Consider the following 72089-nt stretch of genomic DNA (forward strand, 5'->3'; position numbering starts at 1 on the left):
GAGTCAAAGAAATATGAAAAATGCGGCACTGTGCCTTTAAGAGGCGAACAGGCTAAGGGACTAAGGCTAAGGGACAGGGCCAGGGCTAAATGTCAAGGACCAGGACCAGGGGCACTGGAGAGGGGGACAGGGACAGAGGCCCGGAGAGGCGGGCTGGAGACAGGGACAGAGAACAGGGTAAGGCCTTGGACAGGGCGAGGGCCAGAGCTGCTTACAGGGATGAGGACAGGGTTCCGACGGCGGAGGCCTGGCACGGGAACAGGGGCCCGACGGCGGAGGCCTGGCACGGGAACAGGGGCCCGACAGCGGGGCCTGGCACGGAGATCCTCCTCCTCCTCTTCGGATGCTGCAGACGGGCAGCGCAGAACAAAGGGGGTCCCAGGGGACCGGGATGGGAACACGCCGTCCTCCCGTGGAATACTAGGGAGCGACGACGAGCCTGGGTCCAAGGGGAACGGGATGGGCACACGCCGTCCTCCCGTGGAATACTAGGGAGCGACGACGAGCCTCACCCCCAGGAACGAGGATCACGAAGAGACGCCTTCCTCCCGTGGAATCGGGAGCGATGACGAGCCGGCTTGACGTCTGGAGTGGGAACACTGGAAAACCTCCCGTAGAGAATTAGAGAGCGAAGACGGTGTCCCACTCCAGGCAAACGGCGACAGGTGGTGATGGCTGGCACGTCGTCTCACGCCGGAGACGCGGCAGGTGATGGTAACGTACAGGATGGTAACGTACAGAACTCCATGAACACAGAGTGTACACAGATACAGAACGAACACAGAGTCCAGAACACAGAACGACCCGACAAGGACTGGAGGGGAGTCTGCAACCTATGTACTCTCCCGAGGTGATTGCAAACTCCCAACAGGTGCGTGAAGGTAGAGGATCAAGGATGTCCAAGGGTGGGGGCTGGTGAAGAGTAGAGGAGAGTAAATCATCGCAAGGGTGGGGGCTGTTGAGGAGAGTAGACAGGGAAAACACAGGAAAAAGGGTCCAGGGAACAGGCGAATCCTCACATCTTCTATGGAAAAAATGTCACCAACATTCAATATGTTCATAGAACAAATATCTCAGTTTCTTCCCTTAGAAAAGATAATGCTTGAAAAGCACAACCAGGGTCACTTATCTCAAGAACTTTGGAATCAACTCTATACTCAACTGGAAACTCATAATGTAGTCCTATAAATGTGTCATATCTAATATAACAGACATGGAGTTTTAGCAGATTAGATTAGCTGATCTGTTGAGGCTCTTTGTCTGCGTGTAAGTGCCTGGTTGCCTGCGCATGGCTGTCAAACCCCGCCCCCACGGGGGGTCGGGTCTGGGAACGGGAGCTGAACACGCAGCGGCCCGGACCCTTCCCTGTCGGAGTGGCCATCGATAAGCGGGTGTGAGCAACTGGGTGCTATAAACTGTCACTGTTTACAATACCGACATTTGCACTTTTATTCCTTATTACTTATTTACTTATGATTTATTTACTGTCCCTTTATTTTTATTTTATTATTATTATTATTATTTTTTGTTTGTTTATTTGTTTATTTGTGTGTGTGTGTGCCTGTACATGGGCAAGTGTGCGTGTGTGTGTGTGTGTGTGTGTGTGTGTGCGCGTGCGCGTCACCATGTGTGTATGTCCCAGTGTGTGTAAGTGTGAGTGAGAGATGGGAGAATAGATTGAGTGGGGATCACAAGGAAAATTGTTCATGAGAGTGACACTGAACATTCTGTAGATCTGTCGATTGAATGTGAAACCTCATGAAAAATAACAAAGCAATGCAAACATTGTACTGTGCACTCATATTGCCTTATATTAATTACTGTGTGGAAGTATGGGGTAACACCCATAAGAGTAATATAAAACCACTGTATCTCCTACAGAAGAGAGCTATTAGGATTATTTGTAAAGCAGACTATCGAGAACACACCAACATATTATTTATTAATTCTGGATTATTGAAATTGCAAGAGCTAGTTAAGTTACAGACATTAGTAGTTATGCACAAGACCAAAAGTAAAGCATTACCAGCCAATCTACAAAACAGGTTTGTCCTCATATCACAGAATGGAGAGCATAGAAGGGAGGGAAGGTCATGGACAAGCCTAAAACAAATGTGTATATCAGTGGTGGGAGTCAAACTCTGGAATTCTCTTTATAATGAGTTGAAGTACTGTAAACATATTTTCCAACAAAAAAATACTTTTAAAGACAGAACAATGGGGGGCGCCCTCGTGGCGCATACCATAGTGCCTCACGCACCTACGCGGCCGACCCGGGTTCGATCCCAGCTCCCGTCGTTATTTGTCGCATGTCTTCCCCACCTCTCCTCCCGTTCGCCCTCTCCTCTGTCGGTCCTGCGTGACCAATAAAGCTGTAAAAATGCTAAAAAAAATATTTAAAAAAAAGAAAAATAAAAAAAAGACAGAACAATGAGAACATATACAGGTGTACAGGTGAGAGCAGGTATACATTTCTCTGTATCTGATTTTATTTATTTTTTGTTTTATTTATTTTTTGTTTTAGGTTGTTTTTTTGTTTTTGTTTATTTGGGTATCTAGCAATATTATTATTATTATTATTATTATTATTATTATTATTATTATTATTATTATTATTATTATTATTGTTGTTGTTGTTGTTGTTGTTGTTGTTGTTGTTGTTGTTGTTGTTGTTATTATTATTATTATTATTATTATTATTATTATTATTATTATTATTATTATTATTATTATTACCGTTATTATTGTTATTATTATTAACACATTGGCGGCCACTGGGATGCGTCTAATATAACTCTAGACGACCAGCATATGTAAACAGACTTGCACAGTCCGTGGGGCTGTTTGTAGAGCTAAATCTATATTTATAGTATTGCTATCTGTCCATTCTCATTGTCAATTGAGACCATAAACCGTCCCTTCAAAATGGATTAAAGAAATAATTTTTTCATCAATACGTTCTCATTTTATAGCGCAGTGAATATAAGCGTTATACGGCATTTGGTCTAGTATATTTCCTGGAAGGCTAGATAAAGGGCTAATAGCTACTAATGTTATATCCAATGGCATTTCCGTTATACAAAAGCTACAGTTAAAACTCAAACTGCATATGATCGGTATGATCCTCAAGCATGTATGCATGAAAGGGGGGGAGGGGGGGGGGGCGGGGACATCGTTTCTGATTATTGATTACCAATAACCGTGTTCGTCTAAGTAGCCACATACGCTGGTCGCCTGGTTGAGTATCATAGCAAGCTCTGATCAGCATGTCATTTACGTGAAAAAGATCTTACCATGAGCCGGTTGGATCCCCCCGAGCATTATTGCATAGTGAAATCCGCAATCCAAAACGTATTCCGTGCAACAGACAATAGCGCTCGCTTCAGGTGAGTAGAAAACTACATTAGAGATCCTAAAAAAAAAAGACAGCTTCTGCCACAGGGAACACTGCATTGTCGATACAGCGCCCCTAAGAGGATCTGGCCGGTAATACACTTTCTCGAATTCAAAGAGTAGGGTAAATCTGCAGTGCCACTCGGCGACCTTAAATAGGTTATTAAAATGGAATAAAAGCCAAAACAACCTTGCCACGGATATATCCGTCCTCGGTCCATTAAGCATGGATTCGAAACACGTATATATCCGTGGTCGGGCACCATTGTGTTAATGGTCATATTATCATTCTTATTATTATTGTTATTATAATTATGGTAATTATTATTATTATTATTATTATTATTATTATTATTATTATTATTATTATTATTATTATTATTATTATTATTATTATTATTATTATTATTATTATTATTATTATTATTATTATTATTATTATATGGTATGAAGCTGTAATAAGGTGCACTTCAGCTGACCATTATGTTAAAATAAATATGAAGTTTGGAAGAGGAGAGGAAACATAAGTTTTCTTCATCCTACTCCTTTTCGGCCATGAGTGTATCATGTAAAAAATAAAAATAAAAGATGTTGGTGATATTGTGCAAAGATGAACTGTACCCCCATGTACGAAACAAAATAAAATGAATGAAAAAAAAAAATGAAAATGTACATATCATAGTTATAATCATGTGAAATCAAAGAATGAATGAATGCAGCATGAACACCCATCCAGCAGCGTTATGCCTGCATCATGCAGAGACCCCTGACAGAGGCGTTACTCCTGCATCATGCAGAGACCCCTGACAGAGGCGTTACTCCTGCATCATGCAGAGACCCCTGACAGAGGTGTTACTCCTGCATCATGCAGAGACCCCTGACAGAGGTGTTACTCCTGCATCATGCAGAGACCCCTGACAGAGGTGTTAGTCCTGCATCATGCAGAGACCCCTGACAGAGGTGCACAGCGCCAGCAGGAACCCTCCCATCTCCGCACACAGCTCAGTGAGCTCTCCCAGTGTCTCATTGGTCGAGCAGAGGAGCTTGGTTGCCCAATGGAACTCCCCGCCTTCCTGCAGGGGGCGGGGCAGCGACGTGAGGGGAGGAGACTGACCGCTCACCTGTTAAAGAGCATAAAGAGGAATTTACATGGAAAATCCAACCTAAGATATAATTCACGTATATTATTTCTATAATACTGTGCAGCTCAGTTTATATTTGTGAATGTGAACAAGTCTCTCCTTAACCCTTTCACTAGGTTAACCCTTTCACTGCGACAATACAGGTTAGGAAGGTTAACCCTTTCACTGCCACACGACAGCAGGTTAACCCTTTCACTGCGACGATACATGAAGGTTAAGCTGAACACCAGAGAGGCAAGACTCTAGTCTAGGAGCTGCTCCCCTGTCAGTGAATCACGGAACAACTCCCTCTGACCAGTGTTGTAGTATCTCGAGTCCCAGTCCTGGACTGATATTCAGGACTCGTGACTCGACTTGGACTTGAGCACCGATGACTCGGACTTGGACTTGAGCACCGATGACTCGGACTTGGACTCGGGCATTGACTGCATGCGGACTCGGAAGGTGCAGACGAGGACTCTGACTTGTTCATTGATAAATACAGTTATTTATTAAAAAGAAAAATTGTAATAGGCCCTAATCATTTGGCATAAGGTATTGGTGGCTAGTGCATTTGTTTGGCTATTGTGTCACAAAGTAAACAAACTCCCATTGAAATGGTGACCGCTGTGTCATTTATGTTTAATGTAGACCTTTTTTTATGTGTATGTCAGCTCAGACTCAACCTTGATGACTTGGACTTGGACTTGGACTAGGGTAATGGGGACTCGACTCTGGCTCTTCTTTGGTGACTCGGACTCGAACACTGGGGACTCGAGACTCGACTCAGACTAGAGATTTACTGACTCTACTACAACACTGCTTATGATGACACATTTGATTGAAATGCAGACTGTATAGTATAGTACATGCTTAATGCTTCTATAATTATGAAAGTTCCTAATATTTTATTTTTATTATTACTATTATTAGTTCTCCATTGGTTCTGGTTTGTTTCACATTGCCAAGTGACAAATGAACAATCATTTACATAAATTAATTAAGGTAAGTAGGTAATCGTTTTGAATCCTGACAAACAGTGAACAAACAGAATGTTGTCGTCTCTCCTTGTACAGTTGTACAGTGTCCCCGACCCACCTACCCTCCTTTATTGTTTATTTGTCTGTAATAAATGATGGCCTACTGTCACCTTAATTGTGTATTATTATTATTATTATTATTATTATTATTATTATTATTATTATTATTATTATTATTATTATTATTATTATTATTATTATTATTAATATTATTATTATTATTATTATTATTATTATTATTATTATTATTATTATTATTATTATTATTATTATTATTATTATTATTATTATTATTATTATTATTATTATTATTATTATTATTATTATTATTATTATTATTATTATTATTATTATTAAAAAAGGTAAAATAATAACCTTATGATGATTATTTTTCTTTTATAGCACATTTCAGGAATAATGGGAAAAGGTCAACATAGCTCCTTCAATCAGCTTCATTAAATGTACAATTTAGGGGTTATTTTCCTGCCTATTCCTGTGTTCTCATCTGAAACAAAGGTATCGAGGGTTCACCTCAAACAAGTGGTCCAGGATGCAGTTTAATCGGGGCGATGACCCTCCCCAAACAAACCCAAACAAGTGGCTGGATTCAAGCACATTAAACTACAGGCAGGTCTGACAGTAAGGAGAAAGTATACACACAGTCTGTTGACGATAAGCGAATAGACAAACCAGTGTGTTGAGGCCCCTCAGGACGTCTGGGCTGCAGCCGGCCAGCATCGACTGGAGAGTATCTGGCAACACTATACAAAGCACAACACAATAATTATGGGAATGGGATACGATAAGATAAGATGTCCTTTATTGATCCCCTTGGGGAAATTTGGGTGTCAATACAGGGTGGGGGATGCATAGCTTCACAATACAAATACAATATAGTAATATATACAATATAGTAATATTAAAAGTACAAACACAAGTGGTGAGAGTCCAGTGATATGAGTCTCTAGTGCAAAGAAACAAGATAGAAGATAGTCGCAGTGGCGGCCGGTGGGTACTTCGCCACTAGGGGCGCTATACCAAATATTTGCAAACATGTACAGTACAGTACTGTACCACGCAAGACTCATGGCAAGACGTGAGCGATTCGACTCACGCTCACGGCAATGAATCGGCTCTTATGAACGAGTCGCTCAGCTGTTACTACAACAACACACAACCAGTCAAATAAAGTATAGTCTAGACTCTAATTCACAACTTGAAACACAATATAAATAGAAAAGTTAGAAACAAAACTCGCCCGTCTCCAAACACAGGCAGATCTCTCCCTCTCTCCTTCTCTCTCTCACACACAGCGCGACGTGGAATCGATTCGTTACACAATCAGACCTATTATATACCAAGAATAACTTCAGTATGAGTACAGGGCTGTACACATATTTTGCATATTGTTAAATGAGCCAAGGCTAGCTATTAAACTATCGATATGAATCGAAAATCTGGGACCCTGATGTAAACAAGACAAACGTCTTTCTCTGGTCTGCATCCCCTTAACAATTGTGTGTATTGAGCCGTACTGTATTGTACCCATTCTGCAATCTGTTAATAAAGTTCTCATTCATTCATTCATTCAAACATAGACGATATTGAACAAGCCATAATCCACGTATTTTCAATCCGAGAGAGCTGCAGTAGTTAAATCAATGAGCCATCGACATAGTCAGTGTGGTAAGTAACGTTATTATTGTATCCAAGATTGATACACGGCTGGCTAGGCAGTTGGTAGTCATAGTCTTGTGTTATAAAATAAATAAACAATCAGCAATGTCTCGCTTCATGAATGGCCAGCAGTAGTACTGCTCCTAAAAAAAACTATTTACAAACGTTAACGTTAAGCACAGAGAGAGAGAGAGAGAGAGAGAGAGAGAGAGAGAGAGAGGGAGAGAGAGAGAGAGAGAGACTCACTGTTTAGTTGAAACGTCCAGGGCAGGAGAGCTTGATAAACGTGTATAATCCGCCATATAGCTTGTTAGCCAAGTGTTAGCTGAGCTCGTTAGCACAACACTCAACAAGTACATTCCTTTGTCCATTTCCGCTCGAACAGACTGCAAACTACCTGGCGTTCTATCGCCATGCTCTAAGACAAACTCTAACCTTAACCAACTTTGAAAGAGTGCCTAAGCTTAACAGTCTAAAGAACTTGCAGTCACGGCACGCTAAGACAAACAACCTAGCCCAACCTAGGAACCAAGCTAGAAGCTAGAATTGGAACATTAGAAATTGGATTCGGCCAATCAGAGATCGTCTCTGTGAAATTCTGCCATGGAAAAAAATACTGGCGTCGGCCAATCAGAGAGCGTCTCCGCGAAATGCGGCTATGGAAATTCTTCACGGAAGTTCACGCTGCTGCCTAGACCGCTTCAAATCGCGCTCGGATTCCAACATAATAGTCATATTTCAACGCACAACGCCGTATGCACTGATTGGCTGTGACGGAGACAGCGATCAAACTGTGACGCGCACTCAGAGCGCTATCGCTTCTAGCCCGGGCGAGAAATACGAAAAAATAAAAAAAAACGTCACTTCCTGCTCATGAAAACGATGTTTTTTTAATTTAGATAATAACGTTATATTGTGCATTGGAAATACAAACATACTTAAAATGAGTAAATATTATTCATTTTAAACATGTTTATATTATTTATAGGGCTATAAAACACAAAAACTAAAAAGTTTTATTGTCTTCTTCTCTGATTTAACAGCAGCTGGCCAGCAGGTGGGTCGGCGCCCTAGCGCCCCTAGTGGTAGAGCCGCCACTGGATAGTCGGTACGGTGATGTGAGTTTCTAGTTCTCAATGGATGAGTTAAGGTAAGTTATACTTCATTAATCCCCTTTGGGGAAATTCATCCTCTGCATCCTAGCTATTTAGGAGCCAGTAGTACCTTTGTCAAGGGCAATGGCAGGAGTATATACCTAGCATGCAGCAAACATGGGGGGAGAGAACACGCAAACTCCACACAGAAAGGCCCCCTGCTGGTCAAACGTCTGGGGTCTGAACCCAGGACCTTCTTGTTGTGAGGCAACAGTGCTAACCACTGCACCACTGTGCTGCCCATAGTACTATCACACGGTGCTAAGTAGTATACAAAACATTACTGTTATAAACAGTAACACCCACCACACACACACACACCAGTGTTGTAGTACTCGAGTCCAGGACTGATTTTCAGGACTCGTGACTCGACTTGGACTTGAGCATTGACTGCATTTGGACTCAGAAGCAGCAGACGACTCACTCGAGGACTTGTTAATTGATAAATACTTATTTATATATATATATAATTTTGTAATAGGCCCTAATCATTAATTTTGGCATAAGATATTGATGGCTAGTGCATTTGTTTGGCTATTGTGTCACAAAGTAAATAAACTCCCTTAGAAACGGTGACCGCTGTGTCATTTATGTTTAATGTAGACCTTTTTTTTATTTGTACGTCAGCTCTTTGACTGCCAGAGTGGAGTGGACTCAACCTTGATGACTCGGACTCGGACCTCGAACACTGGGGACTCGAGACTCGACTCATACTCTAGATTTAGTGACTCGACTACAACACTGACACACACACACACACACACACACACGCACACGCACACACACACACACACACACACACACACACACACACACACACACACACACACACACACACACACACACACACACTTTACTCACTGTCCATTGTGTCGATCAGCATTGTGTCGATCAGTAGGTGAGCAGCTTTCAGGAGAGGGGAGGAGTCAGCTCTCCCACTGGTGGGCCTCAGCAGATCCATTATGGCACGAGCAGACGGGTCCTTTGGCAAGGCACAGGTCTCAGCGTCGCACCATCGGTCAAGCTTAGAGAAGAGCAGGGGTGTAAAGTACTTGAGTAATTGTACTTCGTTACAATACTTAAGTGCTGTTTTGGGGGATTTGTACTTTGCTTGACTATTATTAGGTTTGTATACTTGTACTTTTACTCAATTCTTGTCCGAACTACTAACGTTAACGTTATTAATCCTGCGGCCTCACTTTATTTAAAAACAGCCAATCAAATCCCCATCAATGGAAAATTAACCCGCCCATACCCATGCCGGTTGGTCCTTGTGCAAGACTAGAAAGCGGGGATCTTTGATTAAACACCTGCTATCAGAAGAATAGACATAGAATTTTTTTTTTAACTTTAACTTTTTAGTACTTAAGTACATTTAAAAGTAGAAACCTTTTGACTTTTACTCAAGTATGTTTTTAGCCAGATACTCTGACTTTTACTTGAGTACGATTTTGAGACGGTATCCATACTTTCACTTAAGTATCATTTCTGGGTACTTTTCACACCCCTGGAAAAGAGAGGAGAGGTACCGGGATCCTCATTTCCATTCATGCAACACAGCACTAGATGTTAGCTAATGTAGCAAAATGAGCTCAAACCACAACAAGCGCTAAAAAGTAAAAGGTTGATGCTGAAAGGAGTGTTTAACCCTTTCACTACCACACTACCAACAGGTTAACCCTTTCACCTTGCGACAATACAGAAGGTTAACCCTTTCACTGCCACATGAGACGAAGGGTTAACCGTCTGTAGTGTGGTAGTGAAAGGGTTAACCTGTTAAGCCTTAGGGTCACCCTGCTGTTTTTATCATAGATCGATCAATACAGATCGTATTAATTAATGTTGTGTTTCTTTTTCAAATGTAGCCAAGAGTAAAGACCTTAACCCTATCAAAACAGCAGTCAACGTGTATATTTTCAGCACTACGTTTGTTTACCGATGTTTTTAAGATTGACCGAAAATAAGAATTTATCGGAAAAATGCTAATTCTATCTCTCTTTTATCGTAAAACCGTGAGGAAATGACTAAATCCAGATGTAACACTGCCATTGGAAAGAGGAGCCTTTCCCCTATCCATAAATGTATGATTTGGCCATAATAAGGTCAAGGTCAAATCTAAGGTCAATTTGTTATGTATAATTCAAATGGATTATAATTTATTACTGTATCTACAAATCCTTCTGTTTAATCATCTTCCCTTTATTCATTTGCTTAGATATTTTGCACAATTGATCTCAAGAAGGTGGTGAATTAGCTCAGTGAGCGAGCTCGGTGGTTGCACAATTGTAACATGGTGTTATTCACCGGCAAAGATGCAAAGAAAAAAAATTCATAATCTATATTCTCCTTTGTTTCATCACAATTTACTCAAGCCTAGTAACAGACACAATATTTCTGACACTGGGAATACATACCCCCAGGTACCTAGATGTAGATACCAAGAACATGCAAATTGACCTTGTAGAAGTGGAGCAATCTTCCATTTACTTGGGCATGTACCTTTAGGCGAAATTTCTGAAAATAGGGCTAGGGCTTACCAGGTTAACCTTCTGTAGTGTGGTAGTGAAAGGGTTAAAGGTGCTATAGACAACATTATTATGTAGAGTAATAATTTAATAAATAAAATAATACTAATCTCTAATAATACTCACTAATAATCTACAGAGCTTTTAGGTGAGGCATAAAAGTATTGCTTTTCCTCCAAAACATTTTTTATTTATTTTTTTTGTATCCACTTTTTCTACTTATTTCTCTATTTTTCTCCCATCCCAATTTCGTATTTACAATTCTCCCCTCCCCTGTCTTAAACGTTGTACACGAGGAGGCAGCCTGTCGCATCTTTTCACCAGACAGCACGGACTCTCAGTGGCGAGGTGTAACGCATGGGAGGCTCACACTACCCCCGCTACTTCCTGTCTCTGCTGTGCAGGCATCCCCCAACCGACCTGTAGGAGTCGCTGTCCACAACGTCCAATCCCCACCCATCGACTTCCACCCACTACCTCTGCCAATTGAGATAGTATGACGACTGGCCCAAGCCGGAGGCAATGCTGACACCCGGATTCGAGACCGGAGTCTCTTGCATTGGTGACGAGCGCAATCTCCGCTGCGCCACCCAGCCGCTCTCCAATTTTTTTTTATTGATTAATGAATTTATCATAAAAAAATAAATGTTGCAGGTCCAAAATGAATGTTGTTGCTTACCCAAGTCCCCACTTGGAATGCATCTGATTGGATAAATGACATGCTGGTGCTCTAGTGCGACATCTAGTGGCTGAATGTTATATAGCACCTTTAAACCATACACTGGTGGGGGGGGGGGGAGGGGGGTTCACATGCTTCGAGCAACACTGTACTTATTGTACTTATTTTATGCCTATTCTTATGTCTGTACATTCTACATTGCACTATTTTATTGTCTTTTATGCCTATTCTTATGTCTGCACTTCTTTTATTTTGTCAACTGTATGACAACTTTATGCCTATGTTCATTTTATGCTATTTGCTGTGAAGCACTTTGAGCTGCAATCCATGTACTGTATGAAAGGTGCTATATAAATACAGTTATTATTATTATTATTATTATTATTATTATTATTATTATTATTATTATTATTATTATTATTATTATTATTATTATTATTATTATTACTGCCTACTAGCTTCCCTCTACTGTCCTCATCACTTCTAACAGAAGTAACACTTCTAATAGAAGTCAATGTCTTGTTAACACTAAATATGTTGGATAGGTAAACATAGACCCTCCAGTATTAACACCATTTCACCCAGATGGCATCACTCTAAAACAGTGGTTCCCAAACTGTGGTGCGTGATATGAAAAGGCTAATGGTGGTAAATTAAAAGAAAAAAAAGAAAGAAAAAATACAATAAAATTTCATACAAATCTTAGTCAAACCTTTAGTATTATGGATATTAAACATGCTGGCAGAGTACATGCATCCATGTTGTCGTGAACATTTTAATTAAATAAAGAAATTCCCTATCCATAGTCGCTGTGGGAAGAGATAAAATAAAAAATGTAATCTGTGCACGGAGACCAGCAACAATTTTTTCTAACAGAAACCCATTGGGGGGTGCGTCAGCTAGGTCGGGAGGTGACAGGGGGTGCACGGCCAAAAAAGTTTGGGAACCGCTGCTCTAAAACATTGTTTAACCTCCTTTGACCTTGAAATAAGTATGATCAACTAAATCCATGAAGTAAGACGTTTAATATATGATGCAGGAGGGTATTAGGAACAATAAAAACATTGGAGAGAACTATTCCATTCTGTCAGCACCCTTCACATTAGAGGAAACTATTCCATTCTGTCAGCACCCTTCACATTGGAGAGAACTATGCTATGTACTACGACTATGCTTGCACCTCATGGTACCAAAGCACCTCAAAGGCGCTAAAAATAAAATTACAAACATCTCAAAACAAACTGGTCAGACTACTGCTTGACCTTACTCCTAGAACCCACCTCAACCCTGCCCACTTTGACTACCTAGGATGGCTTAGAGTAGACGACAGAGTACAGCAACTTGCAATGGGCCTGGTCTACAAGATACACTACACGACCAAGGTACCCATGTACATGTCAAAATACTTCCCAAAGGTCAGTGAATACCATGATCACAACACCAGAGGGAGCTCCACAAATCATGTTAAACCCAGATTCGGCTCAAACAAGGGACTAAACACGTTTCGCAATTATGCCACATCAATGTGGAACGCCCTACCCAAAGCTGTAAAGGAATATGAATCACTACCCACTTTCAAAACCACTCTCAAAGAACACCTAAGGGAGACTGCAATTCGAAACTGGCCCCTGTAAATGTCCTAACCCAACCCCCTCCAATGTACAGTAAATTACCAAGTATGGTTTTGTCAATATTCCAATGTACAGTTTTTCCACACTGATGAAGGCCGGATGGCTGAAAGCGTTTTGTGCGTTATATAACTTGTGCATAAAAATAAAAACAACGATATTCCCCGAGTGCGGTCCCTACCTCCTTTTTTGCAGTTTTTCCAATGTACAATGTCATAAATGTATAGATGTAGCAGTACTGTCTATCTGTATGTCATGTATGTCATATATGTCCTGATGAATTGAAAATGGGGGACCCTGATGTAAACAAGACGAAAGTCTTTCTCTGGTCTGCATCCCCTTAACAATTGTGTGTATTGAGCCGTACTGTAATTTGTACCCATTCTGCAATCTGTTAATAAAGTTTTCAATCAATCAATCAATCAAACTATTCCATTCTGTCAGCACCCTTCACATCAGAGAGAACCATTCCATTCTGTCAGCACCCTTCACATTAGAGAGAACTATTCCATTCAGTCAGCACCCTTCACATTAGAGGGAACTATTCCATTCTGTCAGCACCCTTCACATTAGAGAGAACTATTCCATTCTGTCAGCACCCTTCACATTAGAGAGAACTATTCCATTCAGTCAGCACCCTTCACATTAGAGAGAACTATTCCATTCTGTCAGCACCCTTCACATTAGAGAGAACTATTCCATTCTGTCAGCACCCTTCACATCAGAGAGAACTATTCCATTCAGTCAGCACCCTTCACATCAGAGAGAACTAAGGTCACAAAGGTCATTCTTACCGTGTCCTCCAGCTCTGACAGGGTGTCTCTGTCCTTCAGAACCTCAAAGAAGTTCTGGAACAGAGCAGAACGAGTCGCCTGGGGGAGGTCTGCCAACGGTCCGAGAAGCACCTCCATCTTCTGTAACTCTAAAGAAGGGACAGAGAGAGGTGGCAGCAACAATGGTTTTAGTATGCGTAGCGTGCGGTACATGTATTTCGTATGTGTATGTACACACAGAAATACATGTATGTGCATACGGTATATATACACAGTGGCATAAGTTGGAAACATGTGTTGTTTGTTTTTGGCTCCGTCTGTGCACATTGGATTTGAAATGGAACAATGACTATAATAATAATTCCCATAACATCGCCATGTCCCTTTAATCCCATGACAGCAAATGCCCTCAAATTAGTCTACACTTTAACCTCACAGTCATTGTACCATTTTAAAGTCCAGTGTGCTGGAGTAGAGCCAAAACGACAGAAATATCATCATTGTTCTAAGACTTGCAGATTGTAATGTATATGTATATGGACACACACACACACACGCACACACACACACACACACACACACACACACACACACACACACACACACACACACACACACACACACACACACACACACACACACACACACACACACACACACACACACACACACACACACACACACACACACACACACACACACACACCTTTTTGCACTAGCTCTATGGTATCAATGGAATCCTGGGATGTGGCGACAGATGGTAATGCCTCTCGTATGACCAGGGCATGTGGGGTTTCTGTATCTGGGAGATTAAAAAGATTATTATATAATATATTAGTAGCACTGGTAACAAATACAGGGCAGACAAACATTATTCAATATTTTAGACATGTCTTTGTCTAAATGCATTGCTAGAATATTAATGATATAACCAATAACGTGTTTGTGGGGGGGGGGGGGGGGGATGTTCCAACTAAGAAAATGACGAGTACCAAAGGATTAGAAATATATCCGCCATTCAATTCTTCTAGAGTTAATCTCACTAAAGGTAAACATTCTGATGTTTGGTCCACAAACAGCTTAAACAGCTTTTCAACATTTCTTAGTAAGATAGGTTAGCGATTCTGCATTTTCTTTAATTAATTGAAAACCGGGGGCATAGCATTTAATAAATAAAAACAAGGGTTTAGAACTAATTCTATTTCCAGAAATATTAGTTATTTATAATTTTTTATACAAAGCTGCTGGTGCTTCTGGGAGTCTGTGGAAAACATTGGTTGCCGCGGCGCCTGGCTTGAAAAGTGACGCAGAGCTGCTGGACTCTCTCTCTCTCACTCACTCACTCACTCACTCACTCACTCACTCACTCACTCACTCACTCACTCACTCACTCACTCACTCACTCACTCACTCACTCACTCACTCACTCACTCACTCACTCACTCACTCACTCACTCACTCACTCACTCACTCACTCACTCACTCACTCACTCACCTAAGTTGGAGTCATGAGAGTTGTTTGATATCCTTGGTCCATCGTCCTCAAAGTCGTCACATACGAAGTCACATTCGAAGTCACATGCGAAGTCACATTCCAGAGCTAAACACACACACACACAATGTGAATACTCAACCAGACACGCTAGAGCAGAAAACCTTATATTACCAAAAGCATGAACAGATGAATGGTTATCGAATCGAAACGAATGGTTATCTATAGAATTCACTCCCTAGACATATCACACAAGAAAACAGTAAAATACCGGTTTAAATTGTATTAAAACAGCATCTTATGACAAGGGATATTTGAACAAATGTAGAAAGTATTGAAATGTATGAACGTAGTTTTTTTTTTTTTTTATCTTTTTCCCCCTCCATTTTTCCTCCGATTTTCTCCCATCCCAATGTTAGTCGTATGCCAATTCCCAATCCCCTTCCTGGTCGCTGCGCACTTATCCCCCACAGTCGGTCTGGGAGAGTGGAGGCTACCACGTGCTTCCTCCGACACACGTCCAGCCAATCACCGCTTCTTTTCACCTGGCAGCGCGGATTCTCATTGAGAGGGCGTAGCGTGTGGAAGGATCACACTATCCCCCTCAGGTCCTATCCGCGCTTAGCAGGCGCCCCGACCGAACTGTAGGAGTCACTGTTTACAACGACCCGGACCCACCCCTCCAGCTTCTCCCACCCTCTAATACTGCCAATTGTATTAGTGTGAACGGCCAGCCAAGCTGGTGACAACCCCGGAGGTGTGAGCTGGATTCGAACAGGCGAATCGAGCCGCTCCGGGGTTTGGTGACGAACGCAATCTCCGTTACGCCACCTGACCGCCCTATGAACGTAGTTTTTTATGCTTTTCAAATGTGATTGTAAAAGTGAGTTACAATTATGAGGTCAAATACTATGTATTGGGACTATGCATTGCAACAACCTTATGTATCAACATCAAATTAGTTAGATGTCAAATTAGGCGTGTATGAACAAATGTGTGGGCATATAGTTGTGTACAGTTAAGTATTCTTAGCTATTTCACATAGTTGATTATTGTATGTTGGATTATTGTATACTACGCATGCGCAGATAAACCTAGATCTCTGGACAATCCAGAGATACTCTGTGGGCAATCTGAGCATGCAGAGTTCAGGAGTAGGTGCGGAAAAGTGACTATATAGCTCAGCCGAGAAAGTGCAGATCGACTTGGGATTGCGCTCTGTCTCTCCGTGTTCAGGAGACTCGGGCGTATAAAAGTCTATTGGATCATGTCTCCAGCAGCCCCACAGCCGTAGCTACAACCACTTAATGTCAAGGCTCTCATCCACATTCATTCATTTTATCCCCCCGCTCTCTCTCCCATGATTTCAGAATACCGGAAGTGTTGCGGTGGTCTATCAGCAGCCCATTGCATAAGAAGCGATGCAAGCATTGAGGTACATGTGGCGGAAACGGAATAAAACCACCAAATATGAGTCATATTTGAGTCATATTATATGACAGGGTTTTTACACCCTAATAAATTAAATAAAATGTGACTAAAGTGAAAGGGTCTAAATTAGGGATGTCCGATATTATCGGCCGACCGATATTATCGGCCGATATCGGCAGTAAAATGTGATATCGGAGAATATCGGTATCGGTAAAAAAAATAAAAAAAACAATTTTTTTTTTTTTTTTTTTTTAACCTTTATTTACCCAGGCAAGCAAGTAAGAACCAATTCTTATTTTATTTATTGTCAAAAGTATGCATGTTGGTTTAATTCAACAACTTGTATGTTAATTTTAACTTTTTTAATTATCATATTTTTGCACAGATAATGCTTACATTTAGAAAGCCTTTTGAATGCATCCAGTGAAATTATTAGTTACCTGAAATTATTCCGTTTTTTTGGGGGGAAACCCTGCATATATCGGTATCGGTTGATATCGGTATCGTATCGGTATCGGAAATTAAGAGTTGGACAATATCGGAATCGGTAAAAAAGCCAATATCGAGCATCCCTACAATTTACTCAAGCCTAGTAACAGACACAATATTTCTGACACTGGATATACATCAGCCGCGGATATATAGGCGAGGCGACTGAGGCAGCCGCCTTATGGCCCGCGGGGGGTCTAGGGCCCGGGCCCGGCCCGGGACTGAATGGAGTTGCCGTTCGTTAGTGGGACTGGATGACAGACTGCATTGCGCCATGCCCCGGGCCCGGGGCCCGGGGCCCGGGTCCTATGTTCCCCGGGCCCCCTATGTTTCCCATGTTCCAAAAGGGTTCTATGTTCTCCGGGCCCCCTATGTTCCCCCTATGTTTTCCCGGTAGCGATAAAGGCTCGCCCCAGGCTCGCCACAGCAGTGGATGGATTTAAAAGATAGGGCACTTTTATAGATAATTTATTTGTATCGCAACGGAGTCATGGATCTAGTCGTGCCACGTAGCATTATGTCGAATAAATTCAAATAGAATAAACAAGTCTAAAACAAAGACTTTTAAACGAAGTTTAGCCTATTAAATCATTTTATAAGCGTTCGTTTATTTGTGGTCTGCGTGAGAACACTGAAGCAACAATCTGCAGAACACCAGCCCAGCCCAGCCCTCCCCTCTCCTCTCCCCTCCTCTCCTCTCCTCTCCTCTCCTCTCTTCTCCTCTCCTCTCCTCTCCTCTCCTCTCCTCTCCTCTCCTCTCCTCTCCTCTCCTCTCCTCTCCTCTCCTCTCCTCTCCTCTCCTCTCCTCTCCTCTCTCTGTCCCCACGCTGTCAGGCTTGATTGATTGATTGAAAACTTTATTAACAGATTGCAGAATGGGTACAATACAGTACAGCTCAATACACACAATGTCACAATTGTTAAGGGGATGCAGAGCAGAGAAAGACTTTCGTCTTGTTTACATCAGGGTCCCCCATTTTCAATTCATCAGGACATTTATGACATACATGACATACAGATAGTCAGTACTGCTACATCTATACATTTATGACATATTACCAGATTTGCAAATACAGTACTGTTTGTGATACAGAAGGAGTCAAGAAAAGGGAGTATATACATTTGACATAGAAACTAATAGGCCCTCCTATTCTTCCCGATTGTAGCCTAAAATAAATTAAGGAATGATGATTGCTGGGAAATGTTGTCTCTCCTGTTGTGCCTCCAGTGCAAAATCTGACTTGTTACTGGAGGACAACAACATTACCCAGCAATCAATGCATCATTGCGTCATGAGACAATTTACCTGGTGCGGAAATTAAAACGAACAGCAGACGTCTGTCTCTTACAGCGAGTGAAATCATCAGCGAGTGAAAGTGAATTATCCATTATATTCCGCAACCATGCCGCCTAAGCCTTACAAACATAAATGTGGCAGTAAAAAAAGAACAGACAAAAAAGAACGGGACGAGAAGAATGCAAAGCTACCTAAATTAGACGCATTTGTTATAAAAGTAACAGGGCCTCGTGCCGACGTTCCTCCTCCTCCTGACCTCCCATCCCCAACAACAACAAGCCCTTCAACACCACCTGATCACCCGACAACATGCCCGGCACGGACACTGCCTTCAGCCGCGGTGTGTCAACTACCATGCAGCAGCAGGTAACCTTGGACTGTTGGACAGATAATGAGATTACAGTTTACCATAAACTTATATTTATACATCTATTAGGGCGGCGCCGGCCCAGCAGCCATGGCGCTTATTAATGTAAATAACATACTTGGTTTTTAGAGATAATTTATCGGCCTTTGTTTGCACTTTACAGGCAGTCAGATTCAGAACAGCCAAGCAGTTCAGTCACAGTGACAGTCAACACACCAAGCTCGACCCAAGAGCCAAGTTCTGCTGACCTGCCTGACGATGACAGTGAGAAGGAAATGGAGGTGGTACCGGCGGAGTCGGACACTAATTTCAATGCAGAATCGGAACAGGAGCAGCAAGATGAGTTGGACTTGGACAACGAGCCACTTCAGAAGTACCCCACAGACCGGGGCCTTTTTGATGAAAATGTTTCAGCTGATATAAAACGGTATATCATAGTTAAAGGGTCTTGTAAACCCAGAGGCCCTTTCCCAATTAATGAAAAAGGCAACCGTTCTTTTTCTGAGGCACATTACCATATAACAACACAAGCTGGTTTAAAACTGCCCCGTAGCTGGCTTTGCTACTCTCCTAAACTGGATTCTGCGTACTGCGAGCCATGCTGGCTATTTGGAGACCGCAGTTCAACACATTACCACAACGCATGGGTGAATGGAGTCAAAGATTGGAAGAATATATCTAGCAAGATAAAAACCCATCAGTCCTCTCAAATGCACACTGTAGCTTGTGTCATTTATGAACAGTGGAAAAGGCATGGCGGAACAATTGATGCGCAAATGGAGAGGGATGTGCGTAATGCAGCTCTCTTTTGGAGACAAGTGCTGGAACGTATCGTTAATGTGACACTAATGCTAGCCATTTGCAACCTTTCATTCCGGGGGCACAGGGAAAGTTTGGGACAGCCGGGCAGTGGGAATTTTCTTGAAATTATCCAGCTGCTGGCAAGCTATGACCCTGTGCTGAAAGAGCTGATCAACCGGCCTGAGGGCTCAGTTAAATACCTTAGCAAGGATATCCAGAACGAGCTAATATATATATTGTCCCAGCGAGTTCAGCAAGACATTGCGGCAGAAATAAACCAAGCACCGTTCTTTTCTGTGATTATGGATACTACACAAGATCTATCCAAGCGAGACCAGCTAAGCCAAGTATATAGATACGTCACCATAGTAAGAAATCCGATGGACGTAGCTGTTGATGTAAAAATAACAGAGGCTTTTTTGGGATTTGAGGAGACACCAGATACTTCTGCAAGAGAGCTGGAAATTAAAATAATCGAAAGCATTACAAAACATGGCCTGGAAATTTCCAAATGTCGTGGGCAAGGCTATGACGGAGCTGCCAATATGAGTGGGGTTTATTCTGGTGTCCAGGCTAGAATTAGGGAAAAAGAACCCCTTGCAACATATGTGCATTGTGCAGCACACAACCTAAACCTCGTACTCAATGATGCAGTTAAAGACATTCCAGAGCTCAAACAGTTTTATGATACCATAGAAAATGTGTATACATTTTTTGGCCACAGCATTAAACGATGGGCCATGCTGACTGGCATCATTTCCACAGACGATTCATCTCACCCAGGCATCACGTTGAAGCGATTATGCCCTACCCGTTGGTCTTCTAGACATACCTCCCTTACTGCTATACGCTACAGATATGTGGACGTGATGAAAGCGCTGACAAAAATAACTCTAATTAGTGACAAGGCTGAGCGTAATGAAGCAGCGGGATTGAAGAAAGCAATGGAACATTTTAATTTCATTTGTCTAGTGGTGCTCCAGACGAAAATATTGGAGAGTGTTAATGCCGTCTCTAAATTACTCCAAACCACAAACATGGACATGCAGAAAGCCTCGAACTTGCTGGAGAATGCGATAAAAGTCTTGTCTGAGTACAGGGATGCTTTTGATGAGGCAAAGACAACCGCACAGACGCTTGCAGACAAATGGGGAGCTCATAATACCTTCGAATTAGACCCTACAAGAGTAAGAAGAAAGAAACGTCATTTTGACGAGCTGTGTGAAGATGAGCGACTATCTAATGCAGAAAGCTATTTCAAAGTAAATGTTTTCAATGCCAATCTGGACATAATAATCAACCAGCTGTCCCACAGATTCCGTAGTATGCGCGAGACCTCTCTCATGTTTGAGGCTCTCCACCCCATGACCCTCCAGCATGCAGGAGACGATGAGCTATATGAGAAGGCAAAACGTCTATCTGACCACTACAACAGGGACCTAGCAAATGACTTTGCCACTCAACTCCTGTCATTCAGGGTCTGTTTTAAACAAGAGATCGCTAAGGAGTCGTCAGTGTTCCAACTTGCAAAAATGCTGTTTGTGGATCATCAGTCCGTAACTTCCTCGTTCACTGAGGTGTGTACTGCCATGCTATTATTCCTGACGTTACCTGTGACTGTGGCGACAGCCGAGCGATCCTTCTCCAAGTTAAAACTTATTAAGACCTACCTGCGGAGCTCCATGGGTCAGGAGAGACTGAGTGGGCTTGCAATCCTGTCCATTGAAAACACCAGAGCCCGGGAGTTGGACATTAAAGACATTGTGGAGGATTTTGCACAACGCAAGGCTCGCCGTATGCCATTCAAATAGGTGAGTAAACAAACTGCCCTTTTCTCTATAATAGTATTTATTATCTGTCTGCTTTATATACCACCGCGGCCTCACGGCCAGCGTGGGGACAGAGAGAGCTGGGCTGGTGTTCTCCAGATGGTGGTTGCTTCAGTTCTCACACAGACCGCAAATAAACAAATGCTTATAAAATGATTTAATAGGCTAAACTTCGTTTAAAAGTCTTTGTTTTAGACTTGTTTATTCTATATGAATTTTGTCTACATAATGCTACGTGGCACGACTAGATCCGTGACTCCGTTGCGATACAAATGAATTATCTATAAAAGGCTTTTAAATCCACTGTTGTGGCGAGCCTGGGGCCTGCTTTATATAGCCGCTGCAGTGCAGAGAACACTCTCCGTGGTGCTGAAACGTTTTTCCTGTTTTATTCCACTATTCCAGGAATTTCCAGAATTGTGTGCGAGAGATATTGGGATCATAGGAGAGAGATGGGAGAGAGACCTGCATGACCAAGCTTGGCTTCACAGTAGAAGAGAGAAGACAAAAGCGATTTGATCACTTTATTTTTTTATGACCCTCCATGCTCTGTGACTTTCCTTATTGAAGCGTTCTTATTAATGTCCGTGTTGCGCACACGTGGGAGGAGGGAGGGATGTCCCGGTGCCGGGTCAGGTGGTGTGGGGGGGGGGGGGCCCGAGCTGGCCCGAGCTGTCAAGAGCTGTCAATCTCGCCTCAGGGCCCGTGGGGCATTCCAACCGCCACTGATATACATACCCCCAGGTCCCTAGATGTTCCTAGATACCAAGAACATGCAAATTGGCCTCGTAGAAGTGGAGCAATCTTTCATTTAGTTAGGCATGTACCTTTAGGCGAGATTTCTTATAGCACATGCATGGGTCTGGTCTCTTTTGAAAGGTAACATTCTGACTTGTCTTCCACAATAGGAATAATCACTCTGAGTGTTAATGTAATAGAGTTACAGAGGTTTTGAAGATTTATTTTTATTTTAAATATATTTTTTAACTTATGTCTGAATTATTTTGCAAACAGATGCCTGCAAAAGGGTTACGGATGAGAGGTATGAGTTGGAAAACACAATGGGTCCATAGCCTGAAGTCTTATCTAGTACAGGTCCAAAGTTGATAATGTCGTAAATTCATACTCAATTAATCTCACAACATGTTGGAAATGGTCCCTGGAAATTGTAATACACGAGTGGTCTTTGTGTGGTGTCTACCAGATTCAGTCACAGGGGTGCTGGGAACCACGCCACAGGGGGCCTGGGGGCTCTGCATTGTTCTCTGGTTTGCAATAGATGGAAAGGAGATAACAGCTAGCTGCTATTTACCCCGACAGTCTAAAACAGGGGTGAAACAGGATGGGGTCTGCTGATAGAGGGGGGCTGTAAATAAAATATGTCACCAGGCCACCTAAAATAAGCCTTAGCCAAATCCAGGTATTTATGACTTAAAACAGCCTAGAGTTCAAAGGAAAAACCCTAGCCTACAGCTGTCTTAGGCTGCGGTTACACCTTTCGTTTCATTTTCGTTTCATTGTCATACGCGTTTCGCCGCGACGTCCTGCGCCTCGAGTCACACTTTCGTTTTTTTTGGTTTTTGTCACCTGAGCACACTGATGTAGTACACTGCCAAAGCAGTAGGTGGCAGTAGGTGGCGAACATGAAGGCAATTTCAACCAATCAGAACTTGAATGTGCCAATACACTTCCTGGTAGCTCCAGCAAAGAAAATGTCAACAAGGCAGACGCCTATGGGCGACACCATCTTGCCTATTTACTCAATGCAGCAATTATTTTTCAGCAAAGCCTAATAAAAGTGCAATAAACAAAACGGATACATTCACTGTGTGTTCTGCCTGTCATTTGTTGATGAAACAAAACTAACATCAACACAAGTGACCACCAAGAGCGGATAGTTTAGTCTAAAAGAAGATCGGTAGCATTGTTAGCTGCATGCTAACGTCAATGGAGTATGCCATTATAACAGTATAGCATTGTGGCTAGAAGCTAACGTTAGCTCACGCTATTTAGCCAGCACCAAACTGATGATATCGAGAGCTATCAGTAGTTAGATAACATTAGAGACAACGCTGTGTGTATTAAACAAAGGTGAATAGATGACTGGGCCATTTTGTTTAATGCTTGTTAAGTTGAAAGAGGAGCTTTGAGCTAACAGGATCTGATAGCTCACGTTAGCAGCTGCTCATGCAATCGGTAATGCTAGCAGAATGAATGGATGTAAACTTTATTTAACATATTGCATATGGGTACAATACAATACGGCTCAATACAAACAATTGTTAAGGGAATGCAGACTGTTGTAGCTTGGACTGGGATCCTTATAACAATAACTTGACAACACATGGTAGCTGCAGCTATTTGGGACAGCTCTGCCTCTGTCCCAAACACACACACACACACACACTCTGTTGTCACCGGAAGGGCACGCAGATGGTATCTACTGCGCATGGGCGTTTTCGCAACAACGGCTCATGCAGACTACACGCTGTTGTCGGCGCGTTTTTTAGCGGTTCTCCAAAACGCAAACACAATTTAGCGTTTCAGCCGTATCCACAAAAAAACGCCAAAAAACGCATTTCTGTGTAATAGGGACATGAAACGTATTCAAAAACGTATAAAAAAACGCCACAAAAACACCAGTCTAACCATGGCCTTAAACATGTTTTTTAGCGGTTCTCCAAAACGCAAACACAATTTAGCGTTTCAGCCGTATCAAAAAAAAAACGCGAAAAAAACGCATTTCTGTGTAATAGGGACATGAAACGTATTCAAAAACGTATAAAAAAACGCCACAAAAACACCAGTCTAACCATGGCCTTAAACATGTTTTTTAGCGGTTCTCCAAAACGCAAACACAATTTAGCGTTTCAGCCGTATCCACAAAAAAACGCCAAAAAAACGCATTTCTGTGTAATAGGGACATGAAACGTATTCAAAAACGTATAAAAAAACGCCACAACAACACCAGTCTAACCATGGCCTTAGAGAGACAACTGTTAACAGATGATTTGACTCTGCCAGGCCCTCCCCTTAAGCTGTGTTACAAGAAATGGAAAAAAGTGGATAAAAGCATAAAGCATGCCAGGAATAATAGTTAAAAATCATGTCATTGCTTATCATATTCATAGACACATCTAGGAGTGTGAAACAGCTGTGTTCCAGTACACTGTGACACTGAATTTAGAGAAAACTCTACTTATAAGTTGGGAACAACAGTTGTATTATGTTTAAACTAGGGATGTCCGATATTATCGGCCGACCGATATTATCGGCCGATATCGGCAGTAAAATGTGATATTGGAAAATATCGGTATCGATTTTTTTTTTTTTTTTTTACATTTATTTAACCTTTATTTACCCAGGCAAGCAAGTAAGAACCAATTCTTATTTTATTTATTGTCAAAAGTATGCATGTTGGTTTAATTCAACAACAAGAGATATGTAATGTTAATTTTTACTTTTTTAATTGTCATATTTTGCACAGATAATGCTTACATTTAGAAAGCCTTTTGAATGCATCCAGTGAAATTATTAATTACCTGAAATTATTCCGTTTTTTTGGGGGGAAACCCTGCATATATCGGTATCGGTTGATATCGGTATCGGTATCGGTATCGAAATTAAGAGTTGGACAATATCGGAATATCGGTATCGGTAAAAAAGCCAATATCGAGCATCCCTAGTCTAAATACTTTCTGAAGACACTGTACAGTATATGGTAGTATCACAATGTATCACAAGGAAAATACTATATACTCCATTTCGAAAAGTACAGTGTACACATTGGATTCCTTGGTACCAGCTCTGGCCACACACACTTACCTCCGTCTTCAATGTCTATCTTTCTGAGGCTATAGGCGATGACCACTCCAGCAGCGAGTGTGTAGGACTTGTGTTTGTTTTCTTGAAATGCAGCCGATAGTCCGAGCTAAAGCGGAGCAGAGACAGAATGATCAACCACGTGAGGGACGACTAGTCGAATAGGCGACTAATCGATCTAAATTAGTTGTAGTCGACTGCCAACCTTTCTTTCTTTCCAAAAGCAAAGAGGCCTAGAAGCGTGGCTAACGCTGATGGCGCCCATACCAGCGAGGCTAACTGCCTAAGACAATGGGCACAGAGGCACCGAAAGAGGATTTCCCCCGTCTAATGAGCACACTGACTAGACAAATATCAAGATGTATCCATCAGTGGACCAATTGCATGCTTTCGCAGAGGACAAGAAGCCTTCAGTCGACTCCTTCAGACATTAAGCCCCCCCCACCGCCCAAATGGAATGATCCACAAAAAAAAAATTATCTGCAAATTTTGGCCAATCAAAGTCGAGTCGGGGACAGGCCTAGTAAGCGGTACAACACACACTGACACACACACACACACATGAAGGCATACAGACATACTCACAGGTATAAGGTTTTTTAAGACCAGACAGGCCAGACTGGCCCCTTTCTTCCTTATCGACACCAATTTCACGGATTTGGCAGTACTGTAGATCTTCTCTGTAACGAAGGCCAAGACCTCTCCTTCCTTCAGCCGAGGAACCAGCCGCTTCTTCACCTTGCTAGAAGAAGAAGTCTTTATTTATCATGCAGATTTAACACACACACATGCGATGGGCAACCCACAGGAACACACACACACACACACACACACACACACACACACACACACACACACACACACACACACACACACACACACACACACACACACACACACACACACACACACACACACACACACACACACACACACACACGCACTGAGTCGCTGATGAAATGTTCTCTGCACCTCCCATCCCGTCGTCCTTACCCCCAAAGGGCAGCCGGGAGCAGATAAGGGCTGCGGCGTGGGGCCAGGGGACCAATCCATGTCCGTCTTCGTCAGGGACGCTACAGCGTTAGCGATCTGTTGTGCATGTTTTTCCATTGGGTTTATCTTATCGGGAGGGGGAACCCTTTGTGAGCACGGGGGGAGAACATGCAAACTCCACTCAGAAAGGCCCGGGAGATACCCCACCTGGGTACCTGGCAATGCGGAAACCTGGTCCCCCAAGCGGGAATCGAACCCAAGACATTCTAGCTGTGAGGCGACAGTGTTAACCACTACATCACTGTGCCGCTCAGGAGCACAGAGGAGATACTAGCTATATGACTTGGGAAGCGGACACCTCATTTCCGGGACAAGCTGCCATTAAAGAAGATCACTCCGGTTAAAGAGTCGAGGGGCTCTGGCACTTTTAATGGTCTCCACAACTGCTAAGGAAAGCCCTGCACCGAGTAGACGTTCCCGTTCAGGTACAAAGCTACCAGCTTCCACTTGTGCGTCGATAGGTCCCACGAGCTGCCACTTGCCTGAGTCAATAGGTCCACGCGTAATGGAAGAACCCAAGGGGTCTGTCAAAATTCTAAACGACAGAAAATCTATCTAGACCAAAGTACGGGTCGTTGCGGGTAGGTGACAGTGGGGTCGCTCATTGACAAAAAAATTATAACTCAGATCGAGTTTTCCACCTGGCAGCTGTGTGTATTTGCCATGTCTCGCCGGAGGCCGACACACAGTATTCCAATACACATCTCACTACATCCTGCACATTTATAATCGCGGTAGGGGGGTCTGGTATTTTGTGTGTAACCTGGACTCGCAATGGATAGGTTTATTGTCAGAAGCGGTGTCGGTTGGCCGCAATGAAATGGGCTCCCTGCGCATAACCAGCTGCTATACCACACTGAGGTGCCTATCTCGAGTATTAAATCGCCTTTTTTAACTCAGAGAATAAGCACGGATTTTCCTTGCAGACAAAAACAACCCATTGGCAGAGAAATGGGCTGATAATGAGCTGGATTAAGAAACTCTGTTAGTGACACTCCGGGATAATCAGCGGAGATTTGGGTTTATTTACTCTGCTTGGTGGCTTCTTGTAGGAACAGAATAATTTGAAGCCCGTCATCTGTAGCCACTAGAGTAGAAGGGCTCATTGAACAATTTCGGAAAGAGAGCGCGGACAATTTGGACAACTGGATCAAAGATCCGTTCATTACGCATGACACAGCAGGCCTCCCACTGTCTGAGCAGGAGGCGCTCAATGATCTTTCGTGTGACGAGCTACTGAAAGTCAAATTCACTGGACAGGCCTTCGCAAAGTTGTGGATATCAGTCCGGATTCGGAACGAGTACCCAGTGTTGTGTAATGCTGCGCTGAGAACATACCTCTGTGAGGCCGGATTTTCAGAGTAGAAGCGGATCTCCGCCAAAGCACACGTGAACGCATTTTCTTTTCATGTTCTGGCAACATATTTTGGCTAAATATGCCTCGATTTATAAATGTGTATACAGAAACAATTCCGTTGCTTTTGTTGATAATATTAATAAATGTCATTGATAACATAGTGCTGTAATTTAATTTTCATTTCATCGATGAAGTCGAGCGGATGAACGGTTCTCGAGATATGTACGCCACAGAGCAGGCCACAGACACGCAGATTCCTTGCTTTATAGTTATGCCTTGTCTCCATTAGCCAGGGTTTAGCCGTGCTGTGGCCTGTCAGACATTGAGCGTTTCCATTGTCAAACCTGGCTGGTCAGACCTGGCCAAAGTTGGCTGGGACTGTTCTGTTATATCATCATGGTTTAGCTAGTGCAGGGGTGGCCAACCAGTCAGAGACTAAGAGCCACAAAAATTACTGTGGTACCACAAAGAGCCACACCATATACCAGCGTTTCTCAACTTTTTTTTCAGTCACGGCACCCTTCATGTGTTTATAGGTCTCACCCTCTGGCCTCTGAAGTTGCTAATGTCTTTTTTATTTGGGCCTCACAGGGTTAAAAGTACCCTGTGAGACCCACGGTTGCAAAATTACAAAATCACTTTTAGCCATTTAAAAAAAGAATGTTTATTTAAAATGTTTTAAAGGGGAACTATTTTACTATTTCTTTCACTATTTGGGCACTTTTACACAATTTCTGTGAGTCTATGGAACACCTAGGTTTAAAAAAAAAAAAAATGCATTGTTTTGTATTTCTAATCAAGTACTAAAAAACCGCATTTTTCTACCTCAAGATCTTAAGCCGTTTTGAGGCTGGGCTCCAACCACTGTGTGGCCTGGTGCCAACTGCCACATCAACTGCCACATTATTATGCAGCTGAGAAATCTCTGACATCACAGATATGCACATTTTCAGATGACTCAGTTCAGTAAGGGTGAATATTGTGAGAGGAGAATTGGAAGAATGCGCCAATATGAGAATTAGTGACATAGATCCTATTAATATAAGTCCACATAGCTAAGAAACAATGGTAAACACTGAAAAAGGCCATTTATAAGATAGTTCCCCTTTAAGCACATGTATAGTCAATTGGTCCTGTTGTTCAGCCTCACAATGCTATTTGATAGTAAATGTGTTTATATGTCCCACCCTCTGGCCTCTGAAGTTGCTAATGTCTTTTTAATTTGGGCCTCACAGGGTTAACCTCTTAAGCCCGAGATATACAGTAAAAGTGTATATTTTCAGCATTACGTTTGTTTACCAATTATTTTAACTGTTATTAGTGAAATATAAGATTATAGAAATCTCAGGGCATTGAGTCGGAATCCGGTGCATATTGACAGGAGGAAGTGGCACATCCAAAAGTGAGTAGTCTTTTGAAGGAAGAGACTCAGGGCTTTCAAATTTCGAAAAACTACCCTACCCAGCTCACACCAGCCCCTGTCAATCATCTGACTTCTGGATTTACTTTTTTATTTCTCTTATTTTTTGGGATTATCTCCCACAAACCTGAACGTTATTGCCATAAAACAGTTTCCCTACCTTTCTGTGAACGTCTTGCAAAAAACGGTGTTGCAATATGATGAAAAATGGTGGAGAAATTTACATTATAAAAAAGATGGCAGAATTCAGTACTGTATCTACAAAACCTTCTGTTTAATCATCTTCCCTGTATTCATTTGCTTAGATTTTTCAGGTCTGGTAAATTTGAGCATGGTGTTATTCACAGTCAAAGATAAAAAAAAAATTTAAATAGAATTGATATTCTCCTTTGGTTCATTACAATTTACTCAAGCCTAGTAACAGACACACTATTTCTGACACTGATCCATATATGTCCCTAGATTCAGATACCAAGAACATGCACATGGACCATTTAAAAAAAAATTGTAAATGTTTATTCTACGTCCTTATGGAATGAGTAACATAAAAAATAAAATAAATAAAATAAAATAAAATGATGGATGGAAGAGCCGCACATTGACGGGCAAAGAGCCGCATGCGGCTCGCAAGCTGCGGGTTGGCCACCCCTGAGCTAGTGCATCAGTTGGTGTGAATTATGAAAGGTTGCCTAGCAACCGGAGTTTACAAGAAACGCAATGGAGATACAAACCCAACCATACCATGCTAGACCATGGCTCGCCCCAGCCAGGCTGAACATAGCTAATGGAGACACAAATCCTGGAAACAGCTTATCAAGGGAAAGCATGGCTCAACAAGTACTTTCAAGATCAACAACAGGATTAGATACCTAGCCAGAATCTCCCAGTTTATATATCAGTTCGCGATGAAAATACTTGCTGGAGCACGTATACAGTGTCACTATGACTATGTCTGTGGCTCCTGGTTCAACAGCGCCCCCAAAAGTCAGAAAATAATACTACAGACATCACAAAACAAGCTAGTCAGGGTAATACTAAGGCTACCTGCCCGAACCCACCTTGACTCACATTTTGAGAGCATGAGATGGCTAAAGGTGGAAGACGAACCAAACAGGGATGTGCCTAGTTCACTGAATCATGCACGGGGTAGTGCCAGTGTACTTCAATGACTACTTCAACCGTGTCAGGGACACCCATCCTTATTGAACAAGGCGTAGCTCAACTGACTTCGTGCCGGTCAGATTCAGGAGTTGTCTGGGGAAGGAGTCATTTTTATATTCTGCAGCTGTCTTTTGGAACAGTCTGCCCAGTGACCTGAAAATAGTGAACAGTGCTGTTAGATTCAAGTCCAGACTAAAGACATGGCTCAAAAGGGACTATAATTAACCTAGATATTCAGCTAAAGGCACCATTACATGTTTTTACGTGTTTGTTATGTCTATGTGATGTGTTGTGATGTCATGTGTCTTTACGATGACTGTATGATGTATGTCTGAACACTTCGTTCCCCTACAAGGACCACAATGGAAATAAGCTCTGAGCTTTTTTGTGTCTATCCTTGGCAGAGCATGTGAGCGGTCTCGCGGCGCGGGCGGTTTTGACGTGAGCGACGTAGTGGGTTTTAAAATGGGTTCGCGCGACTTCCGGAGCGAGAGTTCTCCTCCGCTCCAATCCGCTCCGGGCCGCTCAGAAACTGATGTAATATACATGTAGTACAATGCCAAAGCAACAGGTGGCGATGTACAAACATGAAGGCCATTTTCAACCAATGAGAAGGGTGAACCGTCACTCACATCCTGCTAGACCAAAGTATAATCCGCCATTGTTGTTGTTGTTAGCTTACATGCTAACGTGAATGGCATCGCCCATAGCATTGTGGCTAGGCTAGCTACCATCGCTTAGTAGAGCTAGTTGAATGGATAAACGTTATTTAACATTGCAGAATGGGTACAATTACAATATGGCTCAATACAAACAATTGTTAAGGGGCCCAGGGGGTGTAGACTGTTGTAGTTTGGTCAAATCAAGCTAATTTACATCATGCTCCCAAAAAAATCTGCTGAGCGAGCTATGGAGCGGGGAGCGCTTGATTCGTAAATGAAGGTGAGCAGAGCGGAGCGCTGAGCGGCATGGCGGCGGGATCAACATGAGCGATTAGCGGAGCGGAACAAGCCGTCTAGAGCAAAGAGCGGATTTCTCGGCCGCGCCGCTCCGCTCACATGCTCTGATCCTTGGCAGTATTTCCAGACTGTGCTTCTGTCACATGTTATTTTATATATTGTCAAATAAAGTCATTCATTCAACCGAACCGTTTCAGTGTGTACCGTACCATACAGAACGGCTGTGTAGTGTACCGAACGAATACAACGGTATGTTAACCACTAACGACCGCCCATCGGGGGCTGTTTTTTTCACAATCTAATATAATTATTATTATTTACATGTAAAAAATTATTTACAAGTCGATTATTAATTTCAATATAGAATATTAGTTGACAGCCCTACAAGTACAATTAGTTAGTGCACACTACATCACCCCTGAGTGGAACATGGAAAGCCAAACTTTCCCCCACTGTACCGAAAACCCGTACTGAACCTTAATAAAAAAATAAAAAGAGTGAGTGAGTGAGTGAGTGAGTGAGTGAGTGAGTGCCATGCCGGTTATGGATACGGCATACGGGGGAGGTAGTATAGTAGCCTACATGGTTGTGTCGGAGTTTATCAGCTTGTCCATGTTGGCCGTCTGGATCTTCAGCTTGGCAAACATTGCCTCGTCTTTTTGAGTGCTTTCTGCACTGGCATGAAGCTCACCGGCCGGATGGTCCACTCCTGCCTTAGCTTGCTGTCCGTTGTCCACCACATCCGTGAAGTCAGTAACAAGGTAATCTTTTTCTTCCAATTCTAAAACATTTTGTGTGAGAGAGAGAAAGAGAGACAGTGAAATAAGCAATGCAATGGAGCAATGGAAGACTGCTGTGTGTGTGTGTGTGTGTGTGTGTGTGTGTGTGTGTGTGTGTGTGTGTGTGTGTGTGTGTGTGTGTGTGTACCTGGAGTGAGTTGTTGGTTGGTCAGTAGGTTATCAAGGGTGATTGTAAGGAACCGGTGTTTTGAACCCCGAAATATGGACCCTTTTTTCTTGATGACCAGTTGAAGGCAGTTGATGTTTTTAGACTCATGAAGGCTTGGGTTAGATATGAGGCTTCCTCCAGGAGACACGGTTTGGACAAACCTCTTTGTAAATTCCCCAAACATCTAGAGGTAGATCAACATACAAATAGTAAAGTACAGAACAATAACAATCTAGAGGTAGATCAACATACAAATAGTAAAGTACAGAACAATAACAATCTGAATGAATGAATGATTTTATTTCGGTCTTCTTTTACAAAGCATAGCAGTAGAAATATATATTTTTTAAACGAGAAAAATTTTAATTACCGAAAAGGTGTAGGCTGAAGCCGAGTCTTATAATTGCCTAACCTTTTTACATTACATTATTTACACACAAAATAAATACAAAAAAGAAATTATAATAATTCAGTACATCATTTAGCAAAGGTTACAAACGTTTCATCGTTTTATGTATAAAACATATACACATTTATTTGTTTTTTCTTTTTTCTTTTTCCTTTTGTCACTATTTGAATACAGTTATGTTATAGATCAAATATAATTAGGATAATAATGAGGTTTTATATTTATGTATCACCTTATATTTGAGTAATTTCTTAAAAGTATGTAGCGAACTACACATTTTTACTTCTTTGTCAAAGTTATTCCATAGTTTTCCATCTAGAGGTAGATGATCAACATACAAATAGTAAAGTAGAGTACGATAACATCAAGAGGTAGATCAACATACAAATAGTAAAGTATAGTACGATAACATCAAGAGGTAGATCAACATACAAATAGTAGGGATGCCCCGATCGATCGGCCACCGATCGTTATCGGCCGATAATCAGTATAAATATGCGATCGGTGATCGGTGATAATGCTTTATTTTCGCCGAGCGTCAAAACCGATCTCACTCGCTCGTCTCGCTGAGTTCTGTCTCAGACACCGGGAGCTGTGCGGCGTCTGCTCCTCCCTCCAGCCCCTCCCGCGCGCATGTAAACACGGGTCTAGTAGTCTAGTCTAGTGTGACGGGAGGACGGCGTCTCCCTTAGCTAACGTTAGCTACCGTTACAAAATGACCCAGTCAACCATTCACTTCCAGTCCAATACATGATGAGGCATTGTCTAACCGAACGGTATCTAGCCGGCCAGCTACCGATAGCTCCTGACATCAACAAACGCTCCAGCAAGTCTAGTCTAGAGACGTGTTTGATACCTCAGCTAGCTCATGTTAGCTGACGCCAGCTCACTGTTCAAAACGAAATGTCCCACTGAACTAAATAGTTCACAGAGGCACTGTATCAACGTTATATAGCCGGCCAGCAGTAGCCACAGATAGCTCCTGATATCAATGTTTTATAACACTTATTCGATGCGTATTCGAGCTGAGGGCATGTTGTTGAATTTGATCAATAGGGTCCAGCTGCACCTCCGGAGAATCCTGGCCGTAGCTGCAGGCTACTCGAGTATAGGGTCTAGCTGCAGCTCCGGAGAATCCTGGCCGTAGCTGGAGGCTACTAGAGTACACACAGACAGTGGAGCTTGTTGCGTGGTGGCGATGTCTCGCAGATAATACAAGTACAAGTCTAATTATATAATATATATATTTTATAAAAAAAAAAAATTATATAAAATAAATTTTAATTTCTTTTTTAATCAAAAACGATCGGTATCGGATCGGTATCGGCCGATATGGCTCACGACGATCGGTGATCGGTATCGGTGGCAAAAAACGTGATCGGGGCATCCCTAACAAATAGTAAAGTATAGTACGATAACATCAAGAGGTAGATCAATATACAAGCGGAGCAGATAGGGGTAAAGGGGGATCATGAGAAGGCCCAGGTGGCTGCACTCCAGCCCACAATTAAATAATTTGTTAATAATTTATATAGCGCTTTTCCAGACACTCAAAGCGCTCCCCACAATGTAGGCTGGAAATTGCCTCCTTCACCACCACTGGTAGCATCCAACCTTGGGCTACACACGCTCAATGGCTACCATACACTGGCACCAGGCACACATCACACTACACAATGGTTGAACGGCTCAGGAGACAGGGATTTATATCAGCCAATTAAGAAAGGACCTTGATGTCAGAGACCTGATTGGGAATTTGGCCAGGAATGTTGGGGGAAACCCCTACTCTTTACGATAGGCGTCCTGGGTTTCTTTAACGACCAAGATTCAGTCAGGACCTTATAGGTCTACATTGGTCAAAACACAAGCATACTTAATTCTAAAATTATATTATATAATAACCTGTATAATAACCTGTCACATGAATGCAGCTTCTTGTTTCCTTCCGTATTTTCTAGTGTGGCCCTGAGCTTACAGCTCATGTTCACTTGAAGAAAGATAGTGCCTGGATTCTACGTTACAGTTGAATAAAATGAATGTGTTTATGTAAATGTTTATAAATTAACACATCCACCGCCAACAACAATGAACAATGGCGCTGCACCGAACGGATGCCTTTCTGATCGCTCCGTCGAGACTGTGCTTTATTTTGTTAATTTTTATAGTATTAAGAGTTTTATTTGCACCAACTGTTGGTGCATTATATGTGTATGACCGTCAGTCAATCATTGACATTGGATTAAGGAAAACGTACCGATTGGATTGCTCTCTGGATCGGATTGCTGAACAGCAGCAGTGGCCCGCCGAGATCCTTTGTTGTGGCCGTGACCAAGGCCAGGAGAAGCCGCGACGACGAGGAAAGAGAGCCGGGGTCCGGAACAGACTGAGGTCCAAACGACACAGAACCACATTGCCCAGCATATTGTTGGCCAATGTGCAATCGATAGGAAATAAACTGGACGACATCAGAGCACGGATCCAATTCCAGAGGGACATTCGGGACTGTAATGTCCTCTGTTTCACAGAAACTTGGCTATCTCCAGATGTCCCGAATCATGCAATAGAACCGGCAGACCACTTCTTTGTCCTCCGCAAGGACCGGACGGCAGAGTCACTAAAGACGAAAGGAGGCGGCATTGCCTTCATGATAAACAAGGAGTGGTGCGATATAGGCAACGCAAAGGAATTGTCTAACCACTGCTCCCCAGACCTGGAGTTTATTACAATCAAATGTCGACCCTTCTTTCTTCCGAGAGAGTTAACGTCCATCATCCTCATCGGAGTGTACATCCCACCACACGCGAACACTGGGGCCGCACTTTCAAAACTGCACGACGAGGTAAATAAACAACAGATAGCTAGCGTTGACGCTGCCATTTTGGTTCTCGGAGATTTCAACAGCGCGCGTCTTAAAAAGGTGTTGCCGAATTTCTATCAGCATGTGACCTGTCCCACCAGAGGCGAGAACATATTAGACCATGTATACTCGCAATTTAAGAATGGGTACAAGTCACAGGCTCTTAGCCCATTCGGTAAGTCCGATCACGCCGCCATTTTTCATTTGCCAAAGTATAAACAAAGTCTCAAGCGAACGCCGGTGGTCTCGCGAGAGGTTAAGCGTTGGACCGTGACGTCAGAGGAGACACTCCAAGCTGCACTTGAATGCACAGACTGGAGTGTATTCCGTGATAACACAGCCAATATTAACGAATACACTGAAACGGTGCTTGACTTTGTCTGTACTCTGGTAGAAGAAACAATCCCCTCTACCACAATTAGAATCTACCCAAATCAAAAGCCCTGGGTAGATAAATCCGTCCGTGAGGCTCTGAAAGTGCGCACATCAGCCTACAACACCGGGCTGGTGACAGGCAACATGGAAGAACACAAGACGGCAAGATACAACGTCAGGAGAGCAGTAATAGAGGCAAAACGGCGTTACAGGGATAAAGTTGAACTTCAGTTTGAACAGGCTGACTCTAGAGGCATGTGGCAGGGCCTCAGAACAATGACAGATTACAAAGGCACCTCCCTCAAACTGAACAGTGACATCTCCTTAGCAAATGATCTCAATTCCTTCTATGCGAGGTTGAGGCTGTGAATAACAACACCAGCCTACAAACCACGGCAATGGGGGGGGGGGGGGTCTGCTCAGTGGCGGCCGGTGGGTATTCGCCACTAGGGGCGCTATACCAAATATTTTGTACAGTACAGTACAGTACCACGCAACACTCATGGCAAGACGTGAGCGATTCGACTCACGCTCACGGCAATGAATCGGCTCTTATGAACGAGTCGCTCAGCTGTTACTACAACAACACACAACCAGTCAAATAAAGTATAGTCTAGACTCTAATTCACAACTTGAAACACAATATATAAATAGAAAAGTTAGAAACAAAACTCGCCCGTCTACAAACACAGGCAGATCTCTCCCTCTCTCCTTCTCTCTCTCACACACAGCGCGACGTGGAATCGATTCGTTACACAATCAGACCTATTATATACCAAGAATAACTTCAGTATGAGTACAGGGCTGTACACATATTTTGCATATTGTTAAACGAGCCAAGGCTAGCTATTAAACTATCGATATGAATCGAAAATCTGGGACCCTGATGTAAACAAGACAAACGTCTTTCTCTGGTCTGCATCCCCTTAACAATTGTGTGTATTGAGCCGTACTGTATTGTACCCATTCTGCAATCTGTTAATAAAGTTCTCATTCATTCATTCATTCAAACATAGACGATCTCTCTGTCTCTCGGATCAATCAAATCAAATAATTAACACATGTATGTTGTCATTTTAAACAACTCACCATTCATTCATTATGCATCTGTTATGGTTTGACACCGACCCCAAACGCTAACGACACAAGAGAGTTGGATACAGAGTTGCCAAATACGAGGGCTTGTTTATTTGATAATAGGAATAAGTGAAACAGGGAAAGCAGGTCAACAAGAACAGGTACAATGAACAAGGGGCAAAGTTCTGCTGCTCTGCAGCTTCTCCCGGAAGGGTAGTCTTGGGAAGACAGGAGCAGACCTCTGTACCGCTCTGCAGACTCTCACGGCGGACCTCTCAGATGTTGTGTAAGACCGAGAGAGGGAGAGAGGGAACGGGTCAGTGACAGAGCAGACTTGAAACGAGCTGGAGGACAGGGTGTTATATTCTTCGTGTTAAACAACACAGTGATGTGCAATATTCCAAAAACAGCCCAAGTGAAATATCTTCATGTAATCACACAGTGAGCAAAAATCCATACACCGTCCAAATGTGAAATACTATCTTCGTGTAAAAACACAGTGAGCTAAAATCCAAACACAGTCCAAACGTGAAACAATATCTTCGTGTAAATACACAGTGAGCAAAAATCCAAACACAGTCCAAATGTGAAATAATATCTTCGTGTAAATACACAGTGGGAGGTGGAAGATCCCAAAATATTATTCCATAAAGGATAGGGCAAAACGATAAAGGCTGGGTGAGTGACTGTCTGACAAAAAGGTGGTAGACTTCAGTGTAAAGGTTACACACGAAAATCGGAAATAGGTCAAGACAGTCAAACTAGAAAAACTCACCCAGACGAGCTGCGTAAAGGAACAGGAACAAGGTGGAGGCGAGCGCGCGCCACGGAGCAGGTATCCAAGCGAAGGCTTCTAGGAATTTCCTGGAGATTAGCACAGTGAAACAGAAGCAACGGGGAAAAAACATCCAGCGACAAATCAAGACGAACCAACAACTTAGGATGGGGAAAACGGGGTATAAATAATGAGGGATCGATTGATTGAAAAGCAGTGACAGCTGGGGAATGTGATTGAAAAGCGTGGGGAAGTGAGAGGACCAATCAGCGACGTCTCAGATGACGTCAACGGGGGGAAACGTGTGAATGAGGGAATTGAAATACTTGACAGAAAAAACGAATGAAAACAAAGCGAGGGAGGTTAAAGGAACAGAACGAGTGAGAAGGCAAGGACAGAAACCTCACAGTACCCCCCCCTCAACGGGAGCCGCCCGGCGACCAGGCCGACCCGGCTCGTCAGGATGGGCCCGATGGAAGTCGGTGATCAAGCCGGGATCCACGATGAGCTGCCGGGAGACCCAGCTACGCTCCTCAGGGCCGTAACCCTCCCAGTCCACCAGGTATTGGAATCCCCGGCCCCGCCGACGAACGCCCATCAACCGGCGGACCTGCCACTGGGGGTGACCATCCACTAGCACAGGAGGCGGTGGATCAGGAGCCGGAGGCATAAGGGGACTGAGGGAGACGGGCTTAACCCGGGAGACATGGAACACGGGGTGGATGTGCATGGATGCAGGAAGCTTCAGGCGCAGGGCCGCCGGACTGAGTACCTTCAGGACCTCGAAAGGACCGACGAAGCGAGGGTTGAGCTTCTTGGCCGAGGACCGTAGCGGGAGGTCCTTCGCGGAGAGCCACACCCTCTGCCCAGGGCGGTAAGTCGGCGCGGGAACCCGGCGCCGGTCGGCACCACGACAGGCGCGCTCAGATGTCCGGAGCAGCGCGGTCCTGGTGATCTCCCAAACGCGACGGCAGCGGTCGAGGTGGACCTGCACGGAGGGAACTGCCACTTCCGTCTCCAGTGCGGGAAAAAGAGGGGGCTGGTAGCCTAGGGAGGCCTCAAAGGGGGAGAGGCCGGTGGCGGAACTGACCATTGAGTTGATCGAGTATTCAACCCAGGGAAGGAAACGACTCCAGGATGCCGGCCTCTCGGCTGCCACACACCGAAGAGCAGACTCCACGCTCTGGTTCATTCTCTCCGTCTGCCCGTTTGTCTGGGGATGGTAGCCGGAGGAGAGACTGACCGTTGCCCCCAATCCCTTGCAGAAAGCCCGCCAAACCTGGGAGGTGAACTGGGGCCCCCGGTCAGAGACGATGTCCTGGGGGAAACCGTGAAGGCGGAACACGTGGTGCGTCAGGAGGTCCGCCGTCTCGGCTGCTGAGGGAAGCTTGGAGAGGGCCACGAGGTGGACCCCCTTGCTGAATCGATCCACCACGGTCAGAAGGCAGGTGTTCCCCTGGGAGGAGGGTAGTCCAGTGACGAAGTCGAGCGCCACATGTGACCACGGACGGCTTGGAACGGGAAGTGGCTGCAAGAGCCCGGAGGGTGCCTGGTGAGAGGCCTTGCTGCGGGCACAGACCGCGCAGGCCAATACGAACTCCTTGACGTCGTTTCGCATGGTGGGCCACCAGAAACGACGAGCCAGGAAGGAGAACGTGCGATGGACGCCTGGGTGGCAGGCGAACCGGCTGGTATGGCCCCACAGCAGTACCTGGGACCGGACAGAGTCAGGGACGAAGAGACGGCTCCTAGGGACGTTGCTTGGAGCACGTTGGAAGCGTAGGGCACGCCTCACCACACCCTCGATGCCCAAGGTGATGGCTCCAACCACTCGGGCCTCCGGGATGATGGGAGATGGGTCCTCAGAGGGTGGAGCCCCCTTGGAGTGCATCCGGGACAGGGAGTCGGCCTTCGTGTTGCGGGAACCGGGGCGGAAGGTCAGCGAGAAGTCGAACCGACTGAGGAAACTGGCCCATCTCGCCTGCCGACCGTTGAGGCGCCTGGAAGCGCGGATGAACGTTAGGTTCTTGTGGTCCGTCCAGATGGTAAAAGGCTCCTCGGCACCCTCTAGCCAATGACGCCACTCCTCCAGAGCCGCCACGACCGCCAGTAGCTCCCGATTGCCGGTGTCGTAGTTCCTCTCGGCGGGGAGGAAGCGACGCGAGTAGAAGGCGCAAGGATGTACCTTCTGGTCGGAAGGAGAACGCTGGGATAGGACAGCGCCCAGGCCAGAATCCGAGGCGTCCACCTCCACGATGAACTGTCTCTTGGGGTCAGGGTGGAGCAGGATAGGAGCGGAAGTGAACCTTCTCTTGAGGGAGCGGAACGCAGCGCATGCCGCTGGGGACCAGTCGAACGGCAGAGCGGGGGAGGTCAGCTTGGTAAGAGGCTCCGCCACTTGGCTGTAGTTCCGGATGAACCTTCGGTAGAAGTTTGCGAACCCGAGGAAACTCTGTAGCTCCTTCCGAGTGGTGGGTTCCGGCCAATCCTCCACAGCCTGGATCTTGCGAGGATCCGCTCGGGTCAAGCCCTTCTCCACGATGAAGCCCAGGTAGTCGACGGAGTTGGAGTGGAAACGGCACTTCTCCGCCTTGACGAAGAGCCGATTGTGGAGGAGGCGCTCCAGCACCCGGCGGACATGCAGGATGTGTTCCTCGAGGGTCCTGGAAAAGATAAGAATGTCGTCCAGGTACACCACCACGAACACCTCCAGCATGTCACGGAGGACATCGTTCATGAGTGCCTGGAATACCGCCGGGGCGTTGGTGAGACCGAACGGCATCACAAGGTACTCATAGTGGCCCCTGGGGGTCTTGAAGGCGGTCTTCCATTCATCGCCCTCACGGATACGGACAAGATGATAGGCACTTCGGAGATCCAGCTTGGTGAAGAACGAGGCCTGGGTCAGTGGCTCGAAGGTGGAGCTCATGAGAGGTAGGGGGTATTTGTTCTTGATGGTGATCTCGTTGAGCTGACGATAGTCGATGCAGGGTCGCAGGTCCCCATCCTTCTTTCCAACAAAGAAGAACCCGGCCGCCACCGGGGAGGAGGAAGGCCGAATGAGTCCTGCTTCCAATGACTCAGAGATGTAGAGATCCATCGCCTTCTTCTCCGGGGCAGTCAGACTGTAGAGGCGGCTGCCGGGAAGGGGAGCCCCTTGGCGGAGGTTGATGGCGCAGTCATAGGGGCGGTGAGGTGGAAGGGACTGAGCCCTGGTCTTACTGAATACCTCCATGAGGTCGTGGTACTCGGGAGGAACGGACGAGGGATCCGGGGGCAACTCACCAGCCGGTCTCCGGGGCGGGGGACAAGACGCCGCCTGTAGACAGCGGGCGTGACAGGAGGAGCTCCAGCCCCTGATGGTACCGGAGGCCCAGGCGATGTGGGGCTCGTGCAGCGCGAGCCAGGGCCTACCCAGGACCACCGGGACAAGGGGGGATTGGGTAATGAGGAACTGGATCCTCTCTACGTGGTTCCCAGCAATGGTCAGCAAGACTGGGCCGGTCCGTTGAGAGATGTCGGCCAGGCGGTGTTGGTCCAACGAAAAGATCTCCAAGGGCCTCACCAGGGCCTCAAGAGGTATGTTGGCTTGGGTGGCAAACTCGAAGTCGAGGAAGTTCTCGTCTGCCCCAGAGTCGATGAGGGCCTCCACCGTGGCACGTTGGTCCCCCCAGGCCAGGGTGACGCTCAACAGATGGTCAGGTGGTGCGCGGCGCTGGGAATGGGAAAAACGGCTCACCAGGATCTCCCGGGGTCTTGGTGAGCCCGATCTTTTGGCCGGATAGGGCAGTCGGCGATACGGTGTCCCGCACCTCCGCAGTAGAGGCAGAGACCGGACCTGAGCCTTGCCTGACGCTCCGCCTGGCTCAGATGAGAGCGTCCCAGCTGCATGGGTTCCTCCTCGCGCACCGGACGGGGAAGCCTGTTACCATCAGTAGTGTTGGGGACGGGGCGTCCAGGAGTCCGGGGTGTTTCAGGAGGTGACAGTCGGGTCCTCTCGCGCCTTCTCTCCAGGAGGCGTCCGTCAATACGGATGACAAGGCTAAAAAGCTCCTCGAGGGAGTCGGGCACCTCCCTGGTAGCGAGCTGGTCCCGGACTGCGTCACTGAGCCCCCTTATGAAGGTTAGGCGAAGAGCAGGTTCGTTCCATCCACTCTCCACCGCCGCCAGTCGAAACTCCATGACATAGTCCGTCACCCTGCTGCTCCCTTGTCGGAAGGTCCCCAACCGGGCTCCAGGGTCCAGACCTCGGGCTGGATGGTGGAACACTCTGCGGAGCTCCGCCACGAAGTCTGGGTAGGAGAACAAAAAATCTGCTTCCATTGCCCAGGAGGAAGTGACCCACTGGGCAGCATGGCCTGAAAGTAGGTTGGTTATATAAGCCACTCGGGACCCCTGAGCAGAAAAACGGCTTGGTTGATGACGGAAAACCAACTCACACTGCATGATGAATGTGGCACATTCCTCGGGATTACCGTCGAACAGCCGTGGGACGGAGAGAAGGGGTTCCCGAGGTGCGAGATCTGCTGGGGCTGCGGGGAATGTTCCTGAAGGGTGTGAGAGATGAAAAGAATTAACGGCGTCGCCCAGCGAGTTAAGCTGGGCGAGAATCTCGGACTGTTGTCCCGCCATAGCGGCCATTGAACCCTGCATAGGCAGGACCTGGTCCCTGAGGTTCTGCACCGCAGCCGCAGCCCGCTCAAGTTGGAGACCGTGATCCCTGGTCAACTCGACTTGAATTGCAAGTGCGGTTCTGACCCCCTCTGTGTCGGCTGGGGTCGTCATGGTTGGTTCGTAATGTTATGGTTTGACACCGACCCCAAACGCTAACGACACAAGAGAGTTGGATACAGAGTTGCCAAATACGAGGGCTTGTTTATTTGATAATAGGAATAAGTGAAACAGGGAAAGCAGGTCAACAAGAACAGGTACAATGAACAAGGGGCAAAGTTCTGCTGCTCTGCAGCTTCTCCCGGAAGGGTAGTCTTGGGAAGACAGGAGCAGACCTCTGTACCGCTCTGCAGACTCTCACGGCGGACCTCTCAGATGTTGTGTAAGACCGAGAGAGGGAGAGAGGGAACGGGTCAGTGACAGAGCAGACTTGAAACGAGCTGGAGGACAGGGTGTTATATTCTTCGTGTTAAACAACACAGTGATGTGCAATATTCCAAAAACAGCCCAAGTGAAATATCTTCATGTAATCACACAGTGAGCAAAAATCCATACACCGTCCAAATGTGAAATACTATCTTCGTGTAAAAACACAGTGAGCAAAAATCCAAACACAGTCCAAACGTGAAACAATATCTTCGTGTAAATACACAGTGAGCAAAAATCCAAACACAGTCCAAATGTGAAATAATATCTTCGTGTAAATACACAGTGGGAGGTGGAAGATCCCAAAATATTATTCCATAAAGGATAGGGCAAAACGATAAAGGCTGGGTGAGTGACTGTCTGACAAAAAGGTGGTAGACTTCAGTGTAAAGGTTACACACGAAAATCGGAAATAGGTCAAGACAGTCAAACTAGAAAAACTCACCCAGACGAGCTGCGTAAAGGAACAGGAACAAGGTGGAGGCGAGCGCGCGCCACGGAGCAGGTATCCAAGCGAAGGCTTCTAGGAATTTCCTGGAGATTAGCACAGTGAAACAGAAGCAACGGGGAAAAAACATCCAGCGACAAATCAAGACGAACCAACAACTTAGGATGGGGAAAACGGGGTATAAATAATGAGGGATCGATTGATTGAAAAGCAGTGACAGCTGGGGAATGTGATTGAAAAGCGTGGGGAAGTGAGAGGACCAATCAGCGACGTCTCAGATGACGTCAACGGGGGGAAACGTGTGAATGAGGGAATTGAAATACTTGACAGAAAAAACGAATGAAAACAAAGCGAGGGAGGTTAAAGGAACAGAACGAGTGAGAAGGCAAGGACAGAAACCTCACAGCATCAGCAGCATCAGAGAGCATTTTAGTAGTTACATTTTCAACAAGATTGCTGCTATTTAAACACTTCATGGAAACGGGGTAACGTTAACCTTATGTCGACTGTAGTATTGTATGACCTCGACATAACGTTTAAACGTTAACGTTACTCCGTTCCATGCACTAAGTGGCCAGCTAAGCTAACGGAGCTAACAGCTAGCAGTAGCTAACGTTAGCTGAAAGCTGTAACGTTACAACGAATCAGCTGTTGATATTATGCGGCATCAGTAGACAACGTATCATGTATTAAACTAGAGTTAAGATCGCTAATCTACCTTGTTGTTGGCTTGTTGATAAAGTATATCCACTCCATGGCATTGTCCATCCAGCCTGTGTTGATGTCCATCCATTGTCCATGCATGTCCACACTGCCTCCATAATATAGCTTGTTACTAGCCAACAAGTACTGAGTGCCTTTGTCCATGTCCGCCTCGAACAGCCTGCAAACTACCTGGCGTTCTATCGCCATGCTCTAAGACAAACTCTAACCTTAACCAACTTTGAAAGAGTGCCTAAGCTCAGTGTAGTAACAGTTGCTGTTGTTGTTGACGAGTCGGCTGAGTTGCATTCTCTCTCTAACCAACCCGAGAAATGCAGCAATGGAAAAAAACTGGCATCGCGTCGGCCAATCAGAGAGTGTCTCCGCGAAATGCGGCTATGGAAATTCTTCGCGGAAGTTCACACGCTGCTGGCTAGACCGCTTCAAATCGCGCTCGGATTCCAACATAATAGTCATATTTCAACGCACAACGCCGTATGCACTGATTGGCTGTGACGGAGACAGCGATCAAACTGTGACGCGCACGCAGAGCGCTATCGCTTCTTGCCCGGGCGAGAAATACGAAAAAATAAAAAAAAACGTCACTTCCTGCCCATGAAAACGCTGTTTTTTTAATTTAGATAATAACGTTATATTGTGCATTGGAAATACAAACATACTTAAAATGAGTAAATATTATTCATTTTAAACATGTTTATATTATTTATAGGGCTATAAAACAAAAAACAAAAACGTTTTTTTTTCTTCTTCTCTCATTTAACAGGTGGGTCGGCGCCCTAGCGCCACCAGTGGCGAGCCGCCACTGGGTCTGCTGATGGAGACTCAGTGTTCAGGGTAACAGAGCATGAGGTGAGACGGATCTTTAAAAAAGTGAATATCAGGAAGGCAGCAGGACCGGACGGCATCCCCGGCCGCGTCCTAAAAGTCTGTGCCGACCAACTGGCCCCGGTATTCACTGACATCTTCAACCTGTCCTTGGAACAGGCTGTCATCCCCACCTGTCTGAAGAAGTCCACCATCATCCCTGTACCCAAAAAATCTACGCCCGCTTGCCTCAACGACTACCGCCCTGTAGCCCTCACCTCCATAGCCATGAAGTGCTTTGAGAAGCTAGTGAAGGGCTACATCTGTTCCTCCCTCCCCATCAACCTGGACCCCCTGCAATTTGCATATCGCCCCAACAGGTCCACGGAGGACGCCATAGCCCATGTGCTGCACACAGCAGCATCACACCTGGACAAGAGGCAGGGGAACTATGTGAGAATGCTGTTCATCGACTACAGCTCAGCATTCAATACCATAGTCCCCTCCAAACTCATAGCCAAGCTCAGGGACCTGGGCTTGAACTATGACCTCTGCCAGTGGGTCTTGGACTTCCTGACGGGCAGACCCCAGGTGGTAAGAGCAGGCAACTGCACCTCCTCATCCATCACGCTCAACATAGGGGCCCCCCAGGGCTGTGTTCTGAGCCCCCTCCACTACTCCCTGTACACACATGACTGCGTGGCACAGCGGAACAACAACACAATCATCAAATTTGCTGATGACACAGTAGTGGTGGGCCTGATCTCTGCCAACGACGAGAGGGCCTACCTGGAAGAGGTAGAGAATCTGTCACAGTGGTGTCAGGAGAACTGCCTCTCCCTGAATGTCAGCAAAACAAAAGAGATGATTGTGGACTTCAGGAGGTTGGGCGTCAAGGACTACAGCCCCCTCAGCATCGACGGGGCACCGGTTGAGAGAGTGAACAGTTTCAAGTACCTCGGAGCCCACATATCCGAGGACTTGACATGGACCACACACATTGACAGTGTTGTGAAGAAGGCACGACAACGCCTCTACTTCCTCAGGCGCCTAAGGAAGTTCCAAGTCAGTCAGAAGATCCTTAGGAACTTCTACTCATGTACAATAGAGAGCATCCTGACTGGCAACATCACCTCCTGGTTTGGGAATAGCACTGCACAAGACCGTAGCAGACTACAAAGAGTGACACGTTCAGCCGAACGCACAATTGGAGGGGGGCTTCCCACCCTCCAGAACATTTACAACAAGCGGTGCAGGGGGAAGGCTAAGAGAATTATTAAGGACTCGAGCCACCCGAACAACTGCCTCTTTGAACTGCTGCGGTCAGGCAAGCGATACCGGAGTCTTAAGGCGAGCACAGAAAGACTCAGAAGAAGCTTCTATCCCCAGGCCATCAGGCTGCTAAACGAACAATAAACACTATGCAACAACCATCAAATGCACACAGCACACACACCCACACACTCACTTAAACAAACAACACACTGCAGCACCCTCTCCACACTTTAGATCACACAAACACACTTTATATTTATTGATAAAGGATTTGCACTACAACTCGTACACCTACTGTAAATTGTACCTAAATTGCACCTCATCCCATTTCTGCCTTGCACTATATAGTATTGTATATTAGTACACTGCATAGTATTGTATATTATATGGTAACTCAGTTACGTCTATTCTGCATCGAACATTGTACATATGTCTATACTGAACACTGTGACCTCATTTTTTTTACTTCTAATTTACATGCTATACTATGTTATTTGATTTCATACTTATCTTGTCTTGCACAGTCTCTGGAGCGTAACAGTAAGAAGCATTTTGTATAAAAGTATTCTGTACTTCTGTATGACAACTATTAAAGAAACTTGAACTTGAATCCCGTTGTACAGCGTGTTTGCCGGCCATGCGAATTCTGCCAAACCACGCTGTACAGCGATATTGAGATCATATTTCATTTTTTCGCCATGGCATTCATAATTCCGCTACCCAGCCTCTGGTGATACAGTGGGACCCTGCACAATAGTGCAACGCCTCAATACCGCCGCCTGGTGGATGATCGGGCGATTTACAACCGGAAGTAGCCATCGGTGCATCTGGGAAATCCGTCCGGCAGTCACATATCGTTGCGGGACTACAGACAAACACTGGCGTGCATATGGATCGCTGCCATAACTCAATAATCGATATGATTTGGGCGTTTATTGCGCCATACAAACCGGAAATGGATCTAGTAGATCAACGTCAAATAAGTGGGATCTTTTTCCTCCAGTCTCATCGGCGAATGGTAAGAGGACTGTAACGTTACTTTCAGCTTGATTGTTTATTCTTTTCACTGCAAACCGATCAGATAAATATATCACCCATACTACATAAAGCATTTACTGACGATCACGGAATTATAAACGACCCCCCCCCCTTTCATCCGCGCATGATGAATCATAACGTATACGATCATGTACAGTTGAATTTTTTAATATAGCGTGTATCGGCAATAAACGGCAGTTGATAATCTATATATGCGTTTATGCCTATAACTCACGTTCTATGAATTACTGCAGAAAACGATAAAAAACATACTTATATTCTAGAAGGTATTTTTGGAAGAATCTATGAATGAAAAAGTATAACGTTCCTACATCCTGAACGATAGATAATCAATGTTGAATGGGCCATAGTAATGTCAATTTAGCAATGCAATTTAAAAAGTTATAGCCCTGCAAAAAACGTGAACATCTCCATAGGCTTAGAGTGGTGGCAGTGAGCCTACATTGATGGATAGAAGCGTGGCAGGGAATGTGTTAATGATATGATGCTGTTTATGTTCGCTGCTTTTTAACACATTACTGCTCGATTCAGCCATCGATTAGTCTTTATTTTGCAGAGATTCTAGTTGGAAGGCGATGTCTATTGTAATGGCTGTCATGAACTGATTGCTTGGATATTTCAGATTTATGCCAGTGAGTGAGCAGCAAGTGAGTGAATGAGTGAGTAAGTGAAGGCAAAAACAAGCACTTTTAGTGGACGTATTTTTATTTTATTTAATTTTTAAGCGTTTATCGCTTTTCCTGGTCAGACATGACCGACAGATGCAGTGAGGGTGAAACGGGAGAGAGAGCAGGGGAAGACATTCGGCAAATAATGGCGGGTCCGGGAATCGAACTCGGGTCGGCCGATCCGCAACGCAGCGTGGTACATGGTGTGCTACTGGAGCGCCCTGAACGTATACTTGTTAACCAAATAATAAAAAAATAATAATAATCAAGTTCAGTTGAAACGGCGCGTAATCGATCTATTGGATAAAATATGTAGGTATTACAATTGATAGTAACCTAACTTAAAAAAAAATCTAAAATTAAAAAGGTCAAATGGACAATCAAACGTAATCTGGCTCATTTTAAATGTATCCAAAATCAAATCAGATGCAGCACAGTACATGCACTCTATGATACTATCACATCTGTCATACTGTTGTACATGCACCCTGTGATACTATCACATCTGTCATACTGTGTCACACCTTGGTCTCAGGCAAGTAATACAACAATGTAATCAATCCATAAACAAACACTAAAGGTAATGGATAAAAACATCGACAAGAGCCTCCACTAGAGGGGGCTGTTACTTCAAATGTCGACATGACCTATTTATGTTACTTTACTGTGGAATGTTTTGCTACTATGTAGGCCTACTGGCTGCCTGTTCGTTTCAGGATAGATTTTAAATTAGCCCTAAATGTTTTTAAATCACTTAATGGCACGGCTCCTCCCTATTTATCCGAGCTCCTGCACCGCCACACCCCCCACAGATCCCTTAGAATCTTAGATGAGCTGACCAGCTGCTATTGGTGGTGCCTAGAACTAGGCTCAATAGGGGAGATAGAGCCTTCTCCGCTGCAGCGCCGGCCCCTAGACTGTGGAACAGCCTCCCCCTCAAAATACGGGCCGCTCAGACCTTGCAGGTTTTTAAATAACTTTTAAAAACCTACATGTTCTCCCTGGCCTTCCCCCCCACTTAACTAGACCCCTGGCCTCTTTTTATCTTCTTTGCCTTACTGTGTCATACCTGTTTTTATTACATATATTGTTTTACTGTGTTTTTAAATTTTATATCTTTCATTGTAATATTTTTGTCTTTTATCAACCTGCCTGTGAAGCACTTTGGTGCCTAGAAACGTGCTATATAAATCAAATTGACTTGACTTGCCTTGAAACGACATGGCTCAGGTCTGTTTATGTTGCTTTACTGTGGAATGTTTTGCTACTATGTAGGCCTACTGAAACTACATGGCTTGATTTTATGGTTTTCAAATGTATTGATAATAGGCACACATTTGTAATATGTTCACCCTACAGGTTTAATTATGAAATATTTTGCACTGTATTGTATTTCGATTATGTATTATTATCTTGTAATGTAATGTAACTACAGCCTGTTTATTTTTTATACCGCTGCAAATCCTGTGACACTGACACAGGGACTACAGATGAAAATGATCTTATAGCTACAGTATATCTGGTGCAATGTATTTATTGTGCATTGTTCCCATTAAATAAACAAATCCAATCAAAGAAAACAATTTAACCCTTTCACTACCACACTACCAAAGGGTTAACCCTTTCACTGCGACAATACAGAATGTTAACCCTTTCACAACCACACTACAGAAGGTTAACCCTTTCACAACCACACTACAGAAGGTTAACCCTTTCACTACCACACTACAGACTGTTAACCGTCTGTAGTGTGGTAGTGAAAGAGTTAACCTTATGTAGGGTGGTAGTGAAAGGGTTAACACTAGTGTCAGCCAGCGTTTAAATATAAACTATACAGCCAAACATGTACTGAAATATACAGTAAAGTGTACAGTAATAAGTGTGTAAAGTGATTGTATTGTGTATTGTGAAGTGTGAACACATGCCGCTCTCTCCTAAAGCTAAATACATCCATTCAATTGAGTTTGTGCCAAGTTTCATTTGGTTGTGTGACGTTTTGACTGGGATATATACCAGCTTGCTCACACAGCTCCACGCGTTCTGCATTCAGCTTCGTAGCAGTTCTTCAGTTGTTTCAGTCAGAAGTGTGACTTCCTGTGAGAGCAGCTTCCTGAGCAGCAGCCAAACGAAACTATGGGCACAAACAGCATTGATCTCGAGCTTCAGGAGAGTGGCATGTGTTCACAATACTGACACGATACGTGAATTCTAATCAAATGGGTGGCGTTCCCCTTTAAAATGAGCACGGACAAAGCAAGAAATTGTGTTTTGGTAAGACGTGGTTTGATTTGTATTGGCCTTTATTTCATTCATCCTTTATAAAGAATAGTCATTGACATCGAGGATCTTTTTTTGTTCCGTCTTTGTTGAATGGAAACACTCTTTGTTCTGAGTGTTAATATTGAACTGGTTCAATAGGGGAATAGGGAAGTGGATAGGTCTTTTATTACACACGCGCGCCCACACACCACCGCTGTGAACAGTCTACACGTTCATCGCCTGCTGTGTTACACTAACATGTGTCAGAAATTAGATAGAAATGTTACTTGAAAGAGCTAGTTGCATTATGGGTTGTTTTTAGTCATTGTCAATCAAGTTTCTTCAATTAATTTCATATTGCATGTTTTAGTTAACCGAACCAAAACATTTTTTATAACTGACTGGAGTTTATGATGGCTTGTGCAACGTGTTTCGCTCGCAAGGCTGCGGGTCCTGATGGGGTGAGCCCAAAAGTACTCAAAACCTGTTCCTCTCAGCTGTGTGATGTGCTCCAGCTCATATTCAATATGAGCCTGAGGCTGCAGAGAGTCCCGACACTGTGGAAAACCTCCTGTGTGGTCCCTGTCCCTAAGTGCCCGCGTCCCAGCACGTCCAAGGACTACAGGCCGGTGGCTCTAACCTCTCATATAATGAAGACCACGGAGAGGTTAGTCCTGGAGCAACTCCGCCAGGTGATCAAACCCCACCTAGACCCACTCCAGTTTGCCTACCAGCCCCGACTGGGGGTAGAGGATGCTGTCATCTACCTGCTGAACCGAGCCTACACTCACCTAGACAAGCCGGGGAGCACTGTGAGAGTCATGTTCTTTGACTTCTCCAGTGCTTTCGATACCATAAGGCCTGGGCTACTGGGTGAGAAGTTGGAGGCGATGCAGGTAGAGGCCCCCCTGGTGTCCTGGGTTGTTGACTATCTGACGGGCAGACCACAGTACGTGCGCCTGCGGAGCTGTGTGTCAGACAGACTGGTCAGCAACCCTGGGGCCCCGCAGGGGACAGTCCTCTCTCCCTTCCTCTTCACCGTCTACACCAACGACTTCCACTATCGGTCAGAGTCCTTCATTTGAACACTTAATTTGCACTATATGAAATGAGTGGGGCTCGCTGTAGTAGCCTATTAGTGTGTGTGTGTATATGAAATCAGAACCTGGACAGCATCATTTGCGTGCAACCAAAAAAAAAGGAAAATTTCATTCTAAAAATAGCCTTCCCTAATGTCAAGCTCACCCGCCGCCTATGGTGGGATGTATAAAGGATCTTATAGTGGAGCCAGCTAACGTTAGCTTTCTGAGGCTAGTACATCGACAGGCTGCTATAGTGGAGCCAGCTAACGTTAGCTTTATGAGGCTAGTACATCAACAGGCTGCTACAGTAGGAGTGGAGCCAGCTAACGTTAGCTTTCTGAGGCTAGATCAACAGTTAACATTACATAAGGTTTTAGCGCGACGTGGGCATTCCAGAATGGCGAGGATGCAAAGCATGTTAGACGATTGGACCCGTCGCAGAGTTTACATTACACATAGAAACTGCGCGACTTGCGAGAGAAGTTGTCACACAGCCTTTAAACGCAGGGCGGAAGAGCTTGTTTGCTTCTAGAATTGAAGGTCCGCTCTGCTCTGTCTATTATGAAATGACAATTGCGCGTTGACACGCCCACTGCGCGAAGCCTCTGTGCTCCTAAATAACTTTTTCCAGTTTGCACATATCTATTATCTATGACTAATTCTATCTATTTTTAGGGGCAAATGAGAGTGAAATAGTCGCGCTGTGGTTACATGACGTCATTGCTATTTTAGAGCTGCTCTACTGGTTACAAGGTATAGTAAAAATCCATACCGTAGCGCAAATTCATACCGTTTATATACCGTCCACCAGTGGCGTCCTTTCAGTAAAGCAGGGAACCACAATATTTTGCATACGAATTATGCAGAATGTAATATCATAACTGTCTATTACTTTTCTTGCAATTGAGCCAATTTTCCTTAGGTACAGTTTTGAGGTGTGTGTTCAACAGAATGTAGTATCAAAAACACATTCACAAAAAGTATGGGTTACTGAATGCTGAACTGCACTGTTATAATCACTAAGCCATTGTAAGACCTCACCTGTGTCCCTGTATCACTTGTCTCTGCTGCCCTTTGATAAAAAAACGTCCCTATGTCCATTTTCCTTTTTTTGGGGCATATTTCAGTTAGTCACAGTAAAAGTCACCTAGTAAAAGTGAGATAATTGACAATATCAAAACATGCTAGGGCTGTACCGAATAGTTCGAAGCTTCGTTCATAATGTTGACATTCGAATTCTAAATCAACATAAAAAATTGTAAAAAAAAATTGTTTTACATTTTTATTTGCCAAGGTATGGCGAGTGCCATACCTTGCCATACCAAATGGACGCCCCTGCCGTCCACCACTTGGCTGGGGCCGAAATGTCAGGCCCTTTGCAGACCTCTGCACTACAGTACAACGAAAATAAGTTTTGCATCCAACCAGAGTGCAAATGTAACAGTAAAGTGCAATAGGATACAACATATAATAGGGGTGGATAAGGTCAGTGGTGTTAGTCGTATACAGTTGATTAAAATATAAAGTAAATCAGTGTGTGCTATTACTACTGGGCAGTGGGTAATAGTGTGAATGAATGAATGAATGAAAACTTTATTTAACAGATTGCAGAATGGGTACAATACAGTACGGCTCAATACATACAATTGTTAAGGGGATGCAGACCTGAGAAAGACGTTTGTCTTGTTTCCATCAGGGTCCCCCATTTTCAATTCATATAGACATTTATGACATACATAACATACATGACATTTATGGCATAGGGACATATAGGTATTTAGTACTGATACATTTGTGACATAGGCGGTATTCAAATATACAGTACTGTTACCCCTAGATCCTGACAGAGTATATACATATGATGGGGAGGGGACTGTACATTAGGAGGGGGTGGGTGGGTGGGAGGGGAATATACATACGGCGGGGAGGGAATATATACATGCGGTGGGGAGGAGACTGTCTATTAGGAGGTGGTGGGGGTTTTGGGCATTTACGGTGGCCAGTTTCGAATTGCAGCCTCCCGTAGGTGCTTTTTAAGGGCGGTTTTGAATGTGGGCAGGGATTCACATTCCTTTACAGCTTTGGGTAGGGCGTTCCACATTGTTGTGGCATAATTGCGAAACGTGTTTAGTCCCTTGTTTGAGCCGAATCTGGGTTTAACATGATTTGTTGAGCTTCCTCTGGTGTAGTGGTTGTGGTATTCACTGACCTTTGAGAAGTATTTTGACATGTACATGGGCACCCCGGTCGTATAGTGTATCTTGTAGACCAGGCCCATTGCAAGTTGCTGTACTCTGTCGTCTACTCTAAGCCATCCTAGGTTGGCAAAGTGGGCAGGGGTGAGGTGGGTTCTGGGGTTCAGGTCAAGTAGTAGTCTGACCAGTGCTAATCAGATGTATTAAAATGTACAGTGATACAGGTCCCAGAGTAACTAGTACGAGTGTAGGTAAGGGATATTTACAAAAGCTGATGGTAAAAAAGAAAAACGTGAATCAAAAAGTAATAGCAACTCGAGTTGGACCTTACAAGTGTGTGTGTGTGTGTGCGTGCGTGTGCGTGTGTGTGTGTGGTGCGAAACCTCTGGGAGGAGTATAGCGGGACAAAAGAAGCATCTCCAAAAATCTGAGAACAATCTAAGAGTGTGTGTGACAACTGCGGATATCCAGTTTGAAGAACAGCACGAAAGGGGTCCAAAATTCGGAACTTACCTTTAAGTAGCTACAACAACTGGCCCGGCTTATGATGAAGAGGGAATGAAGGGTCCTTGGTCGAACAAAATAGGCTTTATTGCCGCGGTGAATCGGGGGGAACGCCCAACGGCTGCGGGGGTACACGTCAGTCTGTAATTTGACACACCCACCTCCACCTCCGGAACCGCTGCGCCTGTGTGTCTCTGTGTAGTCTGTATCCCGCAAGTCAGCGAGCCGTCCCGTCAAGTAATTAAATAAGAACAACATTCTATTTGTTCACTTGCTTTAATCCACGAAATGACAATAATCAAACAAGTCATGATCCATCTCTCTCTCTCTCTCTCTCTCTCTCTCTCTCTCTCTCTCTCTCTCTCTCTCTCTCTCTCTCTCTCTCTCTCTCTCTCTCTCTCTCTCTCTCTCTCTCTCTCTCTCTCTCTCTCTCTCTCTCTCTCTCTCTCTCTCTCTCTCTCTCTCTCTCTGTCTCTTAATATGAAACACTGAATGACACAGGAAGTCTTTCATACCAACAGCCATCTGACTGTATATCGCCTCACTGAGTACAGATTAACAATCTATTGATTGATTGATTGATTGAAAAGTTTATTAACAGATTGCAGAATGGGTACAGTACAGTACAGCTCAATACACACAATTGTTAAGAGGATGCAGAGCAGACCTGAGAAAGACTTTCGTCTTGTTTCCATCAGGGTCCCCCATTTTCAATTCATCATATGACACACATGACATACAGATAGACAGTACTGCTACATATATACATTTATGACATACCAGATTTTCAAATACAGTACTGTTTGTGATACTAAAAAAATCCAGAAGAAGAGTATATACATTTGACATAGAAACTGTGCATTGGGGGAGGTTGGGTAGGTGGGGTGGGGCTGTACATGTGTCAGTATGTGATTTTTTGCACTGGACAGTATAACTCATTGTATATCTTCCTGTACATTATCCATTTACTGTATATTTTTGGACTGTATGTTTTAGGATGTATATCTTTCACTGTGTATTCTTATTCGTTGGAATACCTAAATGTTTATTGTGAGCGATCTGTGGTGCTGAAAGTGAATTTCCCTCAGGATTAATAAAGTACTTCTATGTGTAGAATTATGTGTCATTGAAAAAGGAACTATTTTCAATTGTGTCCAATGAGAAACAAATGATTTCCAGATAGACTGTGTCCTCCACAAGTCCAAACTAATGGCAATTGTTTCTTGCCATCTGACTATATGTTGGCTTTTGTGGGCAAGTTATTACGCTTACGGCCATACCAACCTGAACACGCCCGATCTCGTCCGATCTCGGAAGCTAAGCAGGTTCGGGCCTGGTTAGTACTTGGAGCGCGAGGGCAGGCATGGGAGACCGCCTGGGAATACCAGGTGCAGTAAGCATTTTGCACAGCAAGGAGGTGCTACTGATCCCTCATAAAACACCCCAAGTCTTTCAACTAGCTTTTGCACATTTGAGTAGTACACTACCTTGATTGATTGATTGAAAAGTTTATTAACAGATTGCAGAATGGGTACAGTACAGTACAGCTCAATACATACAATTGTTAAGAGGATGCAGACCTGAGAAAGACTTTCGTCTTGTTTCCATCAGGGTCCCCCATTTTCAATTCATCATATGACACACATGACATACAGATAGACAGTACTGCTACATCTATACATTTATGACATACCAGATTTTCAAATACAGTACTGTTTGTGATACTAAAAAAATCCAGAAGAAGAGTATATACATTTGACATAGAAACTGTGCATTGGGGGAGGTTGGGTAGGTGGGGTGGGGCTGTACATTGGAGGGGGGGGGGGGGGGGTTGGGTAGGGGGGGGGGGACACTGTACATTGGAATACTGACATACAATTGACATGGAAACTGTACATTGGAGGAGGTTGGGTAGGTGGGGTGGGGTTGGGTGGGGTTGGGTGGGGCTGTACATTGGAATAGCCATGCTTGGTCTTTATTGTACAACTGGGTTAGGACATTTGTAGGGGCCAGTTTTGAATTGCAGTCTCCCGTAGGTGTTCTTTGAGAGTGTTTTTGAAGGTGGGTAGTGATTTACATTCCTTTACAGCTTTGGGTAGGGCGTTCCACATTGTTGTGGCATAATTGCGAAACGTGTTTAGTCCCTTGTTTGAGCCGAATCTGCAGTAGGAGTTAGATCATTTTGTGTACTGTACTGTGTAGGGACTGTCCTGCTCCACTAGGGGCAGGCTTTTCTCATTCACTAGGCTGGGGGCGGGGCTGGCTTTTCTAATTCACAGGAGCGATCTTTTCTACTCTACGTTGGCTTTGAGAGTTGTGAATGAATGAATGAATGAAAACTTTATTTAACAGATTGCAGAATGGGTACAATACAGTACGGCTCAATACATACAATTGTTAAGGGGATGCAGACCTGAGAAAGACGTTTGTCTTGTTTCCATCAGGGTCCCCCATTTTCAATTCATATAGACATTTATGACATACACAACATACATGACATTTATGGCATATGGTATTAGGGACATATAGGTATTTAGTACTGATACATTTGTAAATTGTGACATAACCGGTATTCAAATATACAGTACTGTTACCCCTAGATCCTGACAGAGTATATACATATGATGGGGAGGGGACTGTACATTAGGAGGAGGGGGTGGGTGGGTGGGAGAGAAATATACATACGGCGGGGAGGGAATATATACATGTTTGATTGATTGAATTGATTGAAAACTTTATTAACAGATTGCAGAATGGGTACAGTACAGTACATAGATGTAGCAGTAGGCCTACTGTCTATCTGTATGTCATGTATGGGGACCCTGATGTAAACAAGACGAAAGTCTTTCTCTGGTCTGCATCCCCTTAACAATTGTGTGTATTGAGCTGTACTGTATTGTACCCATTCTGCAATCTGTTAATAAAGTTTTCAATCAATCAATCAAAACAGCTCAATACATACAATTGTTAAGGGGATGCAGACCAGAGAAAGACGTTTGTCTTGTTTACATCAGGGTCCCCCATTTTCAATTCATCATACTGTGCAGGACAGTGATGCAACAGTAGCAGGACAGTGGATCACAGTGATGTACTGTAGCAGGACAGTGATGTAGCAGGAGTCAGGACATTGGATCACAGTGATGTACTGTAGCAGGACAGTGATGTAGCAGGAGTCAGGACATTGGATCACAGTGATGTGATCATTTTGTGTAGTGTACTGTGTAGGGACTGTCCTGCTCCACTAGGGGCAGGCTTTTCTCATTCACTAGGCTGGGGGCGGGGCTTGCTTTTCAATTCACAGGAGCGATCTTTTCTACCACATTGTACAACAGAACTGCCGAGTCCCGAGGCTGGTAAGTGCTAGTTAAAATGTACAGTAGTGCACAAACTCTACGTTGGCTTTGAGAGTTGTATTATACTGATATAAAAGTTATGCTGTAGGTTGTATGTGGGAGGGGGGCGGGGGGCTGCGTCGCCCACAGTATTTGGTTAACGTTACTGTGGGAAGTTATGCTGTAGGTTGTGTGCGGGGGGGGGGGGGGGGGGGTACGTCGTCCACGGTCTATTTAACGTTATGTACAGTAGTTGTGTTTGATTGATTGAAAACTTTATTAACAGATTGCAGAATGGGTACAGTACAGTACATAGATGTAGCAGTACTGTCTATCTGTATGTCATGTATGTCTGTCCTGATGAATTGAAAATGGGGGACCCTAATGTAAACAAGACGAAAGTCTTTCTCTGGTCTGCATCCCCTTAACAATTGTGTGTATTGAGCTGTACTATATTGTACCCATTCTGCAATCTGTTAATAAAGTTTTCAATCAATCAATCAAAACAGCTCAATACATACAATTGTTAAGGGGATGCAGACCAGAGAAAGACGTTTGTCTTGTTTACATCAGGGTCCCCCATTTTCAATTCATCATAAACAGGGGTGTAAAAAGTACCCAGAAATTATACTTTACTACTACTATTATACTAAGTACACTGTACAACTGTACAAGCAAAACTGTACATTGGAATATTGACGAAACCATACTTGGTCATTTACTGTACATTGGAGGGGGTTGGGTTAGGACATTTACAGGGTCCAGTTTCGAATTGCAGTCTCCCGTAGTTGCTCTTTGAGAGTGGTTTTGAAAGTGGGTAGTGATTCACATTCCTTTACAGCAGGGATCAGCAACCTTTTTGATACAAAGTGCCATTTTAAAATGTTCTTGTTAACCAGTGTGCCATATCAATGTTAAGGTTAATTATGACACCACATCACAATGTAAATCTCCAACAGATCTGTAATTCTATTCCATCCATATAGGCAACGTGCATAGCAATAGTTTTAATAACCATTTTCCTCTCATAAATATATAAGAGAATGCTGCCGTCTTTATGAGATGCTTGCTTGCCATACCTGGACACATTCAGCCTTGTCTGCCTCATCCTTTAAAGTTCTCATGTTTGGTCTCAAAATGGCGTTTAACACTCAATGTTCGGCAAACAACAACAGACTGACCCTTCTCATTGGCTCTGACCATGAAATATCCCTGGTATATCAGTCAACCTACAGTACCATAAATAACAGGCTGTGCAACTGCCAATGGCTGTGAAAGAGGTAACTGCATGGGGAGGTAACTCAACATTTCCAAAAAGGTTCCTCTTACACATTTGCTAGTGTGCCATGTTGGTTTAGATAATGTGTACCAATGGTGGCACTCGTGCCTAAGGTTGCTGACCCCTGCTTTACAGCTTTGGGTAGGGCGTTCCACATCGATGTGGCATAATTGCGAACCGTGTTTAGTCCCTTGTTTGAGCCGAATCTGGGTTTAACATGATTTGTGGAGCTCCCTCTGGTGTTGTGATCGTGGTATTCACTGACCTTTGGGAAGTATTTTGACATGTACATGGGTACCTTAGTCGTATAGTGTATCTTGTTGACCAGGCCCATTGCAAGTTGCTGTACTCTGTCGTCTACTCTAAGCCATCCTAGGTTGTCAAAGTGGGCAGGGGTGAAGTGGGTTCTAGGAGTAAGGTCAAGCAGTAGTCTGACCAGTTTGTTTTGAGATCTGCCAGGTTATGACATTTATGCTTCTACCTAAAACTAGGTTATGTGAGTAGCTGGGATTGGTTCAGGTTCTGATATTGCTGTACAGGCCAAGATTTCACTGATCGCTTTAGTACTTAGACACATAGCACTATGTATCCTCTCACCAGGCTCCAATGCAATGGGGCACATTTTCACATGATGTTGCTGTCAATGACGCATTATACAAAATGGTCATCAGTAGTGGCCACAGAAATAAACCCATATTCCATAATGGGACTTGAGTATACTGAATATTTGACCATACCAAATACCAAATATATTGCCAAAAGGAAAGGCCAATTTAAATTAGTATTAGCAACAGTAACAGTGTATTGCACTACTATTACTACTACTGTTAACTGTTAACTGTTACCCGTTATTGCACAAATGTATTGTTACCTGCTACCTGTTATTGCACAATTTTATTGCACACATTTTTTTGTATTGGATTCTATTATATGTTGTACCAATTGCACATCGTTGCGGGCAAGACCACCCGCATTTCATTGTATATCCGTATGCCGTGACAAATAAAACTCTTGACTTGACTTGACTTGATCTCATATAAAAGGCCTTCTAGTAGGCCAGTTGACTAACTCACATAATTAGCATCATATAGCCACAATACTAACTAACAATGCTTTACTTTTTCTCTTTCCTTGGCATGTCTCCCAGGGGGCCCGGAATCACTACTTACTGGTCTGTTTAGTCCTATCTCATTCCTCATCTCTCCTGCTCCATCCCTCATCTGCTGACTGTGGTCATCCTGTCCTGGGTGTGTTTGGTCTCCTGCTCCACTCTTCTTCAGGCTCTGTGATCCTGCACCTTTTTAGGGTGGAGGATATCGGCAGCCATTGGACGTGGTTGGCTGCCTGAATTTAGCTTAAGTCTATTGCTCTTTTTGCCCAACAAAGTAACTGCAATTTTTTTGAGGACCAGCACCATGAAAGGACAAGACAATCTGAATGTGTGCACATAACCTCACCATGCTCACTGAGAACACCTGCACAATGAGGATTACAGTTGATCACAAATGATGTGCTTGTTTATGTGTTGTGCTTGTAGTAGTAGTGTTAGCTTGCGTGCTATTTGATTGTTATTATTTACACTGTTTCTAAACAACTCCTAACTGATCAGAAAAAGTTACTGGAATATGTTGTTTCTTTACACATATGTTGGATTATGTAATTGGTTTGTCTTTTTTATTGGTTTGTCATGACAAACCAATTACATAATCCAACATATGTGTAAAGAAACAACATATTCCAGTTAACGGTATATTTTTTTAATGATTCGTTACGGCGAAATCAATACTTCCATTTGTATAAATTGCATTAAGCGGACCTTAGTATTGCTGCCTGGCTGAGGGGCTTGTTGCGGCTCATGTGCATGCGCACGCTCGGCCAATCAGAGCAACGCGGAAGGGCTTGTTGCTTACCGAAAGTATTCACGCGGTTGGGGCTCCTTTTGCACAAATTACTGCATCAATACAGCTAAATATATACTTTTCCACGATATTCTAATTTATTGAGCTGCACCTGTACATCACTGTGCTCAGGAGGCAAAACGATGTCTAACATGCCTGCCATGTATCACAAACAGTACTGTATTTGCAAATCTGGTATGTCATAAATGTATAGATGTAGCAGTACTGTCTATCTGTATGTCATGTATCAAGTTTCAAGTTCAAGTTTCTTTAATAGTTGTCATACAGAAGTACAGAATACTTTTATACAAAATGCTTCTTTCTGTTACGCTCCAGAGACTGCTAGACAAAAGATAAGTGAAATAAAATAGTATAGCATGTAAAAAAAATAGAAGTCACGTACGTAGACACAGTGTAAGGGCCATATGAGTGTTTTGATTATGTCGGTAGCTTCTCCGATATATATATATATATATTTTGTAATTGTGTTTAGTTTAAGGCACAATTAGGCGCCGGTGTGTAGAATATTAGAATTCATTTTGTCTAGAATAGTGTCTTATTTATGTTTGAACACTAGAGGGCTCACCGCCTCCATTATAGCCAGCTGGAAGTCATGAGATTACTTGAATGTAATTCAAGCATATATACCTTTAGGAGTTGAACATGAAGTAGTATTTTAACTTTGGGTGGAACAAAGTTTTAGAAACATTTGGGATGAATACACCTTTAAAGCTATTTGTGGGAATACACATACAAAAATAAAAACGAAAGAATGGAAAAACATGCAGAACTGATCGCTAATGCTGTCACGTCCCTGATGAAGATGAACAGGAGCACTTGGATTGGCAAGGTATTGTATTGGAGCGGACCCACGACAGGATGAAGGATGACAGGATGGGTCAAGCGCAGATGACATTTCAATGGCAACCCCCCCAAAGGAATGCGTGTGTGCTGCCCATCTCACATGTGTTACAAATAAAGACTTCATAGTCCCATTTCATTCATTTATTCATTCAAACTATTTGGGGTTATAAGCTTTAAAAGGATTTGGGGAAGACACCATAACACAATTGGGTATTAGAACCTTTAAAACCATTTGGGTGGAATACACCTTTAACTGTCCTGCTACTGTTGCATCACTGTGATGTACTGTCCTGCTAACCATTTGGGTGGAATACACCTTTAACTGTCCTGCGACTGTACACCTACTGTACTGATACTGTACTGATACTGTACACATACTGTACTGCTACTGTACACACCTCCTGCACATTGTGATGGGGCTGTCCTGCTAACCATTTGGGTGGAATACACCTTTAACTGTCCTGCGACTGTACACCTACTGTACTGCTACTGTACACCTACTGCACTGCTACTGTACTGCTACTGTACACCTACTGATACTGTACACATACTGTACTGATACTGTACACATACTGTACTGCTACTGTACACCTACTGTACTGCTACTGTACACACCTCCTGCACATTGTGATGGGGCTGTCCTGCTAACCATTTGGGTGGAATACACCTTTAACTGTCCTGCGACTGTACACCTACTGTACTGCTACTGTACACCTACTGCACTGCTACTGTACTGCTACTGTACACCTACTGATACTGTACACATACTGTACTGCTACTGTACACCTACTGTACTGCTACTGTACTGCTACTGTACACACCTGCACATTGTGATGGGGCTGTCCTGCTAACCATTTGGGTGGAATACACCTTTAAATCATTCGATTTGGGTTATAACCTTTAACACTATTTGGGTGGAATACACCTTTAACTGTCCTGCAGCCATTTTACCACTGTCCACTGTACTGTACTGTACAGTCCTGCTACATCACTGTCCTGCTAACCATTTGGGTGGAATACACCTTTAACTGTCCTGCTACTGTTGCATCACTGTGATCCACTGTACTGCTATTGTATTATAACCTTTAAAACAATTTGGGTGGAATACACCTTTAAATCATTCGATTTGGGTTATAACCTTTAACACTATTTGGGTGGAATACACCTTTAACTGTCCTGCAGCCATTTTACCACTGTCCACTGTACTGTACTGTACAGTCCTGCTACATCACTGTCCTGCTAACCATTTGGGTGGAATACACCTTTAACTGTCCTGCTACTGTTGCATCACTGTGATCCACTGTACTGCTACTGTATTATAACCTTTAAAACAATTTGGGTGGAATACACCTTTAAATCATTCGATTTGGGTTATAACCTTTAACACTATTTGGGTGGAATACACCTTTAACTGTCCTGCAGCCATTTTACCACTGTCCACTGTACTGTACTGTACAGTCCTGCTACATCACTGTCCTGCTAACCATTTGGGTGGAATACACCTTTAACTGTCCTGCTACATCACTGTGATGTACTGTCCTGCTACATCACTGTAATGTACTGTCCTGCTACATCACTGTCCTGCTACATCACTGTGATGTACTGTCCTGCTACATCACTGTCCTGCTACATCACTGTGATGTACTGTCCTGCTACATCACTGTCCTGCTACATCACTGTCCTGCTACATCACTGTGATGTACTGTCCTGCTACATCACTGTGATGTACTGTCCTGCTACATCACTGTGATGTACTGTCCTGCTACATCACTGTGATGTACTGTCCTGCTACATCACTGTCCTGCTACATCACTGTGATGTACTGTCCTGCTACATCACTGTCCTGCTACATCACTGTGATGCTACATCACTGTCCTGCTACATCACTGTCCTACTACATCACTGTGATGTACTGTCCTGCTACATCACTGTCCTGCTACATCACTGTGATGTACTGTCCTGCTACATCACTGTGATGCTACATCACTGTCCTGCTACATCACTGTCCTGCTACATCACTGTGATGTACTGTCCTGCTACATCACTGTGATGTACTGTCCTGCTACATCACTGTCCTGCTACATCACTGTGATGTACTGTCCTGCTACATCACTGTGATGTACTATCCTGCTACATCACTGTGATGTACTGTCCTGCTACATCACTGTCCTGCTACATCACTGTGATGTACTGTCCTGCTACATCACTGTCCTGCTACATCACTGTGATGTACTGTCCTGCTACATCACTGTCCTGCTACATCACTGTGATGTACTGTCCTGCTACATCACTGTCCTGCTACATCACTGTGATGCTACATCACTGTCCTGCTACATCACTGTCCTGCTACATCACTGTGATCCACTGTCCTGCTACTGTTGCATCACTGTCCTGCACAGTACAGGACACAAAATGATTTAACTGCCTCTCCGAATCTGGGTTTTACATGATTTGTGGAGCTCCCTCTGGTGTTGTGATCGTGGTATTCACTGACCTTTGGGAAGTATTTTGACATGTACATGGGTACCTTGGTCGTGTAGTGTATCTTGTAGACCAGGCCCATTGCAAGTTGCTGTACTCTGTTGTCTACTCTAAGCCATCATAGGTTGGCAAAGTGTGCAGGGGTGAGGTGGGTTCTAGGAGTCAGGTCAAGCAGTAGTCTGACTAGTTTGTTTTGAGATGTTTGTAATTTGGTTTTTAGTGCCTTTGAGGTGCTTTGGTACCATGAGGTGCAAGCATAGTCGTAGTACCCTTGAATGAGTGCTCCTGCCAGAGTCTTCAGGGTATTCTTGTTTACCAGGGAGGAGATCCGGTACAAGAATCGAGTTCGTTGATTGACTTTTTTTATTACATTGGATGCCATTTTGTCACAGGAAAGATTAGCCTCTAGGATGGAACCCAGGTAGGTAATTTCATCTTTCCTTGTGACAATATTGTCACCCACTGTAACTGAGAAGCCGTCTGTTTTGCTGAGTTTGTTATTTGAACCGAAGAGAATGGACTCTGTTTTGCCCATGTGTAATGATAGTTTGTTGTCGGCGAGCCATATGCAGATTTTGCCTAGTTCCGAGCTGAGGGTTTTTTCAACCTGTAACTTGTTCTTGTCAGAGACCAGCAGGGCTGAGTCGTCCGCAAACAGGAACAAGTTGCAGTCACAAGCTGACGACATGTCATTTGCATAAATTAGGACAAACACTACAAACACTCATTCAAACAGCTTGAAAGTAAGTAACAGTGCCTAGGTCCTAAAGCTAATGGGATTATGTGTGACTGATTTACAGTAATATTGGCTCATTTAACATAACTAAGCTTTTGAAATTGGCTATCTCAAACCGCCCTCTTTTCTTGATGCAAGTTGTTTTTGGAGGGTGGAGAAAAGGGGGCGGGGCTTGAGAGGTAGCCAATAGGTAATAGCCAATAGGTATTAGCCTAGCGGTGTATAGTGAAGACCATCAGCCAGACTCATATGTGCCAGAAGCACTATCCTCTCCCCGACTTGTACAACTCATACTTACCTGGCAAGGGAGATACCATGATCAAGAAGGTGGTTCACCCATGGCGAGGCTCAGCCATTGCACTCCGGCTGTGCTGACCTATGCGAATTTCTCAAATGTTGAAATTGATTGATTGATTGATTGAAAAGTTTATTAACAGATTGCAGAATGGGTATAGTACAGTACAGCTCAATACATACAATTGTTAAGGGGATGCAGACCAGAGAAAGACTTTTGTCTTGTTTACATCAGGGTCCCCCATTTTCAATTCATCATAACATATATGACATACATGACATACAGATAGACAGTACTGCTACATCTATACATTTATGACATATCAGATTTGCAAATACAGTACTGTTTGTGATACAAAAGTGTCCAGAAAAGGAGTGTATATACATTTGGCGTAGAAACTGTACATTGGAGGAGGTTGGTTGGGTGGGGTGGGGTTGGGTGGGTTGGGTGAGGGCTGTACATTGGAGGTGGGGGGGGGGGGGGGTTGGGTAGGGGACACACACACATTTTACACTGTGCATTGGAATATTGACAAAGCCTTACTTGGTCATTTACTGTACAACTAGGTTAGGACATTTGTAGGGGCCAGTTTCGAATTGCAGTCTCACGTAGGTGTTTTTTGAGAGTGTTTTTGAAAGTGGGTAGTGATTCACATTCCTTTACAGCTTTAGGTAGGGCGTTCCACATTGATGTCTGTAGACCAGGCCCATTGCAAGTTGCTGTACTCTGTCGTCTACTCTAAGCCATCCTAGGTTGTCAAAGTGGGCAGGGGTGAGGTGGGTTCTAGGAGTCAGGTCAAGTAGTAGTCTGACTAGCTTGTTTTGAGATGTTTGTAATTTGTTTTTTAGTGCCTTTGAGGTGCTTTGGTACCATGAGGTGCAAGCATAGTCATAGTACCCTTGAATGAGTGCTCCTGCTAGAGTCTTCAGGGTATTCTTGTTTACCAGAGAGGAGATCCGGTACAAGAATCGCGTTCGTTGGTTGACTTTTTTTATTACATTGGATGCCATTTTGTCACAGGAAAGATTAGCCTCTAGGATGGAACCCAGGTAGGTAATTTCATCTTTCCTTGTGATAATATTGTCACCCACTGTAACCGAGAAGCCGTCGGTCTTGCTGAGTTTGTTATTTGAACCGAAGAGAATGGACTCTGTTTTGCCCATGTGTAATGATAGTTTGTTGTCGGCGAGCCATATGCAGATTTTGCCTAGTTCCGAGCTGAGGGCTCTTTCAACCTGTAACTTGTTCTTGTCAGAGACCAGCAGGGCTGAGTCGTCCGCAAACAGGAACAAGTTGCAGTCACAAGCTGACGACATGTCATTTGCATAAATTAGGAATAGTAGCGGTCCTAGTATGCTTCCTTGTGGAACACCACAGCTCACTGTGAGGGGGGGGGATAGGGTACCGTTTACTTCCACCATCTGTTCCCTCCCCTCCAGGTAGGATTGTATCCAGCTCACTGATAAACTATCAAAACCAATTGCTTTTAGCTTGTCAATCAGAATGGTGTGATTGACAGTGTCGAAGGCCTTTTGTAGGTCCAGCATGACCATGCCGCAGTATTTGCCCGCGTCCACCTCTTGTTTGATGTGGTCGTTCAAGTAGAGAAGGCATGTGTCAGTGGAGTGGGATGTTCTGAAGCCAGATTGGAATTCGTAGATTAGATTTTTTTCCGCAAGGTACTTTTCGATCTGTTCGTATACTATTTTTTCCATGACTTTCGAGATGGATGTAAGGATAGAAACAGGGCGGTAGTTACCCGGGTCTAATTTGCTGCCCTTTTGTGCAGGGGTGTTACTCTCGCAATTTTGAAGTCCTTGGGGACGTGTCCCTGTTTTATGGAGAGGTTTATTATGTGTGTGATGACCATAGCTGTCAACTCTCACGGTTTTTTCCGGGATTCTCCTGTTTTTTCGACCCTCTGCACGGCCTCTTCACGGCTCACGGATTGGTACGTATTTTGTACTTATTATTATTATTTTTATTTTTACAAAATGGGTGCAATTCTCCTCCGTGACGACAGGTGGCAGCAGTGTAGATTAGACCGTTATCACAGGAAGTCAGACCGTTGCGACCAGAAGAAGACAGTGACGCGACCGGATAAAGCTCAGAGCTCAGGGGAGACTCATGCACCGAGGCGGCCGCGGACCGAGCGTGTCAAATCAACTTAGCCAGTGTCTCTTGATTGCCCACTCTGTGGCTTTTGTCTCTGGAACAAAAGGTTTGCAAATCTTCTGTGGATAAAACAATACAAATGCAGGAATGTGTAAATGTGTTGGTTGGTGAACACTAACAGCCGTTTGCGCCTCTGCGCCTCCACTGTCCCCTCCTCCCATTCCTCCACGGATAGCATGCCTTCACTGACGCCCAATTTCCTGAATGCGATTTATACATATAAATAAATTGATCCGTTTTAAAAGTTGTCGTGAATTGTCATGGTATGACAAATACAGTTACTGGTAACTCGCAGGCATTACAGAGATATTGAGGAAAAACACAAAATCGCATTGGCTTTTTTTCTATCTCATTTTTCTCTGTAGAATGAATGAAAACTTTATTTAACAGATTGCAGAATGGGTACAATACAGTACGGCTCAATACAGACATACAGACATACTACACAGACACAATAGACACACACACTGTTCCAAAAATGATATTCCCATTTCCCACTGCTAAATTAATGACCATAGGTATTTTTTATAGCTTTTTCAGGAACATGGCATGTCTTTTTTTTCATGCATATCCTGTTACCTATATTTTTTTGCATTTTGCACAATCAATGCGGGCGTGACCACCTGCATTTCACTGTATGTGACAAATAAACCTCTTGATTCTTCTTGAGTTGTCGTATTAATATGTAGCCTACAGTGATGAAGGTATAAAGACACTGGTAATACATTGATTGATTGCTAACTTTAACAGATGGGTACAATACAGTATTGTGCAATACACAATTGTTAAGGGGATGCAGACCAGAGAAGGACTTCTTCCCCCATTTTCAATTCATCATAACATTTATGTATGAATTGTAAGATTTCAATAAATATGAACATGTTAATGCTACTACTACATAAACTGAATTTATACTGAATTTGTCTTACACTTAATGCAGGGATGTTCACAGCATTTCACTTTCAACCAGGTATCTGATTAATTTAATGTAGCAACTAGTTCACCCAGTCCTTGTTGGACTGATAACTTTAAGTGGTTGCCTAGTGGAGATTTAGGATTCACTGACTGTAGACTGTAAGAAAAAAAGCTGCAAGAAAACTAAATGTCTTGCATCTATGGTTTCCAAATACTGTCAAATTACAGTAAAATCAAATGCATTTACAGATTACAACCTTTATTTAATGGTTAATATTTTGATAAAAAGTAATTTACTGTATTTTTATAGCATTTACACTCTACACAGTAGGAAAACAAAATAATACCGGTTTTGACCAGCAGCGACGAGGCAGCTCCATTGGGAGGGGGCGGGGCCGGGTGGGAGGGGGTGGTCTGAGGGGGCGGGGCCAGGAGAAGGGGCGGGGCTAAAACCTGCAAGTTTTTTCAAATCGAAATGTTGACAGCTATGGTGATGACTGGGGTGATGGCTGCTGCTGAGTCTCTGAGGAATTTGGAGGGGATGTTGTCATGGCCAGTGGCCTTGTTTGGTTGGAGGGCGCTCAGTTTTTTGAGTACCTCATCTGTAGTTACCATTTCCAGTTTGAAGTCGTCTTTGTGGACGCCTATGTTCTTGTAGTATGCTACTATGTGTTCTTCCCCATACTGCCCTGAGTGGGAGGGTAGTTTGTTTACCAGTGTTGTGGCTATGTTTGTGAAGAAAGTGTTTAAGTAATTGGCTACATCCAGCTTGTCTGTGATGAGCGTGTTGTCCGTCTTTATGTTTATGTTTGAGAACCTGGTTTTGAGTTTTTTACTGCAGCCTAGTTGATTGTTGAGTAATTTCCAAAGTTCACATGGTTTATTTTTGTTTTCCTCGGTTTTGTCATTGATGAAATTTTTTTAAATCTCGATTGCATAATTTCTGGTAGTGGGGGACTGCGTTCGCGCTCTCCCCTGATATAATATTGTCAAAAGAAAATACAGAACTTGACTGATAGGAGCAGCATGTTTGCTTTTAGACTCAGTCTCTTAATATGAAACACTGAATGACACAGGAAGTCTTTCATACCAACAGCCATCTGACTGTATATCGCCTCACTGAGTACAGATTAACAATCTATCAATGTGATTTTTTGCACTGGACAGTATAACTCATTGTATATCTTCCTGTACATTATCCATTTACTGTATATTTTTGGACTGTATGTTTTAGGATGTATATCTTTCACTGTGTATTCTTATTCTTTGGAATACCTAAATGTTTATTGTGAGCGATCTGTGGTGCTAAAAGTGAATTTCCCTCAGGATTAATAAAGTACTTCTATGTGTAGAATTATGTGTCATTGAAAAAGGAACTATTTTCAATTGTGTCCAATGAGAAACAAATGATTTCCAGATAGACTGTGTCCTCCACAAGTCCAAACTAATGGCAATTGTTTCTTGCCATCTGACTATATGTTGGCTTTTGTGGGCAAGTTATTTAGCTTACGGCCATACCAACCTGAACACGCCCGATCTCGTCCGATCTCGGAAGCTAAGCAGGTTCGGGCCTGGTTAGTACTTGGATGGGAGACCGCCTGGGAATACCAGGTGCAGTAAGCATTTTGCACAGCAAGGAGGTGCTACTGATCCCTCATAAAACACCCCAAGTCTTTCAACTAGCTTTTGCACATTTGAGTAGTACACTACCTACAAACACTCATTCAAACAGCTTGAAAGTAAGTAACAGTGCCTAGGTCCTAAAGCTAATGGGATTATGTGTGACTGATTTACAGTAATATTGGCTCATTTAACATAACTAAGCTTTTGAAATTGGCTATCTCAAACCGCCCTCTTTTCTTGATGCAAGTTGTTTTTGGAGGGTGGAGAAAAGGGGGCGGGGCTTGAGAGGTAGCCAATAGGTAATAGCCAATAGGTAATAGCCTAGCGGTGTATAGTGAAGACCATCAGCCAGACTCATATGTGCCAGAAGCACTATCCTCTCCCCGACTTGTACAACTCATACTTACCTGGCAAGGGAGATACCATGATCAAGAAGGTGGTTCACCCATGGCGAGGCTCAGCCATTGCACTCCGGCTGTGCTGACCTATGCGAATTTCTCAAATGTAGAAATCTCGATTGCATAATTTCTGGTAGTGGGGGACTGCGTTCGCGCTCTCCCCTGATATAATATTGTCAAAAGAAAATACAGAACTTGACTGATAGGAGCAGCATGTTTGCTTTTAGACTCAGGCGGCGGTTACACCTTTCGTACCATCTTCGTATTGTTTTCATATGCGTCACACTTTCGTTTTTTTTCCGTTTTTGTCACCCGAGCACACTGATGTAGTACACTGCCAAAGCAGTAGGTGGCAGTAGGTGGCAAACATGAAGGCAATTTCAACCAATCAGAACTTGAATGTGCCTGCAAAGCAAATGTCAACAAGGCGGCCACCATCTTTTGCCTAGTTACCCAATGCAGCAATTCTTTTTCAGCAAAGCCTAATAAAAGTGCAATAAACAAAACGGATACATTCACTGTGTGTTCTGCCTGTCATTTGTTGATGAAACAAAACTAACATCAACACAAGTGACCACCAAGAGCGGATAGTTTAGTCTAAAAAAAGATCGGTAGCATTGTTAGCTGCATGCTAACGTCAATGGAGTATGCCATTATAACAATATAGCATTGTGGCTAGAAGCTAACGTTAGCTCACGCTACTTAGCCAGCACCAAAACTGATGATATCGCGAGCTATCATTAGTTAGATAACATTAGAGACAACGCTGTGTGTATTAAACAAAGGTGAATAGATGACTGGGCCATTTTGTTTAATGCTTGTTAAGTTGAAAGAGGAGCTCTGAGCTAACAGGGTCTGAATCCTGATAGCTCACGTTAGCCAGCTGCTCATGCAATCGGTAATGCTAGCAGAATGAATGGATGTAAACTTTATTTAACATATTGCATATGGGTACAATACAATACGGCTCAATACAAACAATTGTTAAGGGAATGCAGACTGTTGTAGCTTGGACTGGGGTCCTTATAACAATAACTTGACAACACATGGTAGCTGAAGCTATTTGGGACACGGAGCTATGTCCCAAACACACACACTGTTGTCACCGGAAGGGCACGCAGATGGTATCTACTGCGCATGGGCGTTTTCGCAACAACGGCTCCGTGCTGACTACACGCTGTGGTCGATGCGTTTTTTTTGCGTATCTCCAAACGCAAACACAATTTTGCGTTTCAGCCGTATCCACAAAAAAACGCCAAAAAACGCATTTCTGTGTAATAGGGACATCAAACGTCGTCAAAAACGTATAAAAAAACGCCAGGAATACACTAGTCTAACCATGGCCTAAGTTGGCACACGATTTACTTTCAGTAGTGACCAAGACAGTCTAATTCATGTGACCTCGGAAACAGGGAAACATTGTCAGTGAATACCACGATCACAACACCAGAGGGAGCTCCACAAATCATGTAAAACCCAGATTCGGCTCAAACAAGGGACTAAACACGTTTCGCAATTATGCCACAACAATGTGGAACGCCCTACCCAAAGCTGTAAAGGAATGTAAATCAGTACCCACCTTCAAAAACACTCTCAAAGAACACCTACGGGAGACTGCAATTCAAAACTGGCCCCTACAAATGTCCTAACCCAGTTGTACAATAAAGACCAAGCATGGCTTTGTCAGTATTCCAATGTACAGCCCCACCCAACCCCACCCCACCTACCCAACCTCCTCCAATGTACAGTTTCCATGTCAAATGTATGTCAGTATTCCAATGTACAGGGTTCCCCCCCCCCCCCCCTACCCAACCCCCCCCCCCCCACCTCCAATGTACAGCCCCACCCCACCTACCCAACCTCCCCCAATGCACAGTTTCTATGTCAAATGTATATACTCTTCTTCTGGATTTTTTTAGTATCACAAACAGTACTGTATTTGAAAATCTGGTATGTCATAAATGTATATATGTAGCAGTACTGTCTATCTGTATGTCATGTGTGTCATATGATGAATTGAAAATGGGGGACCCTGATGGAAACAAGACGAAAGTCTTTCTCAGGTCTGCA

General features: G+C 43.9%; 1 protein-coding gene across 1 annotated transcript; it reads right to left on the bottom strand.

The window, feature by feature from the left end:
• Window positions 1-3848: 3848 nt before the first annotated feature.
• Window positions 3849-54124, bottom strand: LOC311231343 (gasdermin-E-like). Its single transcript, XM_084317899.1, has 11 exons — window positions 54033-54124; window positions 32396-32600; window positions 32051-32249; window positions 26104-26260; window positions 25522-25627; window positions 15486-15590; window positions 14697-14792; window positions 14012-14139; window positions 9247-9409; window positions 6245-6315; window positions 3849-4514 (listed from the first exon to the last, which is right to left on the bottom strand). The coding sequence occupies exons 2-11, from the start codon at window positions 32598-32600 to the stop codon at window positions 4320-4322; spliced, it is 1425 nt and encodes a 474-aa protein (XP_084174025.1). The 5' UTR covers window positions 54033-54124; the 3' UTR covers window positions 3849-4319.
• Between the last annotated feature and the right edge of the window lie 17965 nt (window positions 54125-72089).

The sequence above is a fragment of the Notolepis coatsorum genome, assembly GCF_963971535.1.
Source record: "Notolepis coatsorum genome assembly, chromosome: 7".
Lineage (NCBI taxonomy): Eukaryota > Metazoa > Chordata > Actinopteri > Aulopiformes > Paralepididae > Notolepis > Notolepis coatsorum.

Excerpts from the sequence above, each read along its gene's own strand:
- LOC311231343 (XM_084317899.1), bottom strand. The coding sequence starts at position 32,600 with ATGTTTGGGGAATTTACAAAGAGGTTTGTCCAAACCGTGTCTCCTGGA. Across the intron at positions 14,140-14,696 it reads CATAGAGCTAGTGCAAAAAG|AGTTACAGAAGATGGAGGTG; the intron begins GTGTGTGTGTGT and ends TCCCTTCTTTAG. Across the intron at positions 4,515-6,244 it reads TGAGGGGCCTCAACACACTG|GTGAGCGGTCAGTCTCCTCC; the intron begins GTTTGTCTATTC and ends GCTCTTTAACAG.